The sequence below is a fragment of the Nicotiana tabacum genome, chromosome 16, assembly GCF_000715075.1.
Source record: "Nicotiana tabacum cultivar K326 chromosome 16, ASM71507v2, whole genome shotgun sequence".
Taxonomy (NCBI): domain Eukaryota; kingdom Viridiplantae; phylum Streptophyta; class Magnoliopsida; order Solanales; family Solanaceae; genus Nicotiana; species Nicotiana tabacum.
In genome coordinates, this window is record NC_134095.1 from 103,644,419 (window position 1) to 103,716,507 (window position 72,089).

Below are 72,089 nucleotides of genomic sequence, written 5' to 3' on the forward strand. Positions count from 1 at the left end.
ATGCTCTGTTAGCAGTGACTGTTCATATTCAACAGGTCTAAAATTAGTTGGCAAGCTGAATAGGTCTTTGACACTTTGGTCCAAATTCAGTACTGTATAATCTCTGCTCACGCAGATATCCTGTTCTAGAGCTCCTCTTAAATATCTGAAAACTGTTGTTTGAGACGTACACTTACTTGCTTTGTTTGTGGAGGTAAAATGTCAGTCATTAATTGTTCCCTCTTTTATGCAGTCCTAATTGTTTTGGTTGACGCCTAGATTTTGTCCTTTAAAATACCTTAGGATAGTCTAGAACTACCTAAATTAGAAGTCCCAAATACCTCCAGGGCCACAAGGAAGGGACGGGTAGTGTACACATATGATATCTTCCAAGGATGGTAGAACGCTTTAGGCTATGACCAAGGGGAGGGAATTGGGTAGTAAGGATATGATGACTATGCGCTAATGTCCCGTGTAGCCAATCATTGAGGAGTGATTACCGGGAATTGTGTGGGTATGATCCTGTAGACTAACCAAACTAGGACCCCTCTTTCCCAACTCTCGTTGTTTAAATGAATTCACTTTTCTTTATATATGTGCAACTTGTTCAAACCTTTTCCCTTGTTTCATTACTTGAATAATACATGCGCTTAGAATGTCAAAACATGCCTTTACTTGCGCGTATGAGTTAAAACTGTTTATTTGTTAAAATGACTAATCACACAGGTTACGTTCGGACGGGACCCACCGTTGTGGACCGCGAGGGGTGCCTAACACCTCCCTCTCAAGGTTATTTCTAGCCCTTACCCTAATCTCTAGTAATGCAAACTAGTTACATGAGTTAATCGCTCTAGGTGCCATAACGCACCATAATCCGTTAGGTAGCGACTCTCCATATACCTAAATTCCGAAAAGGAAACGAGTTATTCCCCCATGAATGTCGAAACCTGGGCTTCCCCGTGAAGGGAAAAAAGGGGGCGCGACAACTGAGATGATATGATGGGATGCTCTCAGAAGCATGATGATATTATGAAACATGTACCTATGCACGACATAACATTCATACGCATATGCATGACTATATAATTATTTCGTGATTTATAGAGTTATCCAGACTTACAGGTTGTGTCATTTACTCTATATTTCTTCCATGTCTGTTATGTACTTATTTATGTGCCTTACATACTCGGTACATTATTCGTATTGACGTCCCTTTTTCCTAGGGAACTGTGTTTCATGCACGCAGGTCCCCATAAATATGTCGAGAGCCCTCCAAGTAGCCTATCATCTCAACAGAAGATGTTGGTGCGCTTCATTTGCTTCAGAGTTGCTTGTTTGGTTAGTACAATTTAGACATGTATTGTTTGGTATGGCGGGACTTTGTCCCAACTTTTATGAAAATTATGTATTATTAGAGGCTTGTAGATAGATGGCATGTACGTCAAAGATTGTATGGCCTTGTCGGCTATGTTCAGTGTACAAGTGGTTATTTGGTCTTATAGGCTTGTATGTCTCATATATAAGTTGGTATCACATGTTGTATTCTACTTATCTCATGGCAGCCTTCCGGCTCAGTTATCTATGATGGTATGATACGAAAAGATATGTTATGTTGGTACTCGATAGAGTAAGGTACCGGGTGCCCGTCGCGGCCCATCGGTTTAGGTCGTGACAATTTTTATATGATTTTGATATTACATAGCCAGTGTTGTAGTTTCTGGACTAACGTATAGGTGGATTAAAGCACTATAAATCCTCTAGGCATGATTTCTAATTTGTTTGTGTAATAAGGTCGTGAAAAAAATCTAAAATTTTGAGTTACCAGTGGTGATTTTATAGATATACGTCTTAGGCAGGTGATAGTACCCTATAGGCATGATTTCTAGTAGTTGCATAATTAGATAGTGAAGTCGCTTGAAAACACAGGATTAGCAGCTTCGATAAACATCATACAGGCATGATTTCTAACAATTGACAATTGGACTTTATTTCATAACACTTTATCCCTATAGGCATGTTATCTATGTCGGATAGTACAAAAGCATAATAAAGCAGTTGATCAACTATTAAAACCTAAAGTCATGATATCTAGATTAGCAAAGGCATTGTATTATTGTATCCTATAGGCATACTATCTAAAAGCATTGAATAGTAGGCATGGAAATAAGTGTAGCATATTTTGACAAGTTAAACGAAGTGTGTGCGTGATTCCTATAGGCATGATTCCTATCAGTGTGCAACACACGCTAAATGAAACAACAAATAAGGCATGCTGAACGTAATAGCAAATAGAACACATAGACCTTACATACATGTTTTCCAACTTTTAATGCAAGTATTAGAATACGCCAACCCCTTTTTTTATTAATTTTCCCGCCATTTAGTTTTTTACAAGTTATTACAGACCCTATTTAATAACTACACGTACAAATATGAATATACAATAACCCAGTAACACAACTAGGCCTTCATACAGGTTTAGAATTTCATGTGGGCTGCAGGCCCAAACTCCAGGTGCAAACAGTGTTCTTCATACCTCCAGTACCCAAGCATGCCCAACATACCTGGCTTAAACGAATAATTTCTTACCCGAATTGATGCCAAACTAGGCTATACAAGCAATAGAACTACACATGGAGTAATTTAACCACTTAATATTCACAACCGAAAGAACTACATTTTCAACCAATTTATAGGGCCATGCTAAGTCGACAGGCACCAAAACATATACGGGCAAGTAATTCCAGAAAAAAGATTAACAAGGGCAAGATCAAGTAACTCTAAACCACTGCAAACATTGTTTCAAAACAGAATCAACTCAAAGAGTTGCATACGACAGCCAAAGCAGAATCATACACATGAAAATGGTGGAATACAATCTTCCTATGAAGATTCTAACAGGAAAGCTTTGCATGACAATCATACTTGGCAACATAATTCAGCAAACCTACTTAGTTGATCATGAGATTTAACAAGATGACACTAAATGCAACCGGGGTTTCTAAGAAATCATAGCAGGTAAAGAATATGTCAACCTTAATCCAATAAGACAAATAGACATTAGGATTCATGATGGGTGAAAGCATTAACCTTAAGTTAATAGGATAGGTAATTATCGAGCCTAGTGCTAATTGGTCATATATATTAAGATTGACACTAGAAAGCGCCGGACAACACTTAACAACATAAAGTTGATCAGGTTACATAATGGAATTACAGGAAACATGGCATTCTATTCTTTAGAGATTCAAGAAGTGATGGCATTCAAAATTACATGATCATAGGAGAAGATAACAAACTACATACGAATGACCTAAAGAAATAGTACATGTGAATACATTCAATGCAATGAATTGGTTTATCGCAAAGGTTTGGAGTGGATATAGGCTCATAGCAGATGGTAGGCAGTAACAACAAATACATAGAATAGTAACATTCTTAAGAAATCCAGAATCCAGGTAACTAAACAAGTTAAGTCACAGTGTTGGGAAAATTGAGGATCACAAACTAATCTTGAAACAAATAGGGGTCTAAGTAGTGATATCAAAGTAATACATTGGTTCACAAAAACAAAAGATGAAGCTATAAAGCCAGAAGAACTTACCAGCTGCAAATTGATCAAACAAGCAAAATAAGAAGAACAATTTCAGTAGTACTCCAATCATCAATAGCACAAAGAGCAGCAGAATCCCAAAGTCCTAGTGCGTTAGAGTTTCCAAGGATTTCTATGCCGATCCAAAATCCTAACATGTTGTGTTGGCGCCTAACGTGTTACTAGGCAAGCTGACATTTCAAAATATTTCCAACACTTTTAACAGAAGATGATTTAAAGCAGTTTAAATAATAAAAGTTCTCATAAACATGATAGAGACCCAAAACTCATCGCAAAAGTTCCTAAAAATTGGGGTGTCATAGAGTTCATGAGCATCTATACATCACAAGTCTGGAAAATACAATCTGGAACTAAATATAATAAGCAGAAAGATAGGGAAGAAGAGACAAGGTATGCGAACGTCGGGAAGCTACCTTGGAATCTCCAACGTTCGAGTTTCCCAAAGCAATCAACACCTACCGTGTTCGGAAATACCTGGATCTGCACACAAAGTGCAGGTTATAGCGTGAGTACAATCAACTCAGTAAGTAACAAGACTAAATAAAGGACTAAAAGTAGTGACGAGCTTCACAGTTATAGTTCAATTTTAGTACTGTCAACATAGGAAGGTTGGCATGCTCTCAAGTTCGTCAATTTATGCCAAAACAGTTAATTCATGTCAAGTTCAAGTGAAACAGAATATAATATCTCTTAGAAATTACAAGACGATGATATATGACAACTAAGTGCAATAGTAATGAATTCAAATCCATCCTCTCGGAGCAACAGTCACTCAGTTCTCCCATTCACTCCAACCTCACAATCACTCATTCCTTAAGTCACTCATTCCTCTCAATCGCTCAGCACTCGGCACTCAGCACTCGAACTCAGTAGGTACTTGCGCTCACTAGGGGTGTGTGTAGACTCCGGAGGGGCTCCTTCAGCCCAAGTGCTATAATAAGCCAATCATGGCATAAGTCAATGAAACATATTGCGTCGTGCAGTCCGATCCTATAAATGTCCTCACAATCAGGCCATCAGCCTCACTCAGTCATCAACCTCTCCAGTCTCACGAGCTCTTAGTGATCATGAAAATCACCCCAAACAACAATGATACTAAATATCAACAAGGAACATTAGAGACTGAGATATGATATGCAAGTAAAACTGAGACAAAGTACAAATTCAACAATTTAGCAGATAATTTATCATATTCACGACCTATAGGGGTCCTCACAGTAACAACACATGGCCTACACATGATTTCTAACATGATTTGCAGCTCAATTTCTATACCAGATGGAGAATATACAGATCATAACAGATTGTTCAACTATACAGCTCCATGGAATGGAACAAGTCACAATTTCTACGGTGCACGCCCACACGCCTGTCACCTAGAATGTGCGTCACCTCCAAAACCAAACATATGACACATAATACAGAATTTTATACAGGCTTCTCCCTCAACTCCACATCTACAGAGCCTCGCTCGCCCCTGTGGGCTCGCAATTGCGGTTACCCCCTCGCACATGCGCCCTACCCCAGGCTAGCCAGCTCCGCACCTGTGTAATTCTGACTGCATCTGCGGCCAACCCCTCGCAGATTCGATCACACCAGAAGAGTCCCAACTTCAGCAATGCACTACGCCCCATTTTCGATCCGTTAACCATTCAAAATCAACCCGAGGCTCCTAAGACCTCAACCAAACATACCAACATGTCTTTAAATACGATACGAACTTAGTCGAGCTATCAAATCACCTCAAACAACATCAAAAACATGAATCGCACCTCAATTCAAGCCTATTGAAACTAAGAAATTCCAACTTCTACAAACGACGCCGAAACCTATTAAGTCACATCCGAATGACCTCAAATTTTGCAGACAAGTCACAAATGACACCACGAACCTTCTCCAACATCCAGAATTCCATTCCATCCCCTATATAAAAAATTCCAATCTTGGTCAAACTTTTCAAAATCCAACTTTCCCCATTTCAAACCTTATTTAACTTCGGCCCTCCAAATCATAATCTGGCATGCTTCTAAGTCCACAATCACCCAATGGAGCTAATAAAACCATTAAAACTCCATTCCAAAGTCGTTTACACATAAGTCAACATCCGGTCAATCATTTCAACTTAAGCTTTCAATCTTGAGATTAAGTGTCTCAATACATTCTGAAATCCCCCCAAACTTGAACCAAATTACCTAGCAAGTCACATAACAGCTATAAAGTATAAAATGAGCAGTAAATGGGGGAACTGGGCTACCACTTTTGAAATGACCAGCTGGGTCATTACATCCTCCCCCTCTTAAGCAAACGTTCGTCCTTGAACGCTAGAAACATACATGGAGTCTCAAATAGGTGTGGATATTTGCTCCGCATCTCCCCCTCAATCTCCCAAGTAGATTCCTCAATTGGCTAATCTCTCCACTGCACCTTCATTGAAGCTATATTCTTTGACCTCAACTTTCGCATCTGCCGATCCAAAATGGCCACCAGCTCCACAACATAAGTCAAATCACCATCCAACTGAACCGTGCTGAAGTCCAAAACATGAGACGGATCGCTGACATACTTTTGGAGCATAAAAACATAAAATACTAGATGCACACTCGACAAAATAGTTGGCAAGGCAAGCTTGTAAGCCACCTCTCCAATCCTTTGAAGCACCTCAAACGGCCCAATATACCGAGGGCTCAACTTACCTTTCTTCCCGAACCGCATAACACCCTTCATGGGCGAAAACCTTGAGCAGAACCTTCTCCACAACCATATAAGCAACATCGCGAACGATCCAGTTAGTGTACTTTATTGCCTAGAATTCACCGTGCGAAGCCGATCTTGAATCAATTTAACCTTGTCCAAAGCATGCTGAACCAAGTTAGTACCTAATAGCCTAACCTATCCTGGCTCAAACCAAACCACTGAAGATCTGCACCGTCTCCCATGGAAAGCCTCATACGGAGCCATCTGAATGCTCGACTGGTAGCTATTGTTATAGGCAAATTCCATGAGCGGTAGAAATTGATCCCATGAACCCCCAAAATCAATGACACAGGCGCATAGCATGTCCTTCGAAGAATAAGAAGTCCTAACTGGAATGAAGTGCGCAGACTTGGTTAGCCGATCCACAATCACCTAACTAGCATCAAACTTCCTCGAAGTCCGAGCTATAATACCCGATACTTATGGACTAGTATCATACAAGGTACCATATGACCGTGATAGTACGTTGCATAAAGTATATTAAAAATGAATAGAATTTTAAGTAATTTAAGACAATTCTTAATTATACGGGTAATTGGTTAATCACTAGGTAACGAAATATTAACTAATTAATTAATTAGTTTAGGATAAGATTAAAATTTCACCCCACCCCCAAAATGTGGCAGGAAGCCACTTCTTGAAAACATGACTATTAGTTAATTTTGGCTAGGTGGCAAGTAACGTATCAAGAACAAAGACACCTCATTTTCTCATAATTTAAATATAAAGACTTGTAAGTAATGTGGTAAGTACAAAACCTTCCAATCGTATTATTTTGAAAAGGACTACAATCAAATGAGAGATTTGGCATCTTATCAACGAAAGTTCTAACCAAATTCCTACAAAGTTCGTACAACCAGAACGTTAGAGATTTCCTACAAGTTTTCGAACAAAATTCTTGCGGCCAAATTGATTCCAACGAGAATTGTTAGAAACGTAGAAACGTAAAATTTTGCGATTCTAAAGGAGTACGGTACAATCTTTTCCAAGAATATCATACGGATTTTTCCTTACTCCAGGTATGTTAAGGCTATCTTTTTTTGCTTTTTGGTATGATCCAAATTATACAGAAGAAACGAGAAAACGCACAGTTTTCATAAATGACTCAATTCATAGAAATACTAGGGGTCTCTGTGTTCTTGATTCCCCACGTGACATATTATTATATCTTCTATTCATGGGTCTTAGAATAATACGCAGTCGATAAATTTTATCCGAAAGGAATATTGAGATTTTTAACATATTTTCATACATTTCATTCATTTATACATGTACATTGACCCATGATCAGATGTTGTTATATATATATATATATATATATATATATATATATGGGATATGAGAAAAAGGTTATGGCGTTATATACGCACCACCACCTGATAAGTTTGGTATATGTTGATGATGTTGCCCATAGTGGCCGAGACGTTATGATGGGATGCCCTTAGAGGCTTTATGGTGTTATGTACACCTATACCTATGCATGACATGACATTTATATACACATGTATGACACTATAACTTTTGTAGAATTTACAAAGTTATTCTAACTTACAGGTGAATTTCTTTATTCCATATTTCATCTATGTCTTTTATGTACTAATTTTCATACTTTACATACTCAGTACATTATTCGTACTGATGCCTTATTTCTTGGGGCTTGTGTTTCGTGCCCTCAGGTGCAGGTAGGAAAGTCGACGGTCATACTTTACATACTCAGTACATTATTCGTACTAATGCCTTATTTCTTGGGGCTTGTGTTTCGTGCCCTCAGGTGCAGGTAGGAAAGTCGACGGTCATACTTTACATACTCAGTACATTATTCGTACTAATGCCTTATTTCTTGGGGCTTGTGTTTTTGATATGATATGCTTGTATACATATATATATATATATATATATATATATATATATATATATATATATGGGTATGACGTGGCTCAGTCCCATCTTTGTACAGTTGTATTTCTATTAGAGGTCTGTAAACAGTTATGTATAGCTGGATAGTATGTGTTGATACCCAATTTTTTTCTATACATTTTCAACATGCAAAATACTTTCAAAATAGAATATAAATGCATAAATAAGCATGTCACTATGTTTTATTATTTTTTCATAATTTTTAAAGGTTTTTAAATCAATTTATTTCCCCTTTTCATCCATAAAAATCCCAATAATTATGTCCAAAATTATTATTTTTGATGATTCATTTAATGGATCTTTATATTTATGCCAAAATATGGCTAAGGTAATTTTTACATATTTTACAATTTTATTTAGTATTTTTTAAATGCTAATTGCATATAATTGCAATATTAGCCATCTTAAGGTTTAATTGTGTTTTATATTCATAAAATTAAGCCCTATATTTTTAAATTATTATTTACATGCTGTAATTCATTTCAGTACTTTCAATTTATTTTCAGAAATTTATTTACTATTTTTATAATTTAAAAAGGGAAAAATTAGCTATTTAAATAATAGCCCGTTTGTATTTCAATTCTAGCCTAAATTGTATCCCAATTTCCCCAGCCCAATTCTGAATTAAACCCGACCCTAGCCCCCTTTCTAACCGACCCAAACCCAAATCCCTACCTACCCGTTTAATCCAGGTCGTTGATCATTCAAATCAATAGCCACCACTTTACCTAATATAATTAAACCCCAAACGACCCCTTACCCTAACTCATTTCTCACCACCCGCCACCCTTGAATCCCTCTTCTCTTAATTCTCTCTGCAGCCTCACATGAACCCTAGCTGCCGCCACCCAATTCCTGCCTAATCCACCACAATCCCCACTTAATCCATGGTCTCCCATGGCCGTTCGAGATGTATACCAGCCTCCTACATCCTCTGGTGGCCCGTTTGTGTATTTTCATGGACAAATCTCGGAGAGATCTGGTCCAGTCCTTGCTCAACTTATGTTCATGGCCTTTCTCCGGCCATCCATGGCCTTTCAAGTCAGATCCTTGACTTTTCTGGCTAGATCGGTAACGCTTCAAATTCTTTCTCACTTTTCCGGCTTCTCTGAAACCCTAACCTTTAAGATCTTTCAATTATCTTTAGATGTATCTTAGATCTGTGCATATTATGAACTTCTTAAGTGTTTTCTCGAAGGTACTTCGATTTTCTTTCAAAATGACTCTTCATTTTTCAACGATTAGGGTTTTCTCTTAAATTTTTAAAGACCACTTCTCTAATATTAATGTTGTTTATGATTTTGTTACGTTCAAATGACTTGTTTATGCTTTCCTTCTACTTGATTCAGCATGTTGGAAACCCTAGGCCTTTTTTGGCCTTATCCGATTTCTGAATCTGTCCTTGTTTGTTTAAGTGTATACTTGTTCGATTAAGTTCTTTGTCCTTGTTTGAATTATTTGATTCCGAGTTTTTACCATCTTTTAAACTCAACTATTGTTGAAAACCCTAGGTATTTTGGTCTTATCCGAGTTTTGAAACTGTTTGTTTGAATGTATACTTGTTCGATTAAGTTCTTTGTTTCTGACTCTCTTTTCTTTGTGTGACTTATCTGATTCTGAGTTCCTAACATCTCTTAAACTCGACTATTGTTGAAACCCTAATTTCTCAAAAGGTTTTCTTTATTTGTTACTGTGAGACCTGTACTTGTTTTTGACTCTCTTCTTCACTTTGGCTCTACGTGTGAACCCTGACTATTTAACCTTGTCGACTACTGAGCCTTAGCTTACTCTTGTTATTGCTGCATGTCCGTATGCATCCAGCTATTTCTTTGCCAATGGCCTTGCATGCCTGATATTTCTATTCGTTCTATTTATATTTCAAGGTGTAGAATCATGACTCTTTCTTGATTGATTCGGATTCTCTCAATATTGCGACTGATTGCAAAAAGTTTTCTTATGAACCGTAATTTTTACTCATTTGTTTAAAAGTGATTGATTCCTTTCCTTTACTGTGATATTTGACCTTACTGAATCCTTTCCCAAAAATAAGCATATTTTGTACTTAGACTTAGTCCTTTACTGCACACTTTTACTGCCCCCATATATGGCAATAATCAATTTGTCTCAAACTGATTTCTTTCCTTAATTAACCTTATTAGTATCCATTTGAGCCCTGACTCCCCTTAATTAAAGGGAAGTACTTGTGTTAATTGATTTTGATTGTGGTTATTTCCATGTTTGAGTTGAAACTTTACTAGTTACCTTATTCTTCACTCGTTTTCAAAACTATAAATACCCTACCTCTTTTCTTTAAAAGAGATAAACAATTTGAGTTTAGAACATACACTTACACTCAAACTCTCTCTTTTACTACTATTATTTGTGCTACTGCTTTGTCTAGCCGGCTGAAAGCCAAGGCTGGACTGTGGAATCCTTCTTACTTTTCCTTTCTGCACTTTGCTTCTCTACTAGTATGTCCTAGTTAATTTTTAAAACCTCAACAACAACATGCTCCTTTAGTTGCTTCAGTTTCTTTCACTCTTGCCTATTTCTGCTTATGTTTCTATAGTCAAGTTACATTATTAGCATACTGTACTATGTACCCTTCCCCCTTAAATTAATATTTCTCTATGTGTATACTTTGTCAGTCACTTGTTGTGTACTTGTTGTTTTATGAATCCCAAACTCCCATATCCCCTCTATGTGTTTGTGTTCTTTTGGCTGGTTCGTGACCATGCCAGCATCAGCTATTGATGTGCATGACCAAACCAAACACCTGCTGGGATCATGTGCTTACAGACAATTGTACTCCCAAAATCCCTTGCCCCTTTTGAATGACTTCTGATTCTATGAGTTTTTACTACTACTGCAGATTTCAATCACATCTTTCACTAATTGTTTTTAAAAAAAATGAACTATCAGTCCATCTTTTTTTAAAAAAAATTAATCTCTTTCAACATTTGTTCTGCACTTCCACTATATTTTTAGAATCTAGGTTCTGCCCCTCTTGTGTGAGCCTTGCCTTGGGACCCTTGAGTTCCCTCTGAACTTGGACACATAAGGGCTGACCCTTCCACACTGCACTAATTCTATCTGGTTATGCAAATATGGGTGTGAGCACTGCTCGGGATCCCTTGAGGTCCTTAGGGAACTTTGACACACCCAGGTATGAGAAAGTCTTTGAAAATTTGGCACTAAAGTGGTTCATTACATAACTCAGAGAGGAAGTCAAGATCAGGCTTCCTTTGTTTGTAATTTCATATTTCCGCACTTCTTGTGTAATTAGATCCTTTGGTCTATAATAATTTGTAAACCATATCGGGGTGATTAGTGAAAAGGGTGGGTAGTTGTATGTTGTGGGTAAATCGGATAGATACCATGCCTATAGGATCTGCTTTGGTTTAAAATAAAATTCTGCATGCTTTACTTTCACAATTAGAACTCATGTCTATAAGGTCTAAATGGCTTTAACCGTAGAGATCATGCCTACAAGGTTAAAAATTGACTTTTAATAATTAGATACCATGCCTATAGGATTTAAAATCAGCTGTAATAGAAATCATGCCTATAAGGTCTAAAACTAGTTTAGTTAAAAATCAGTTTGACTCATGCCTGTCTGAAACAGATTAAATAATATACTCTTTTCGTGTTAATCAATATCTAAAAAGCATGCCTATAGGATCCAAATCGCCTATTTATAATTAACCACTGGTCTATTGCATTCTTAATCAATATAGATATCATGCTCATAGGACATCACCATTACGCCTAGGCAAGCCTTAGGTGATTACTTAAATAAAACTGGAACTGCCTTTATTAATTACCAACTACTACAACCAACAGGCAGGACTAATTCGGACTTCTTTTCTGAGTTATACAATGAATCTGGTTCTGACTCAAACTCGGCTTTAGGATTTTAAATTTAGACCTTAATTGTGTTTAAGTCATGCTATTTATATGAATTGTTTACGGAGGCATATATGAGCCCTCTAATTGTTTATAAGTTCCTCTCAAAATGCAGTCCTATGTGTTTTGTATGTCGCCTTAACCTTTTTACCGTTAAACCTAAGAGTCAGTCAAAATCCTCCCTCATATAGGAATAGTAGTCCTAAATTCCTCCGGGACTGATAGGAATGGGACGGGTAATAACGTGCAATAGAGGTCGAGACCAATCCGCGCTTTAATACCTTAACGGGGTGGGAAGGGGAGATATGGATATGATAACTGATGCGCTAATACCACATGTATCCCTTCTTCTGAGGAGTGTCAAACCGGGTATTGCATTGAGGTGATCCATATTATAAACAAACCTAGGGCCCCCTTTCATTTTTTACAAGCATATCTATCTTATAACTCTTTTTTTCAAAACCCTGTCTTTTAATAACTGTTTGCACTTGTGTATTTAAACTTAAATCCCCTTTTACTTGAGCCCTTTTATTTGATTACTTGCTAATTGCACAAATTTACAAAAAACTATCTAGTCGGGAACCACACTAGTGGATCCTGAGGGGTGCCTAACACCTTCCCCTTAGGATTGTCACACCTCCTTTTTTCACCTACACCCCGGAAGGGCAAATATAAGGGAGTTTTTCCACTTAAAGACAATCGAAACGGAATTTATTATTAAAAGATTTAGAGTCGCCACTTGGATAATTTGTAGTGTCCCAAGTCACCGGTTTAAATCCCGAATCATGGAAAAGATTGACTCTGTTTAACAATCCGCGAACCAGAAATTCGGGTAAGGAATTCTATTAACCCGGGAGAAAGTGTCAGGCACTCCCGAGTTCCGTGGTTCTAGAACGGTCGCTCGACTGTTATATTCGGCTTAATTATCTGATTAGTACATGTTTTAGCCTATGGTTCGATTTTAACTTTATAGCCGCTTTTATTCATTTTTAGGAAGGTTGCAACGTCATTTTAAATATGTCTCGAACCACGTCACATAGATGCACCCGTAGTTCGCAACACATTTCATATAACATTGTTGAGATTTGGATTTGGGTCACATAAATACGCACCCGAGTTTAGGGAAGTAATTTTTAAATAGCGCACCTAGAGCAACTACGCACTTTATAAATCATTTCCTAACTATATTTGAGGTGTAAGGCAAAGAGTTATGGATAAAATATTATTACGAGTAAAAAGGGATGAACTTGTGAAATCAACATAAAAAAATTTAAAGGAAAAAATCCAACACTTCCAATGTCAAAATTAATACCCATGTATGCCAGTTTTAATACCCATGTATTTAACTCTTAACCCACAAAATCAAAATTTATACAGACACACACAGACCATTTAAATGCAAAATTGTTGGATCAATTTTGTCCCTGAGTCTTATAACCAAGATAAAAGTTTAACCAGAAATCTATATAGCTCAATGTTCACTGTTGTTGACATTGCTAATTTTTATTCAATATAAGATTCCATTTGAGATTTTATCACAACTAAAATAAGATTAACTTCAACCAGAGACCCAATTAACAAAGAACTAATCGAATTAGATGAACAACATCAATCAAACAACTAAAATTTCAGGCCATCTATTCATCTATGCGAGCAAATACCAAATGCACATATGAAATAACAAGTAAAAAAATGAAACAGACCGTTTGTTGTTCGAATTACACAATGGGTACAATGAAAGAGAAGCTCCAAAACAGTAATCTTGAGCGAGCTACAAGATAAACACTCGAACCGGAAACCTCGATCGGCAACAAGAAATAGAACTAAGAATGGGCATATTAACACTCTCATTTTTTAACCCTTTGAGACCGATAGCTTTTCCCATCTCTTCTCCACGGAAAAATCAAACCGACAACGACACCAAAAGAAGACGATTGATGGATTCAAATCATTTGGTATAGATCATTAAATGAAAACTACAAAATGAGTCTGGGAGGTTAAGGGAGATGGAACGGCACAAAGGCAACAAACAATACCAAAAATTTTTGGGCTGCTCCGTGCTTAAGGTGTAAGAGGAAGAAGAAAGCAACGTGCGGGGAGAGAGGGGGGGGTCCCTTTTTGAGCTCAGCCACAGATCCTCCTCTAGGTGTAGGGGGCTAGCTTCTTTTTTATATAGGTTTAGGATTTTAGGGTTATATTTAGGCTGGGGGTATGGCCCTATGAATTATGGGCTAGATCCGAAAATTAGGCCTACAATGGGTCGTTTGAGCCCAAATTTTATTCTTTCCCCGCGAACGAGACTAAAAATGCAATCTCATTTATTAATTAATCCTACTTAAGTAAAATAACTATTAAAATAAGACTGACCACTAAAACAAAACTATTTTTTGTATTTTTCAAGATTTAAAGATAAAAATAAGGTACTATTTTGTATATATTTTTTTTACTTTATGAAAGGTACATAAAAATAAAATATTTTTTTGTAATTTTTATTTTCTTGTAATAAAATAAAGTAAAGAGTCAAAATTACTTAAAATATCTATATTATGCCTAAATTAAATATTTATGTGCTAAAATATGAAAAATCTTGGGGAGGGTCAAAAATCACATGTCTACAAGGATAATTTCAAGCCCTTACCCAATCTCTGGTTATCAAACCTAGTTGTAAATGAACTCTATGGGTGTTCTAATGCGCCTTAAATCATTAGGTGATGACTCTTAAAATACCCAATTCCCAAAAGGAAATAAGTCATTACACCCCATGAATGTCGAAACCCGGAAACTCCTCTCCAAATGTAAGGGGAAAAAGGGGCGCGATAGCATGGCGACATTGCTGGGGATATTTAGGCTTTCACCATTTCAGACTGTTCTTGTGAATTTGCACCTCCCTTATGTGCAATTACTTGTTTAAATTTCTTTAAGCATTTAATTTATTTAAGCATTTATTGCTTTCTTAACGTGTAAATACATGTCAACATGTTTTTAATTATTGCATAATCATGCTAAACATCATACTCCACTCGTGCCAAACAAATATTATAGCAACGCTTATAATGAGTAGTTGCGCTCTTCCTATATTATTACCCCCTAAATTCGGAAAGGCATATTTGTGGAAAAACTAGTCGATCAATGGTGCAGTCGACAGTTCCGTGCCTTCCCCCTTGAGTTGTCCTCTCAAGGGTACGAGTCTAAAACCCCATAGAAACCTTACGCTGTTTAAATTGTGCATGCATCATGGTCAAACCTAGCCGGGTCAGTTATGTTGTCCACATAATGATCCTTTAAGATAGCCTTGTCCAAAGTCCACTGGGTTTCTCTAAACCCAAATGGACATCATCACGTTCTATGCATTTATTTGGAGAACTAAATGCTTCATGCTAATTGCTATATTAATAGTCGAGTCTGGTGGGGGTAAGGGCCTAACCTTGTTTACATTGCAGAAAAATGAGGCACGAGGTCCCCAGTTTTTGTATGATTAGCACGCCCCACTCTTGCTAGACTGGTGGAGGAGTCTTCCGTCAAATGACCAAATCAATGAGTGGAAAGAGAGAGCCGCTAGAGCTAGCAAAAAGTTGGAATATCTGGAATACAGTCTACTGGAATTGGAAGGAAAAGTGAGGAAGAGAGGAGGAAAAGTGAAGAAGAGTCACCGACTACCAGAACACTGGGGGAAACGAAGGAGAACACTTGGCAAAGGCATTTTACTAGTGAACCTACGCAAGCTGGAGGATTTGATCAATAACAGCATTCAACCCAGGGAAGGTCCTGCTGGGACCAAGTAGAGAGGAGTTTATCTTTTCGCTTTATAAATGTAATAAGGCCAATGGCCATTAGTGACTTTTATTTCCTGTTTATTTAGTGTCAATTTGGGATTTATCTTATTTTTATCAATAAAATGAGGCATTGAACATTCTAAGTTCTCCAAACCAATTTGTTGCTAAGCCTACCTTGGGCACAAATAGGTTCCCAAATTAGGACACATTTTGCATTCCGCTCTATGTGTTTAAATACTGCAATGCTTTTTATAATCCTCACTAACTTGATTACCTTTTTGTTTTATTTTTGTTTTCCTTTTGTTATGCCCCTCCCCAAAGGTTAAGTTCATGCACTCTGGCATCATCATCTTATTCCACGACATCCAGGGGCCCTCCACCCACTCCTCCTCTTAGTCCTATAAAAAAAAGAACAAAAGCAAGATGAAAGATTTGAACAACGTCAGGAAGGAGAACCCAACTGAACGGGTTGAGGACACTAATGGCCATGGTACTCAGGAAAATGTATCCCAACTTGAACAGAAACTGCTGAAATTCCAAAAAGAGCTCGAATCATGTTCGGAATCTGGAAAGCCTGTCATTTTCCCTCAGCACCCCAGATACCAACTTTCTCAACACTCAAAACCTTACACCTCCTCAAAATATCCCAAAGCAACAAAATCATCCCGCTCCTCACCATCACACTGTTCCACCAAAGACTCAATGCAATACCTGCCATATCTCAAACAACACTCCACTACTCATCCCAGAACCTCAAAATTCCACAAATGACCATTTCCATACCCACACACCAGGCTACCATAACACTCCTATCTACGTGGAGACCACGCCGCACTCCATCCAACCTATCTTCAGAACACCTGAGTCTAATGAATAGGATCTGCTTATCAGGAACCTGGCTGATGAGCTTAAGAAATTGACTAGCCGGATTTAGGGCATTGAGGGAAGTAAAGGAATCGAGGGGCTGAACTATGAGGATCTTTGCATACAGCCCGATGTCGAACTGCCTGAGGGGTACAAACCTCCTAATTTTGAAATGTTTGATGGTACAGGTGATCCAAGGGTCTATCTGAGGACATACTACAACAAGCTGGTTGGAGTAGGGAAAGACGAGAGAATCCACATGAAACTGTTCATGAGAAGTTTGAAAAGAGATGTGTTGTCTTGGTACATCAGTCAAGATCTAAAGAAGTGGTCAAACTGGGTAAGCATGGCGTCTTATGGACAGGTTCAGGTTTAATATAGATAATGCGCCAAATGTGTTCTATATTCAGAATCTAAAGAAGAAGCCCATAGAGACGTTTCGCGAGTATGCTACTCGCTGGAGGTCCGAAGCTGCCAAGGTCAGACCTGCCTTATAAGAGGAATAGATGAACAAGTTCTTTGTCCAGGCTCAACATCGCAGTATTGCGAACAGCTAATGATGATTGAGAACCACAAATCTTCCGACATTATCAAACTGGGTGAAAGAATTGAAGAAGGTATAAAAAGCAATATGGTTACAAACTTTGAGGCCTTGCAAGATACAAATAAGGCCTTACAATCCGGTAGTGTGTCCAAGAAGAGGGATGTAGGGGCCGTGATGGTTACCCAAAGGACCAAGTCTCCCCTTAAATGCCAAACTTACTCAACACCTCCACTCATATATCAGCCAACCCCAAATTACCAAGCACCTTCACCCTAATACAAAGCCCCACAACCAACTTATCAATCACCTCCACCTCCTACATATCAACCTACCTCACCTAGATACTCCCAACCCACGAATGTTTACCAAACCTATAATGCTCAACCATCTCACTATGAATCACCTCCTGCACACCCAAACTTCCCTAAACCCCAACCTAATTTTTATCACAGACCTCCAAAACAGTATACAGCCATTGTCGAACCCATTGACATGTTGTATGAGAGACTCAAAGCCGCTGGTTATGTCACCCCCATCCATGATGCAACCCCTGAGAACCCTTATCAGTGGGTTAACCCAAACAAATCCTATGCATACCACTCCGGCATAAAAGGACACACCATCGATGAATGCCGCTTCTTAAAGGACAAGATACAATCCTTGATTTATAACAAGGTTATTGTGGCAAAGGAACCTGCTCCAAATGTCCGCAACAACCCTCTGCCAGGCCATAAGGGTGGAGGTATCCACATGATTGAAATAGAGGATGACTGGGATCCCGAGGGATCAATCGGTTTGATGGTAGAAGGTGATGACCCAAAGAAACCAATAATTACTCTCAATCCAATCATAGTCCAGATTCAACCGTTTGAGGGCGCTGAGGTGAATATGTCTGTGCCACTTGAGTTTGAAGCAACACCATCCGCAAAGGCACCAACACCAATTGAGGTTGAATTCGTGTCTCCGGCAAATGCACCCGCACCTTTTGAGGATGTAGTTTTGCCGCCCAAGGCACATGCTCCGTTCGGAGTGAGGATATCCATGCCGATCCCAGTGGCAATGTCGACCATGACACCATTTCATACAAAGCTTGTACCTAGGGACTATATAGCCGAAGCGAGAAGGAAAGGCAAAGTCAGGTGCGAAGAGACTGTTGCAGCACAGGGTATGAGAAGAACTGGTCGAGTCTATACCACTAAATATCTAACTGAGTCAAGAAAGCAAGCCTCCAATCGGCCACCCATCACTGAGACAGGTCCAGACGACCTCTCGAGGAAAATACAGGCAAAGGATTATTCGGTCATCGACTAGTTGAACAAAACATCGGCACAAATATCCATTCTCTTTTTGGTGCAGAATTCTGAGGCACACAAGAATGCTCTGTTAAAGGTGCTAAGTGAAGCAACGTACCAAGAAACATCACTAGCGGGGAAATGACTAACATGGTAGGGCAAGTGTTGGAGAGCCATACGATCACCTTTCATGAGGATGAGCTTCCACCTGAAGGGTTGGGGCAAAACAAAGCACTGCACATCACCGTGCAATGTAAGGACTATTTCATCACCATAATCCTGATCGATGGAGGTTCCAATCTCAATATTTGTCCGCTGGTAACACTCAAGAAGTTGGGTAAAGGACTACACGAGATAAAAGATGGAGCTATTCAATGTGAAAGCCTTCGACGGTTCCCAGAGGTCCACCATTGGGGAGATTATCCTATGCCTACAGAAGGGACCAACGTGGTTCAACGTCGATTTCCAGGTGATAGATATACCAATATCTTATAACTTGCTGCAAGGGAGGCGATGGATTCATGTTGCTGGGGCCATAGAATCAACATTGCATCAGGTAGTAAAGTTCGAATGGAATCACCAGGAAGTGATCATTCACGGCGATAGTAGCAACCCTATATACAGTCGTCAGCCTATTCCGGCAATCGAGGGAAGAAGGAAGCTGGGAGGAGAGACTTACCACCACATCGAACGGGTTAATGCTATTGACAAATACAAATGGTGGGACAACAAAATCGAGAGTATACTGAATTGGAGTGGGTACGAACCTGGAAAGGGACTCGGTAAGAACCTCCAAGGAATCGCTAATCCTATAGAACTCAAGAAACATGGCATTATGGCGCGGTCCTTACTATCCACTGGAGTAGCCATTACGGCGTTTGGAGCAGACTTTCCAACGGGCCGACATTGTTTATGGGTCAGACGAAGAAGAAGCACTGGCAGCGGTGAATAACTTGTTCCTAGAAGACAATGATATGGGCTGTTGTGTCATTCTCGAGGAGGAGGGGGAGGAAGGCCCTTCTATACAGGCTGTGAGCAGAGGGGAACGCCTCAATAACTAGACCATCAGGACAACCAGAGCCCGACGAGCCTCGGGGTAGCAAGGCTAAAACAAGCATTATCCATTGTTTTTACTAAATAATTTTCTTTTCGCATTTTTAATTTTCAATTTTTTTACTCATTATCATTTTCTCTCATTACTTTACTTATACAGCATTACTATTACTTATCTTGATGAACCAATGACTATGACATGAAATGAGACAATGCAACAAATAGATATTGATTCAGAGGAAGATGACATACCTGATGAGATTGTCAAAGAAGTTGAGAATTTTGAGAACAGACCTAAGTCCAACCTGGACGATGCCGAAATTGTTAACCTGGGAAATGCATAAAACATCAAGGTAACACGAATCAGCATTCACCTATCGGTATTAGAAAAGAAAGAATACGCAGAATTTCTAAAGGAATATGAGGACATATTCGCCTGATCATCTGATGACATGACTGGACTGAGTACGTCTATTGTGGCTCACAAACTACCGATCGATATGACATGTCCGCCGGTAAAGCAAAAGCTCAGAAAGATCAAGCCTGAATGAGTTTAAAAATCAAGGAAGAAGTCACCAAGCAAGTCAAAGCTAAGGTTCTCAGGGTGGTAGAATATCTGACATGGTTAGCCAACATCGTGCCAGTGCCAAAAAAGGACGGGAAGGTTAGAGTCTGTGTCGACTATCATGATCTCAACTGGTCCAGTCCAAAAGACGACTTCCCTTTGCCAAATATACACATCCTGATTGACAATTGCGCCAAGCATGAGCTGCAGTCATTTGTAGATTGCTTCGCTGGTTATCATCAGATCTGGATGGATGAAGAAGATGTTGAGAAAACGGCTTTTGTTACGCCGTGGGGAATGTACTGTTACAAGATGATGTCGTTCGGCCTGAAGAATGCAGGGGCCACCTGCATAAGAGCCATGACTATCATTTTCCATGATATGATACACAGGAGATAGAGGTATATGTAGATGATGTTATTATCAGGTCTAAGAAGGCCATTGATCACATGGAAGATCCGAGGAAGTTCCTCAATAGACTGCGGAGGTACAACCTGAAACTGAACCCTGCGAACTGCGCGTTTGGGGTTCATGCTGGGAAATTGCTTGGGTTATTGTGAGTCGCTGAGGAATAGGACTGGATCCATCAAAAGTCAAATCCATTCAAGAAATGCCACCACCATCAGATACATGCAGACATGATAAAGGTACCTCCTAATGATCTTAATGCAACAAGCTCACCATGGCCATTCGCCGCTTAGGGGATGTATGTTATTGGACCTATCCATCCTGCCGCCTCCAATGGACACAGATTTATCCTGGTAACCATAGAATATTTCACCAAGTGGGTAGAAGCATCATCCTACAGAGCAGTAACTAAGAAAGTGATGGCAGACTTTGTCCGCGACCGCATCGTCTATCGATTCGGAATTTCAGAGTCAATCATTACTGATAATGGCTCCAACCTCAACATCGACTTAATGAAAGCTATGTGAAAAACTTTCAAGATCAAACACAAAAATTTCATAGCCTACAAGCCTCAGATGAATAGAGCCGTAGAAGCCGCCAACAAGAATATCAACAAGATATCAAGAAGATATTGGGGTATCGCGCCACTATCCGCACATCAACCGGGGCAACCTCATATATGCTAGTTTCTGGTACGGAGCCTGTCATTCCTACTAAGGTAGAAATTCTTTCCCTAAGGGTCATACAAGAAGCTGAGCTGGACGATGCAGAATGGGTAAAAAGTCATTATGAACAACTAGCCCTTATAGACGGAAAGAGAATGAATGCAGTTTGCCATGGTCAACTCTATCAGAATAGAATGTCCATAGCCTTCAACAAAAGAGTCAAGCCAAGACAGTTCACATCAGGACAGCTGGTGTTAAAGAAAAATTTTTCACATCAAGATGAAGCCAAAGGGAAGTTCTCTCCCAACTGGAAGGGTCCATACATGGTTCATCGGGTTCTGACAGGAGGAGCCCTCATACTTGTAGAAATAGATGGAGAAGTCTGGCCAAAGCCAATCAATTCAGATGCAGTCAAACGTTACTTTGTGTAATCCTTATGCTTCCCTTATATGATGTAAATTGAACTATGCCTGGCCTGATTCCCATTTAAGAGGGGATACATAGGCAGTCCTCAAAATTCTGTAGTAACTTCAGTCGATCGCCGCACGAGCAATAGTCAGAAACATCAACTCATCAAACTGGGACAAAATTTTGAGGAGGACCCTCAAAATTCTGTAGCGGGAGAGGTTGCGATGTCCCGAGCTAAGTCACAATCATCGGTTCATCTAAAAAAAATTATTTTTAATTATACACCTATGTCATACTTTTACAAAATCATGCATGTTTGTTATTGAAACCTTTGTTTAGCAACGCTACCACAATTCAAAGCCGAGCAAGTCAAGCAAAGCCAGCGGGGATACGAACTGACCTTCCCCCTTTACAAAACTCACGATTTTTCTTTGGATGCAGACACTAGGATTGCAAAATCATTAAACATATTGTACGCCCATAGAACAAACGTTGTTCAAAGATCGACTCTCAAAACCGTTGCACTTGCCAACATTTCCTATCAGCACGCAAATGACACGGTCCGTAGTCATAATGCTCCAAGTAATCACAATGCCACAATCTACTATCAGTTGAGAAAACTCTACTAACATTTATTATCTTACTTCTTTCATAAGGCTACCGTTCTGCCTTCCGAGACTAAACGTTGTCTCCATCTGCATTTCTGCATAAGGTTACCATTTTGCCTTCCGAGACTAAGCGCTGTCTCCATCTGCATTGCATAAGGCTACCATTCTGCCTTCCAACACTAAACAATGTCTCCATCTGCATTTCTACAGAAGGCTACCATTCTGCCTTCCGAGACTAAACGTTGTCTCCATCTGCATTTCTGCATAAGGCTACCATTCTTCCTTCCGAGACTAAACGATGTCTCCATCTACATTTCTGCATAAGGCTACTATTCTGCCTTCCAATATGCATAAGGCTACCTTTTTGCCTTCCGAGACTAAATGTTGTCTCCATCTGCATTATTTCCTAAGGCTACCTTTCTGCCTTCCGAGGTTAAGCTCTATCTCCATCTGCACCCGCATTGCATAAGGCTATCATTCTGCCTTCCGAGGTTAAGCTCTACCTCCATCTACATTTGCATCTTGCATAAGGCTATCATTTTGCCTTCCGAGGCTAAGCTCTTCCTCCCGTTTTCTTTGAAATTAAGCACTATCCTAAGCACTATTTATTTCGCTTTTCTTACGGGCTAAGATCTACCGCTCAATTCGCAAGACTAGGCTCTGTCTTGTCCCCCTCATACTACTGCATCCTTCATGGTCTGAAATATCGCCAACTCATCCGAAGGCATCACCATTAGGAGGCACCATCCTCATAGCCCAAGAACACCATGTCATGGCAGGACGATCCCTTTCAATCTTTTGCATATCATTATTCAAAGGCAACATCGTTCGGAGGCACCATCCACATATCCCGAGAGCATCATTTCATGGCCTATGAATTCTTTATCATACGCTTCATGTCCCAGGATGTCATGGTCTAAGGACGTCATCCTAACCATCCAAAGACAAATTCATGGTCTGACAGAATTTGCATCGTGTTTAAATTTATGCACAGTATACGTTTGTATTGTTTCATTGCAGGTAAACCGGCAAGCAACGACCATCCCAGCAGGAGCGATCCCACTCCAGTTCCCGCAGCCATATCAAACCTAACCATTCCCATGGACCTGTCACTCACCCGGCTCTAGATATTGCATCTGTTCTCTATCGGCATACTCCGCCGATGGATCTTGAACTATATACGGCCTAATTCCTGTAAAACCAGGGCTATGTAGGCAGCTCTAAAGCTAGGGCGCAGCATAAAATTTCCTTCAAACCATTTCGCTCGGTCAAAATTGGTCATCATATCTTTACCCGACAACTCTTTCATCCTTCCCAGGTAAAGAAGGGCAGTTGTTGATACCCAATTTTTCTCTATATATTTTGACTATGAAAAATACTTTCAAAATATCATATAAATGCATACATAAGTATGTCCAGATGTTTTATTATTTCTTCATAAGTTTTAACGGTTTTTAAATCGATTTATTTCCCTTTTTCATCCATAAAATCCCAGTAATTATGTCTAAAATAATTATTTTTGATGATTCATTTATTGGATCTTTATATTTATGTCAAAATATGGCTAAGGTACTTTTTACATATTTTAAAATTTTATTTAGTATTTTTTAAAAGCTAATTGCATATAATTGCAATATTAGCCATTTTAAGGTTTAATTGTGTTTTATATTCAAAAAATTAAGCCCTATATTTTTAAATTGTTATTTACATGCTGTAAATCATTTCAGTACTTTTAATTTATTTCAAAAATTTATTTACTATTTTTATAATTTAAAAAGGGAAAAATTGGCTATTTAAATAATAGTTCATTTGTATTTCAATTCTAGCCTAAATTGAATCATAATTTCCCCAACCCAATTCTGAATTAAACCCAACCCTCGCCCAGTTTCTAACCGACCCAAAGCCAGATCCCTATCTACCAATTTAATTCAGGCCGTCGATCATTCAGATCAACGGCCACCACTTCACCTACCATAATTAAACCCCAAACGACCCCTTACCCTAACTCATTTCTCACCACCCGCCACCCTTGAATCCCTCTCCTCTCAATTCTCTCTACAGCCTCACATGAACCCTAGTCGTCCCCACCCAATTCCACCCTAATCCACCTTAATCCCCACCTAATCCATGGTCTCCCATGGCCGTTCGAGATGTAGACCAACCTCCTACACCCTTTGGTGGCCCGTTTGTGTGATTTTATGAATAGATCTCGAAGATATCTGGTCAGTCCTTGCTCAACTTATGTTCATGGCCTTTCTCCGGCCATCCATGGTCTTACAAGTCAGATCCTTGACTTTTCTGGCTAGATCGGTAACGTTTCAAAGTCTTTCTTACTTTCCCTCAAAGTCTTTCTTACTTTCCCAGGTTCTCTGAAACCCTAACCTTTAAGATCTTTCAATTTTCTTCAGATCTATCTTAGATCTGTGCATATTATGAACTTCTTAAGTGTTTTCTCGAAGGTTCTTCGATTTTCTTTCAAAATGACTCTTCATTTTTCAACGATTAGGGTTTTCTCTTAAATTTTTAAAGATCTTTTCTCTAATCTTAATGTTGTTTATGATTTTACTACGTTCAAATGACTTTTTTATGCTTTCCTTATACTTGATTTAGCATGTTGGAAACCCTAGGCCTTTTTTGGTCTTATCCGATTTCTGAAACTGTCCTTGTTTGTTTGAGTGTATACTTGTTCGATTAAGTTCTTTGTCCTTGTTTGACTTATTTGATTATGATTTTTTACCATCTTTTAAACTCGACTATTGTTGAAAACCCTAGGTCTTTTGGTCTTATTCAAGTTTTGAAACTGTTTGTTTGAATGTATACTTGTTCGATTAAGTTTTTTGTTTCTGACTCTCTTTTCTTTGTGTGACTTATCTGATTCTGAGTTCTTATCATCTCTTACACTCGACTATTGTTGAAACCCTAATTTCTCAAAAGGTTTTCTTTATTTGTTACTGTGAAACCTTTACTTGATTTTGACTCTCTTATTCACTTTCGCTCTACGTGTGAACCCTGACTATTTGACCTTGTCGACTACTGAGCCTTAGCTTACTCTTGTTATTGCTGCATGTTTTTATGTATCCAGCTATCTCTTTTTCCAATGGCCTTGCATGCCTGATATTTCTATTCATTCTATTTATATGTCAAGGTGCAGAATCATGACTCTTCTTGATTGATTTGAATTCTCTCAATATTGCGACTGATTGCAAAAAGTTTTCTTATGAACCTTAATTTTTACTCATTTGTTTAAAAGTGATTGATTCCTTTCCTTTACTGTGATATTTGACCTTACTGAATCATTTCCTAAAAATAATCATATTTTATACTTAGACTCAGTCCTTTACTGCATACTTTTACTACCCCCTTATATGGCAATAATCAATTTGTCTCAAACTGATTTCTTTCCTTAATTAACCTTATTAGTATCCGTTTGAGCCCTAACTCCCCTTAATTAAAGGGAAGTACTTGTGTTAATTGATTTTGATTGTTGTTATTTCCATGTTTGAGTTGAGACTTTACTGGTTACCTTATTCTTCACTCATTTTCAAAACTATAAATACCCTACCTCTCTTCTTTAAAAGAGATAAACAATTTGAGTTTAGAACATACACTTACATTCAAACTCTCTCTTTCTCTACTATTATTTGTGTTCCTGATTTGTCTAGCCAGCTGAGAGTCAAGGCTAGACTGTGGAATCCTTCTTACTTTTCCTTTCTGCACGTTGCCTCTCTACTGGTATGTCCTAGTTAATTTTTTAAGCCTCAACAACAACATGCTCCTTTAGTTGCTTTAGTTTCTTTCACTCTTACCTATTTTTGCTTATGTTTCTGCAGTCAAGTTACATTATTAGCATGCTATAATATGTCCCCTTCCCCCTTAAATTAATATTTCCCTATGTGTATACTTTGTCAGTCACTTGTTGTGTACTTGCTGTTTTATGAATCCCAAACTTCCATATCCCCTCTATGTGTTTGTGTTCTTTTGGTTGGTTCATGACCATGCCAGCATTAGCTATTGATGTGCATGACCAAACCAAACCCTTGTTGGGGTCATGTGCTTACAAACAATTGTACTCCCAAAATCTTTTGCCCCTTTTGAATGACTTTTGATTCTGTGAGTTCTTACTACTACTGCTGATTTCAATCACCTCTGTCACTAATTGTTTTAAATAAAATGAACTATCAGTCCATCTTTTTTTTTAAAAATAAATCTCTTTCAACATGTGTTCTGCACTTCCACTATGTTTTAAGAATCTAGGTCCTGCCCCTCTTATGTAAGTCTTGCCTTGGGACCCTTGAGCTCCCTCTGAACTTGGACACATAAGGGGTGGCCCTTCCACACTGCACTAATTCTATCTGGTTATGCAAATCTGGGTGTGAGCACTGCTCGGGATCCCTTGAGGTCCTTAGGGAACTTTGACACACCCAGGTATGAGAAAGGATTTGAAAATTTGGCACTAAAGTGGTTCATTACATAACTCAGAGAGGAAGTCAAGATCAGGCTTCCTTTGTTTGTAATTTCATATTTCTGCACTTCTTGTGTAATTAGATCCTTTGGTCTATAATAATTTGTAAACCATATCGGGGTGATTAGTGAAAAGGGTGGGTAGTTGTATGTTGTGGGTAAATCGGGTAGATACCATGCCTATAGGATCTGCTTCGGTTTAAAATAAAATTCTGCATGCTTTACTTTAAAAATTAGCTTTCAATAATTAGATACCATGCCTATAGGATTTAAAATCAGCTGCAATAGAAATCATGTATAAGGTCTAAAACGAGTTTAGTTAAAAATCAGTTTGACTCATGCCTGTCTGAATCAAATTAAATAACCTACTCTTATCGTGTTAATCAATAATTAGAAAGCATGCCTATAGGATCTAAATAGCTTGTTTATAATTAACCACTGCTCTATTGCATTCTTAATCAATATAGATATCATGATCATTGGACATCACCATTATGCCTAGGCAAGCCTTAGGTGATTACTTAAATAAAACTGGAACTGCCTTTGTTAATTACCAACTACTACAACCAACAGGCAGGCCTGATTCGGGCTTCTTTTCTGAGTTATACAATGAATCTGGTTCTGACTCAAACTTTATTTTAGGATTTTAAAATTCAGACCTTAACTGTATTAAAGTCATGCTATTTATATGAATTGTTTGCGGAGGTATATATGAGACCTCTAATTGTTTATATGTTCCCCTCAAAATGTAGTCTTACGTGTTTTGTATGTCGCCTTCGCCTTTTTACCTTTAAACCTAAGAGTCAGCCTAAAATCCTCCCTATTATAGGAATAGTAGTCCTAAATTCCTCCAGGACTGATAGGAATGGGACGGGTAATAGTGTGCAATAGAGGTCGAGACCAATCCGCGCTTTAATACCTTAACGGGGTGGGAAGGGTAGATATGGATATGATGACAGGTGCGCTAATACCACGTGTATCCCCTCTTCTGAGAAGTGTCATACCGGGTATTGCATTGAGGTGATCCATATTATAAATAAACCTAGGACCCCCTTTCATTTTTTACAAGCATGTCTAGCTTATAACTCTTTTTTTTTAAAACCTGCCTTTTAATAATTGTTTGCACTTGTGTATTTAAACTTAAATCCCCTATTACTTGAGCCCTTTTATTTGATTACTTGCTTATTGCACAAATTCACAAAAAACTATCTGGCTGGGAACCACACTAGTGGATTCTGAGGGGTGCCTAACACCTTCCCCTTAGGATAATTTCAAGTCCTTACCCAATCTCTGGTTATCAAACCTAGTTGTAAATGAACTCTATGGGTTTCCTAATGCGCCTTAAATCATTAGGCGGCCACTCTTCAAATACTCAATTCCCAAAAGGAAATGAGTCATTACACCTCATGAATGTCGAAACCCGGAAACTCCTCTCTGAAAGGAAGGGGGAAAAGGGGGCGCGACAGTATGTGGCCTTGTCGGCTTTCAGTTTTGGGTATTTAGTTGTCTAAAGCAGCCTTGCTGCCTCGCCACTGTATTTCACATCTATATGTACATATGTCTTTTGGATAGATTTCCCTCACGTATGTTATTCACGTTTATGTCTTAAATGCATGCTTAAGGATGTTCGACATGTAGGATTCGGGCACCCATCGTGGCCCATCGGTTTAGGTCATGACACTAGAGTCCACAATACCCATAGTATGGAGGATACAATGGCACTCTTCAAGAAAACCCTAGGATCCTCTGATGCCAAGCTGCTGAAAGTAGGAGGGTGGTACTTCTTGTACCTCTCGAGCCTGAGTTGCTCTCCCTCAGTAGTTGTTGCCCTAACCTCGGGTTGAACTAGTACGACTAGCTGTACTGGTGTGATCTCTAGGACCTGTTCAGGATGGATCTGATGCTTTGGAATACGATCGGCAGTAGTCTATGTTCCTCCGCTGCTTGAGATGTGGCAGGAGTAAGTGGTATCAACCATTCCTGAGCTAAAGTACTAAACATGCTTAGAAACTGGGCGAGAGTCTCCTAGAGTGCTGGGGCAGTAACAGGCGTCTCAGGTGCCTGCTCTCCAACTGGAGCTACTGGTGGCTCCTCTATAGCAGCTCGTACAGGTGCTCTGGCTGTACCGCGTGGACGTCCTCTGCCTTTACCCCGGCCCCATCCTCTCGTGGCTCTAGCAAGGGGCACAAGTGTCTAATCATCTGATCTGGATGTGCGTGTCCTCACCATCAGTGAGAGAATAGAAAGACAGAAGTTTAGAATACCGAAGTTAACAATTTCGCACGATAAGGAATCAAAGAAGTGAAGCTTTTCCTAATAGTTCCATAACCTCCCGAAGATAAGCTTAACAACATGCAGAATAGTTGAAATAATAATTTAGAGCCTCAAAACTTCATCAACTACATAAAAAATATGTAACTCAATATGTACAACTCCCAAAACCTGGTGGAATATAAGTCACAAGCTCTAAGTAACAGTGCTGAACAAATCATATACATCGCTGTCTATATTGGATAAGGAAATAAGGAAACATGATAGAAGGCGACTCCAACGCCTGCGGACGCGGGCAGGTGTACCTTGAAGTCTCCAAAGCAAGCTCAGCTCACTAGTGCCCGGACTGATAGAATTTACCATGATCTGCACAAAAATATGTGTAAAAGAGTACCATGAGTACACCACAACGGTATCCAGTAAGTGTCAAGCCTAACCTCGGTAGAGTAGTGACAAGGTCAGATCTAGGGCCTACTGGAAATAAATAAAAGACTGAACAAAAGTGGGCAGTGAAATAAAGACAGTAAGAGATTGAAAAGTTGATTAGCACAACAAGATCTACTACATAGAACTAAGTAAATAAGGCAACACGGATGAAGTCAATTAATAATGTGATAAGGAACAACGATAAAGACAAGTACAAGTAATGGGGAAATGTCAACAAGAGTCACTACCGAGGTACCGCCTCGTAGTCTCAAATCATAAAATAAATCACAATTTTTCCTTATATCACCGCGGGAGACTTTACATTTAGTTTTAAAAAATTATTTTTTTCGAAATAGCATCCCACGTTTTAGCCCACCTTATCACACTGCATGTCTTCTAGTAGTTCATCTACTAGCCACACATATCAAGACTACCTTACATCACCTTATGCATTTCCCAGACCTTATACCACATCATGTGTATCAATATCACAACGTATCACAAATCGCACCTCAAGGACCCAATTTCACAATTTGCCAGAGAAACAAAACAATAACAGAATTTCACAAAAAGGAGCCCATGGCTCAACCACAATGTACACAAAGCCTCAAAAGAAATCACGGCCTTTGCAAGTCAATAACAACTTTAACAATAAGATATTCCAAGAAATAGCAAATTTAATAAAGAATTCCATAGTTAAATAATGAATACGGAATAAGAGAAATAGAAGTTTCAACTAAACATATAGAGAAACTAACAAGTAAGAGATAAGACAAGTAGACATGTAAAATTATACTAAAAATGAAGACTATAACATGTTTAAGTAACTCAATAAAAACATGAAAGGAATTCACATAGCTAAAAATCGGTAATTTCTATATTTAGCCCGTGTACACACTCGTCACCTTGCGTACACGGCTCTTACACATCACAATTATCACAAGTAACACCAATCCTAAGGGGATATTCCCCCCCTCACCCCCACAAAGTTAGGCGAGCCACTTACCTCAAACTACGCTAAATCAATCCACTAGAAGGCCTTTCCCTCAATTTTCCAACTTCGAACAGCTCGTATCCAGCCAAAACAATTTCATACTATAAATATAACTATAGGAAGATAATTCAAACAATGAAATTATGATCTTTTCAAGTGGCTTCACCACCATAGGACATCGACCGGCACACGAGACTGGTGCATCTGTTGATATTTGGTGGTATAATGTTCCCGAACACATCGGAAAACCTAGTCAGCTTGCGATTTCTACATCATTTAGAGCGGTTAGATGATTTATCTTGTTACAGCTGGGGTGCAGCTATTCTAGCTTACCTGTATAGGCAGATGTGTCGGGTGTGCATGGGCACCAAGAGATACGTTGCCAGATTTTTACTGCTAATGCAAATTAAAACATAGTCAATTCTTTTCATGATTATAACATATATAGTAAAAAATGCCTTAAATTTTTCGTCCACAATCTATATTAGGTTTGGGCCTGGGAGCGGTTTCTGCAGTACCAACCACCTCTACCCCCAATAGCTCTAGATACACTACCTCCATAGTTTCTTCATTTATCTTAGAGGTGGGTTGATAGGAAAGGCTACATCCATGAGGTAGAGGCTCGACATCATCTCCCTTATTACAGGGATTTTTTGGATTTACCTGAAGGCGCAGGTACATATATACTTAGGTTTACTTGGCCTGTCTGGATATGTGTTGCATTTACTCACGATTATTGTGTTTAATAAATAGTTTGTATGGAGGCCATACAGCGACGCACTCATACCTGGATTGCTAGATTATTGCTCCCATGGTCGAGATATGTGAAGCTCTTCCATCCCACTGAGCTCAATATAGTCTAGCATCATGCCACTGAGCGAATCTTTCAACATTTTGGTCGCTCCCAGCTTGTACCTGTTCCGCCCACTTGGTGCATGACATCTTACCAGTGAGATGATCGCTGCAAGGTTGACCAGATATACTTGGCATGGCTAGAGGCCCAGATTGAGGTTTGGTACTAGAGGTCTGAAATCCCATTCATCGCGCTGGTGGTCAGTACATTCCGTACACCGAGAGGTATGAGGCACTGGTATGTTATTTCTTATACTTACTTATAATGTTACATTATCCTTCCGTAATTAATATTTTATATGTTATGCAAGCTATTCGCTTACACCAGTTCTACTAGTTAGGACTGCAGATGCTATAACATACAGGCAAGGGAGCGGCAGCTTTGCACGTGTTTGGCTGTCGGGTTACTAATCTTGCTGTTGACACATTGAGACGTGCCCGAAAGCATGGAAACTAAGGATACCAGGCTGCTTGTGCCACCCGAGGAGTAACATCATAGGCCACCAGCAAAGCCTGAATGTTGTAGAAGTGATAGGCGTGGCCAGAGAGGAAGGGGTAGCCTACGTGGTCGTGGTGGTTGGCGAGGACGGGGTCCCCAACAAGGGGGCGTTGAAGCATCCGTGGAGGATATTAGAGATTTTCAGCTGGGTGAACACCCTGAGCCCCGCGATTCTCCTCATCAAATGGTAATATTCAGCCTTCAGCTGTCACTAGGGACATCGCGGGTGACCTCGTCAACTCCATTGTTGATCACGAGCACGACCATATGTAGCAGGAATGGGATCAGTATTTTCTTGGTCGTCCAGAGCCATCGATGGTTGCTGCTGATCGTCTTATACGAGTGGTGCATAGTGGGCGACGACTGAGTTATGGATCATCACTGAGGGATGTTATGGATCTTTCACATACTTCATCTACTACAGTGTACCTCGATGTTCCTGCCATGCATGCAAATTCTATACAGAACTTAAAATACTGTCATTCCGATAAGATATTAGACAAATACTTGAACGTTGTCTGACAACGTGCTCCTTCAAGTGGTTTAAAAACAATGTCCACGTCTCTTGGTTTTAATTGGCACAAATACCAAATGCAAGGGGAAATATGCTTCCATTAATATCTACTACAATGGCGATCAACAACTTAATATCATACTTTACATAGACATGAGTGTCGTCTATGGATATTACCGGCCGACAATGCACAAAACCATCAATGACTGGTTTAAATGCCCAAAACACATATCTGAATATGGATTCTTGTATTTCCGAACTTCACTCAAGATTCACTTCAACAACAATCACGGGGTTAAAGTGTTGCAATGCGGCCATGTACCTACGTAGAGTGGTAAATGACTTATCAAGTTATCATAAACAATCTCAAACGCACATTTACGCCCGAGAAATGCCTTTCTTTTGGTAATGGTACATCCATATACCTGGTGGACATATATAATACACTCTTTAATCATGTATCTTATGGACCATTTAATGTGTGAAATCAAGACAAGAGAAATCAAGTCAACTCTTTAATCTTGTTTCTACACTTGTTTTTGGTCAATAATCTTTAATTTTGCTGACTGATGCATGACCGATATTTAGCCAGATTCCTTTGCTGGAATTATTCAAAATTTGACTTCTTTGTCATGCAACTATTCATATGCATTTGTTTTGTTGCTACTGGTATTATTTTACTTGTTCGGTAATATAAGCATTTTCACAGGTTGAGTTGTTCGCTTAATTATGTGGTGACAAATGAATGAGGCATACCATTGAATATCTTATATGTCTTGTACGTACATGTATGAAACATTTAAGTGTTTAATAAAGCAGTGACATCTTAAAATCTTGAAACCGGACTTCCTGTAGTCTTGAATCCTTTGGCTTATACCGTGAAAGAAGGGGAAAAAAATGGAAGGAAAGGATTAATGGTAGTTTCATTTAAATAAAAACTTGAAACTGAAATTAGAGGATCGAATAGGATTGAAACTTCCTATGAATTTAGCAGATTCACATGCACACATCCTCCCCCCTCTAACTCCTTGCTTTCCATTTCATACACACGTCAAGTTTCCACCTTGCAAAGATCAAAAGGCGTGCAACATATTGTCCCACATCACTGGTTATATAGAGATTGCGTGGCATTGTTCATGTCACCTGTGGCTTCGTAGGCTTCAAAATATTCCCACAAATTTGGTAAAGATTTGTTTTCATGTGCAATCTCCTTGTCAATTGTCATTCCACGAAAGTTGTAAGATTGGTCCGGCTCATTTGCAACCTCCTTTTCAGTTATCGTCATTGTTGAGTCATGTGTTACTGTCTCCGATCCAAACTATTGAAGAAAGCAAACTTTTTATTAACATAACATATGTGTAGTCATATCATGTAAAGGAATATAATTCATTAAATTTGTAAATACTTATAAGCACATGGATTGAAAGTGGACATATTAATTAATTAATTGAAAATTATCAATGTACACGCTCGAAACCGGATTTGTCCATTGTATGACCAGCCGAGGCTGAAACGTGATGGGTCAGAGCTCGAGCTCGGGTTATATTGAACCAAGGCGCAAAGTAAAATCATTGAGCTTGTGACTCCAGGACCGAACAAGATCGTGGGAACTTTATCGAGCCAAATGACGGAAGGCCGAAATATCCGAGATCGGTTGGAGATGACGGCGAAATTCTCGACACACATCAAGAGGAAGCCGATTAATTAGCAAATGATAAGATTGGTTATCTTATATTGCATTGTATCAAGAGTAGGATTCCCCTACAATATAAAGGGAGGTTTGATCATTTGTAAAACACATTGTAATACGCAGCAAAGAGCAATACACTATTATTTCTAGCTCTTATCATCTCGATATTCTGTTCTTACATCAGTTGAGGCATTTCTTGGTTCGAGGGTGACCTAACTCAAAGGCCAAGGATGTTCAATTTGTATGGTTTGCATTTATTTTCCTATCATTAATTTCAATATTAACCTATTTTCTTAATTTGTATCAAGTTATATCATGTATCCTAAAAACCGCGTATCAATTTAATTGTTATTCGATTTTGAGGGTAAATATTTTGGCGCCCACCGTGAGGCTAAGGATAATAGTGATTACCTGGTACAAACTTTCATAACACACACTATTTTACACTTGTTCTTTGGAGTTTCTTTGATTCCAAAACCAAAATGTCGAACTCTCAGTCAGTACCCCTACAAGTTGACAATGATTTCGACCACCACGATGAAAATGATAACATAGCACTTGGGAACGACGTACCGTCGGTTGGCCTCGATGGAGTTCCGGTTGTAGATCCAATCGACGTCAGCTCACATGTAGCCATCAATGCAAATTTGGCTGTCGATCCCGAGAGCAGCATCCATGGGGATGTTCGATCTGCCGCTCAAAGCACACATGGCGGCGAAGATGGAGGGATCAGCCTACGGGTGATCTTCGAAATGTTGCAGGCTCAACAGGCAGTGATAGCCCAACTCCAAGACCAGAATCACCCACCGAGTAGGATAGAGCCCGAGCCGTCCTAGGAAGCTGTCCACAAGGTAGAATTGGTTTCAAGGAAATTGAACGAGAAAGAATAGTAGACTAATTTTGCAATCGTGAAGATGCTCAAAGAACTGACAAAACGAATTGAGTCGGGGGAAAAGAAGATCGAGAAAAATGACAAGAAGTTGGAAACTTAGAACTCCTAAGTTGATCAATCCCGGGGGCACCGCCAATATTGAAGGGTCTGGACTCCAAAACATTCGTGAAAAAACCTTTTCCTCCAAGCGCGGTTCCCATGTCGATCTCCAAGAAGTTTCGCATACCCGAGATTCCTAAATACAATAGAACAACCGATCTGAATGAGCATGTCACCTCTTACACATGTGCTATCAAAGGGAATGATTAGAGGATGACAAGATCGAATCTGTCTTGCTAAAGAAATTCGGAGAGACCCTGTCAGAGGGAGATATGATATGGAACCACAACTTACCACCTAATTCTATTGACTCATTTACCATACTTGCAGATTCTTTCATGAAGCCAAATGCTAGGGCCATCAAGGTTGAAACTAGGAAGTTGGACCTTTTCAAGGTAAGGCAAAAGGAAAACGAAATGCTCAGAGCAATCATGTCTCGAATTCAAATGGGACGGATGGACCTACCAATGGTCGATGATGATTGGGTTGTTCAAGCTTTCACCCTAGGACTCAATGTTCGAAACTCGGTGGCTTCGCAGCAGTTGAAGTAGAATATGACAGAATACATGGTTGTTACTTGGGCCGATGTGCATAATCGGTATCAATCAAAGATAAGGGTCAAAGACGATCAACTAAAGGTTCCTTCCGGGTCCGTTTATCCTATCAGACTCGCTGATAGAATCAAGAGGGATATTGACCGAGAACCAAGGTTTAACCGAGATCGATACTAGCCATATAATGGAGATCTTAGAACCGGCGGATCTGGGGGAAATTCTGTAGGAAATGAAAGGAGAGTGATCGAGCCCAGAGCTCTAGAGGTCTCATGAGAAATAACAACTTTGGCAGGCCTATCAGACCTAAAGAAGCACCACGATTATCAGAATAATACTTTAATGTTGATGCATCTGCCATCGTATCGGCTATCGGACGCATCAAAGATACCAAATGGCCTCGACTTTTACAAACCCAGCCCAAAGAGATCCTAACCAAATGTGCAAATATCATGGCACTCATGGCCACAGAACGGAGGATTGTCGACAAATGAGAGAAGAAGTAGCCTAGTAATTCAACAACGGGCACCTTCGGGAATTCTGAGCGACCGATCCAACAATCATTTCAGAAATAGGGATTCCAATAAACAAAATGAGCAAGTAGAACCTCAACACGTCATTCATATGATCATCGGATGGGTCGATGTTCCTCAAGGTCTGATGTTAAAGCGCACCAAAGTATCAATCACGACGGAAAAAAAAGACTCGAGATTACATACCAGAAGGAACTTAATCTTTCAATGATGAGGATACAGAAGAAATCATGTAGCCCCATAATGATGCACTAATAATATTTGTACTAATATATAAAACTCAAGTTAAACGTGTGTTAATTGATCTAGGTAGCTCGACCAACATCATTCGATCGAGGGTCGTTGAGCAACTCGGCCTACAGGACCAATTCGTGCATGCGGACCGAGTGCTAAAGAATTCAACATGGCTTGTGAAACTACTAAGGGAGAAATCACATTATCGGTAAACGTAGCTAGAACCACCCAGGAGACAAAATTTTATCTGATCAAAGGGGACATGAAGTACAACGCCCTATTCGGGAGAACATGGATCCACAACATGAGGGATGTGCCCTCGACCTTCACTAGGTATTAAAATTCCCAACACCAGAGGGGATTAAAACGATCTATGGTAAGCAACCTGCTGCAAAGGAGATGTTTACCGTTGATGAAGTAATTTCGATATAAACACTATCATCGACAAAAAGAGCCAGGTTTGAAAGCAAAACATGAAGCTAAATAGCAATCACAGATGTCGGCCTCGACCCAACTGGACAAGCAGGGGACTAATGAATACGATGATTATGGGGTTCCTCGATCCTTTATTGCCCCCGATGATTCCGATGCTACCAAATAAATAGTTGAAAAGCTGGAGCAGGTCATACTTATAGAACATCTACCCAATCGAAAGGTATACCTGGGCACGAGATTAGCTCCCGAGCTTAGGAAAAAACTCATTCAATTCTTATTGCTAACATAGATTGTTTTGATTGGTACCATCTCGACATGACAAGGATCCTACCGGAGATCACTACTCACAAGCTAAGCCTGGACACGAACTTCTATCTGGTCAAGCAGAAAAGGAATCCCCAATCCGATATCAAGCATGCTTTCATTAAGGACAATGTAACTAAACTCCTTAAAATAAGGTTCATCCGGGAACAAACTGAGAATGCGTGTGGATTATAAAGATTTAAATAAGGCATGCCCCAAAGACTTTTTCCCTTATCTAACATCGATCGCATGATCGATTCCACGGCCGGCCATGAGATCCTCTGTTTTCTCGATGCCTACTCCGAATACTACCAAATACGGATGAACCTAGATTATCAAGAAAAGACCTCCTTCATCACTAAGTATGGCACATACTGCTTTAACATAATGCCATTTGGATTAAAAAATACCGGTGCCACTTACCAACGGCTAGTAAATCGAATGTTCGAAGAACAAATAGGAAAATCCATGGAAGCTTACACATTGACGATATCTCAATTAAATCCCTGCGAGCAGAGGACCATTTAAAGCATTTACAGGAAACCTTTAGTATATTGAAGAAGTACAACATGAAGCTGAATCTAGAAAAATGCGCATCTGAAGTCGGATTAGGTAAATTTTTTGGGTTCATGGTGTCCAACCGAGAAATCGAGATCAACCCCAACAAGATCTAAGCTATCGAGGATATCCTAGTAATGGGCAATGTGAAGGTCGTACAAAGGCTAAGCGGGCGCATTGCCACCCTGGGGCGATTCATCTCGAGGTCATTCGATAAGAGCCATCGATGTTGCTCGTTAATAAAGAAGAAAAATAATATCACATGGACCCCCGAATGCCAACGGGCCTTGGAAGAACTTAAGTGATATCTATCGAGCCCGCCACTTCTTCACACGTCGAGGATAGATGAATGGCTATACTTGTTTTTGGCAGTCTCGAAAATAGCGGTAAGTGGAGTCCTAGTTCTGGAAGAACAAGGTACGCAATTTCTGATTTATTATGTTAGCAGGACCTTAGGTGAGGCCGAAACTAGATATCCTCACCTAGAAAAGTTAGCACTCGCTTTGTTAAGTGCCTTTAGGAGACTGAAACCATATATTCATTGCCATCCTATATGTATTGTGACAACTTACCCATTACAAAATATAATGCATAAACTGGAACTCTCGGGGCGATTGGACAAATGGGTCGTAGAAATCGGCAGGTACGGTATCGAATATCAACCCCGATCCTCATCTATACTCGAGAAGGGGCCTTACTGGCCCGACGAGCAAGTTAGATTAATCCCCCTCGATAGAATTGGGAACTGCACAGGCGCATAAGATGGTCAAGGGTAAAGGGATACGCCTCAATTTTGGTTACAAAAAAATGAAGAATAATCACTATCCTCCAGAAGGAGTAGTGAATTTTACCGAGGGTCACCTGGTACCTCTTGTAGAAAGCAATAATGACCGGGTCTAGGGGACCCAAGGTGAACGGGTATATGTAAACACTTATAAAACCTCCATGTGGGTAGTAATTGCTTAATTAGGCGAAGGCACCACCACATGCTTATCGACCCAGTTGCAATCCTCTTTGACCTTAGAGAGGAAATCATCGGCGATCGAACATATATATCTCAAGATCGGCTCGCATCGACCCGGTACCGAGTGTTGATACCCAATTTTTCCCTCACATATTTTTAATACATATATAACTTTCAAAATAATACATATGCAGTTAAAAGCATGCATAAGTAGTTTTTATAATTTTTCTACAGTTTTAAAAGCTTCAAATCAACTTATTTCTCCTCTTTTTATTATATAAATATCCAATAATTATCTTTCAAATTACTTTTGTGGTGATTTAGCCCTTTAGATTCATTATTTATGCCAACATAGTGTTTAAATATTTTTAGTGCATTTTATGTAATTATATTTATATTTTTAAGCTAAATTGCACATATTTGCATTAATAGCCCTTACTAATGTATAATTACTTTATTTATGCATAAAATTGTCTTTTATATTTTTAAATATTAAATAACTATTTAAAATCATTTTAGTACACAAAGATATTTTTGGTACTCATTTATTATTTTTTATAAATTATTTAGTTATTAAAAGTGGCTATTTAAAATCTGGCCTTATTTTATTTCAATTTTGGCCTTAATTTAGACCCAATACCCAGCCTAATTTTTTTAACCAAAATACACCCAACCCAATACCCATCTGCCCCAACCCAATACCCGGGCATATCTAGGTCATTGATCATTGTGATCAACGGTCCAGATGAACCCTTTCCTAAATTAAACTAAATGCCCCCCCCCCCCCCAAACCCTCTCATTTCTCACCAACCGCTACCCTGAAATCCCTTTTGTCTCCAAAAGCTCTCAAGCGCTAACCCTAATTTACCCACATCGCTGGTCATCTGTTGCCTTTCATGGTGTTTCCCCACCATTATCATGCCTCTAATGGCCTCTCCTCTACTTGTATCACCATATCCAAGGTCCTCAAGGGACCAGGGTTAGTCTACTTGCTTCTATGGCCATTTCTTGCCTGTTTTAGGCTGTTTCGGTGTGATTCCGAGTAAGAGCTTCCTATATTGACTTAGATCTATGGGTTTTCGAGCTTGCTTCTTCACCTCTATGTTATTCTTCTGGAAACCCTAATTTCTTCTAAACTTCCTAGATCTGTACATATCTGAGATGTTTGGACCTATTTCATATGATACAATAACCTTTTGATTCTTAACAAGAATCGTCTAATTTTCAAATGATTTTTCATCTTTCTATAAACTAGGGTTTCTAGAAATTTCTTTTTTCAAAAAATTTGATGATTTGGGTGTTTAATCTTCTATTTCCTATATGTTTTAACCGATTTCGTTAAGTTTTCTCTAACTTTAACTCGTTTATACTAAAAGCCCGAATTTTTTCGACTCTTTTGTTTGGTTTCTGAGTTACTTGTGTACTACCTTTGTTCTTGCCTTGGTTCTTGTGATTTCTCTTTAGGAATTTAGATGTCTCATGATTTTCTTATCCTAATATGCCTCTACTAAGTTCTTGGTTCAACTTTTCTACTGATTCGTCTATGTTCATTCTGACTATTCTTTTCTTGCTTTATTTAAGTTGTCTGCAATATTTACTGACTCTTTGCATGATTTTCTCCTTAGTTAAACCCTTGATTATTCTGAAGTTCTTATTTTCGGTTTGAACTGAGCCCTTTTCCCTAACAAAGTCCTTGATTCTTACTACTATACTCGGTTTGATTGAACTTCTTGCCTTAATCAGTTTCTTCTTGCCTTATTTGTTATTTGCTAACTCTTGCTAATTATTTCCTTAATTGAACTTATGTTCATTCACTCCTAATTACCTTACTTGATTTTCTTCCTTATAATATTTGTCCTGCTTTTACCGTTGATTGGTTATCCCTTGATTAAAGGGAAGACTTACTGATTTACATGTGTGATTGATTCCATGAATTTCCCTGATTGCTACTTAATTAATCTCTTACCTTATTTTGTTTAACTCTTGATTACTATATAAACTCCCTCCTATTCTCACTTCTAACACGGACAATAGTTCAAAAACCTATCACTTTACACTCTAAAAGGCTCTCTCTCTTCTATCTCTTCTCTCTTTACTACTTGTGATCCCTGTTATTCTAGCCGACTGCAAGCCAATGCTGGAAATTGCATAATACCTTGCTCACATCTTGTGTTTTCTTTCTATGAACTAGGTATGCTTCTGATTAATTTTAAGAATCAAAACCTATGTGTTTACTTATTGCTTTAGTTCATGTGGCCTGAGTCCATTTTTGCTTTTTTGTTTACTGCCTACCCAGCATGCCTAATACTGCCTATTCAAATTTATAATTAGCATGTTTCCACTTTACTTGCCTGTTTGCTATGTCTACATATGAAACTAAGCCTGTTTGACTGACTTTTATCTATGTAGCATGCATAGACTATGCCTTTGTGTAAATAGCATGCCTTCACCTGTTAATACTTACCTAGCACCTAATTCTTTGCTTGTTCTTCCTTACTCCTGCTAAGTTAATTACTATCTCTAGAATGGCTTCAACATGTTTATGTTGTGATCTTTGCTGCATGACCTGCATTCTACCTACTAGTTCTATAGAACCCCCTCAAAACTCTATGTATCCTGTTGTTTGTGTGCTTCATTAAGGTGTACTCTCTATGTTCCCAATCCCTCTTCCATTGTGTGAAAGTTGCTTGCCAAAGTTACTTCCTAAAGTTTGTTTGTTCTCTGTCTTGTGTTCTGATTACAAAATTGTTTCATTACACTTTCCCTCAAACTGTTTTATCACTAATAGTTTTCAGGAGTTCTTTTTAGTCCTAAGACCTTTCTATTAAACTCTTTAAAACTATCATGCACTTCTACTTACTCTTAGAATACTAGGTCCTACCCCTCTGATATGTGTACTGGCTTAAGACCCTTGAGATCTCTCTGAACTCTGGCATGTCAGGGTTGGCATTTCCACACTGCACCTAAATCAGTTGTTATTTAAGAAAGGTCTAGGTGTTAGCACTAATCGGGATCCTTGAGGTCCTTAGGGAACTCTGACACACCTAGACATAGAATTGGCTATGAACTTTGGGCATTTGAGACTACTAGAGGCTTGGAAATCATTTGGGCCTACTTCGGGCTCCCTATAGATTAATTTATGTTCTATTTATGTAATTTTTATTCAATTCATTGGTTTATAATAATTATTGTAAACAAACAGTGGGGTGATTAGTGAAAAAGGGAGGGTAGTTATATATTGTAAAATTGGGTAGATACCATGCCTACAGGATCCATGTTGATTCAAATGTGTTTGTTAGATAACATGCCTATATGATTTGTTTTGGTTTAAAATAAGTTCTGCTTTACTTCCATACAATTAGAAGTCATGCCTATAGAATCAAAATCAACTTTTAATAACTAGATATCATGCCTATAGGAGTTAAAATCATCTTTAATAGAAATCATGCCTATAGGGGTTTCAGTTTGATTAAATGAATGTTGTTTGCTTCACCTTATGCTCAATTAGAAATCATGCCTATAGGACTTAAAACTAGTTTAGTTAGAAAAACAGTTTAATTCACGTGTGTTTATTCTGAATTGGTTTAATTAACTAATCTGTCCACTTCTTTAATAAGTTTCAACGCTGCCTTAAATAATATTGCTAGAAATCATGCCTATGGATCCAAACTGCCGTCTAAAACTGTTTGTTGTTTAGTTACATTCCTAATCAATAATAGATATCATGCTCTTAGGACATCACTATTTTACGCCCAGGCAAGTCTGTAGGGGGTTTAAAATTCTGCAAACTATAAAACTGCACCTTGTTATTTGAGACTGCTCACACTCAATAGGTTTAAAAGAATCAGTAGGCAAGTAGGATTCAGCTCTTTGACACTTTGGTCCTAATTCAATACTACATAATCTATGCTCACCTAGATATCATGTTCTAAGGTTTTCTCTTAAATACATGAAACTGTTGTTTGAGACGTGCACTTACTAGTTATGTTTGTTGAGGTAAATATGAGCCTTTAATTATTCCGTATTTAAATGCAGTCCTAATTGTTTTTGATTGATGCCTAGACTTTTATCCTTTAAAAACCTTAGGATGGTTTATAACTGCCTAAATTAGAGGTCCTAAATACCTCCAGGGCCACAAGGAAGGGACGGGTAGTGCACGCATAGGATATCTTTCAAGGTTGCTAGAATGCTTTAGGCTATGACCAAGGGAAGGGGATTGGGTAGTAAGGATATAATGACTACGCGCTAATGCCACGTGTAGCACCTCGTTGAGGAGTGTTTACCGGGCATTGTGGGGGTATGATCCTGTAGGCTAACTAACCTAGGACTCCCCTTTTCCCAACTCTTGTTGTTTAAATGAATTTACTTTCTTTACAAATGTGAAAATTGTTCAAACCCTTTTTCCCTACTTTCGTTACTTGAATCAATATGTGCTTAGAATGAAAAAACATGTCTTTACTTGCAAGTACATGTTAAAACTATCTATTTGACTAATTCACATAGTTTAAGTTTGGTCGGGACCCACCGTTGTGGACCACGAAGGGTGCCTAAAACCTTCCCCTCAAGGTTATTTTGAGCTCTTACCCTAAATCTCTGGTAATGCAAACTAGTCCATGAGTTAATTGCTCAAGGTTACCTAACAAACCATAATCCATTAGGTGGAGACTCTTCAAATACTAAATTCCTAAAAGAAAATGAGTTACTCCCTCCATGAATGTCAAAACCTGGACTTCCCCACCAAAAAGGGAAAAACATGGGCGCGACACCGAGGACATTTTTTCGACCTTGAAATTAGCATCGGTCGAGCACCTTCCAGGAATGAACTCTTCAAGGTGTGGTTCCGCTGCAGTCCCGTCGCCGGCAGGTCGTGATGAAGAGGCGGTCTCCTTTTGTGGAACATTTTTAGAAGTTTTTGCCATTTTAAAGTAGAGATAAAGAAGAGGAAATTAAGAAGTTACACTTAGTGGTTTGCAAAAGGTTCAAGAAATCTGGGTACAAAAGTTGGAGAGTGAAGAGATTCTTAAAGAACAAGGGTAGAAGAAGCTTGGACATGAAGTTTGAATGAATCAAAGTTGGAATATTTATAGTTTACTAATGTCACGACCCCGGTTCACCCTCCGTGAACCATCGTTACGGCACCTAGTCCTCTACAACTAGGTAAGCCTAAATTGCGGAAGATAACCAAAATGCGGAATAAAAACAATTTTAAAACAGAATGAAGAGGGATAAAACAGTGTTTAAAAGTGTCACTCGGCATACACAATATTTAACTCTCAACCAATACATACTTTCAAGACTCGGAAACCCATGAATCACAAGCTAAGGATCACTACACAGTACACTAACTCCAGAATATCTAACAAGGAAAAGAAATGCAGAAGGGCAAATGTTTAAAAGCTAGAATATAAAGGGGCTCCATGGTCTGCGGACGTGGCAGATATACCTTGAAGTCGCTGGAGCAGTCGCCTCGCCCCAAAGGTGATAGGACTGAGTCGCAGTACCTGGATCTGCACATTAAAAACATGCGCAGAAGCGGCTTGAGTACATCACCGCGGTACTCAGTAAGTGCCAAGCCTAACCTTGGTCGGGTAGTGACGAGGAAGGTCGGGGCCCTACTGAGGTTAAATAAAATATAAAGTTTGACAGTGTAGAACAGAACAATATAAATAAATACAGCGGTAAAGTAACACGGGATATAAAAAGGGAAACAACAACTATTACAGAGACAAGGCAAAACACAGAAAGAAATGCGACTTAGCACCAAAATAACAACCGGTGATCTCCCAAGATACCGTCCTGTAGTCCCATATGTACATATCCAATGGATCTCCCGGGATCCCGTCTCGTAGTCCAACTCATAGTGCGCAGGGATCTATCGAAATCCCGTTCCGTAGTCCCAAATGTAAATATCCGGTACTGGAGGAATCTACCGGGTGCATTCCCATAGTTCCATATAACTGTGCAGGGGGATCTACTGGAATCCCACATCTGTAGTCCCACAATAAACAGACATGGGGGAGCTACCGGAATCCCATATCCGTAGTCCCAAAATAAATGCACAGCAGCAACAGGAAAATATGCAGAAATGGCAAAATTTCATATTAAAGCAACAAGTGATTCTACCCTAGCATGCTGCACAGAGGCTGTTTGAGCAAGTAAAGCAATTAAGTCACTTAGACATGCTTTCCTAAGCTAACAACATGCTTAATAATGCAAGTAATAGAACTAGGAAAGGAAACATACTAGTAATTACTTAAAGAAAACCGAATTTCCAACAATTAGCATAAGTACGCACTCGTCACCTCACATACAAGTCATTTCAATTACCAAATATACAAAATCCTAAGGGGAAGGTCCCCCACACAAGGTTAGACAAGCCACTTACTCGAATCGGCTCAAAATCAACCTGAAATCGCGCTCTTGCCACAAGTATTGGACTCTAAATAGCACAAATCTATTCAATTCAATTGCATAATGTAAATAACATTTCAAGTAACTGATTCTACAAAGAAATTCTAAGCTAATATGCAAAATTAGGTAAAATGACCAAAATGCCCCTCGGGCCCACGTCTCATAATCGGGTAAAATTTATATTTTCAAAATCCTTACGCTCTCACGAGTTCGTGCATACCAAAATTATCCAAATTTAAGATCAAATTTCCAATCAAAAGTTGAATTCTAGGTCTAAGAACTTTCTTCCAACTTTTCTCCAATTTTCATCTCCAATCCGAAATTAAATGATGAATTCATACTTATATTAATGGGTTACAAGAAAAAAGGAGTAAGGAATCGTTACCCAATTGATATCTCTGAAAATCCCTCATAATCTTGCTCAGATCCGAGCTCCTAAACTCTAGTTTTGATAAAAATGGATAAACCCTCGACTTTGAAATTTTATAATCTGCCAGGTAAATCCTTCTTCGTGAACATGGAATGACCCTTGCATTTGTGAAGCACAACTTTGCTTGGCCCAGATTTCCTTCATTGTGAACACGTTGCCCCTATCGCGAACGTGATAGAAAACTTCTCCCTCATACACGAACGCGGGACCCTCTTCGCGAATGCGTAGACATATGACCTCTCAACTTCGCGAATGCGGGACCCTCTACACAAACGCGAAGCGTTAGGCTTCCACCAGCCCCACCTCCCCTTCGCGAACGCGAGGCCTCACTCGCGAACGTGAAGAAGGAAACCAGAACTGGAGACCTGCTGCATTATCTGCAATCCTCTAAGTCCAAAAATGACCCGTTGGGCATCAGAAACTCACCCAAGGCCCCCGGGACCTCAACCAAACCTGTCAACCTATCCTAAAACATAATTCAAACTTGTTCCAACCTTCGGAACACTCAAAACAACATCAAAACACCTATTTTTCATCGGATTCAAGCCTAAGAATTCCAAAAACTCTAAAAATACGCTTTCGATCAAAAAGTCTATCTAAACTTGTCCAAATGATCTGAAATTTTGCACACACATCACATTAAACACTATGGAGCTACTCCAACTTCCGGAATTCCATTCCGACCCTCGGATCAAAATCTCACTATTCAATCGGAAACTTCAAATATTCAACTTTCGGCATTTCAAGCCTAAATTAGCTACGGACCTCCAAAACACAATCCGAACATGCCCCTAAGCCCGAAATCAACAAACTGAGCTAACGGAACCATCGGATTTCAATTCCGAGGCCATCTTCACGCTGTTCTGACTACGGTCAACTTTCCAACACTTAAGCTCTTATTTAGGGACTAAGTCTCCCAAAACTCTCCGAAACTCAAAACCAATATCCCGACAAATCAAAATAGCAGAAATAAACTTTGGGAAAGTAGTTAATAGGGGATCGTGGCGTTAATTCTTAAGACAACCGGTCGGGTCGTCACAGCTAATGAAGGTTCAAAACCTGTAGTGGCCAATCAACAACTGACACGCATTTAATGCCTTGGAGACTGGACCGACGGGACGTTTCAGCAACCTTTTGCCGCTTACGTCATGATTTATGGAAGCGCGGTTCAGAAATTCTTATTGTTTCTCGTTATCTTCTCTGCGAAAAATGAGGGAACTATCTGTACACGGTCGAAATCGGGTTCGTCCATTGTATAACCAGCTGAGGCTGAAACATGACGGGTCAGAGCTCGAGCCCAGGTTAATTCGAACCAAGGCGCAAAGTTAAATCGTTGAGCTCGTGACTCTAGGATCGAACAATATCAAGGGAACTTTGTCGATCCAAATAACGGAAGGCCAAAATATCCATGATCGGTTGGATATCACGGCAAAATTCTCGGTACGCATCAAGGGGAGGCCGATTAATTATCAAATCATGAGATTGGTTACCATATATAAAATTGTATCAAGAGTAGGACTCCCCTACTATGTAAAGAGAGGTTTAATTATTTGTAAAACACATCATAATACACAGCAAAGAGCAATACACTATTATTTCTAGCTCTTATCATCTTGTTATTCTAATCTTACATCAGTTGAGGCATTTCTTAATTTGCATTTATTTTTCTATCATTAATTTCCATATTAACCTGTTTTCTCAATTGTATCAAGTTATATCACGTATCCTTAAAACCGCGTATAAATTTAATTGTTATCCAATTTTGAAGGGAAACAATCAGTGTTTAACAAGGTATCACAAGGACAAAAATTACTCCCTCCTTTTAATTTATATAATGCGGTTCGAATTTCAGAATTCAAATACAAATTTTTTTTTAGGTTTTTTTCAAATAAAATTTACATATTTAAAAAAGTATATAACAATTTTTACAAGTCACAGTAATTAATAATTTAAAATACTTAAAAGATACATAAAAATAATGGTAAAGAAAAATTCATTTAACTTTCAAAATTCGATTTTTATCATATAAATTGGGATAAGGAGAGTATAATTTATTGATACTTAAGTATTCACAGTGCAAAAATTTTATAACATAATTATGTCCTTAATTCGTTATTCATATGCGAGCCTTATTCTTCCGCGAAAAATGGTTCAAATTTACCATAAATTATATAAAATTATCTATTTTTACTCTCAGTTAATAGCTGAAGCCAAAATTGCCCTCGTCGTTACCAAACTTGCATACATTTTCTCTTTTCACTGACATGCAATTATTACAACCACAAATCATGTGATTTTAATCGATAAAAAGAAAAATGATCATTTCGCATAATTAATACGTATATTTGGACCTTTACCCAAGAAAAAAAAAGAAAAACATTCACTTGCTTATCTTTCTCTTTCATCATTAATCTAACTAGAATAAAGCAATAGTACTTCACATTGGAAGAGAAAAATATTTTATTTATGGTGTTAAAAGTATTTCTAAAGATAAGTTATTTCTTAAAAAGAAATCTCTGTGATAAGTATGACTAGTTGGTAACCTGGAAATAGAGTTTTATTCTATAATTTTAAGGAACCTAAATCAAGAACAAAAATTGTAACGATCCGATCGATCACTTTGAGCTTTGAAATTTTATTCGACAGTTTGAGATCTTGAGTAACTTCATATTATATGGAACGATTTGCAAACATAGTTGGTTCTAATGTTCGCAAGGTTCGGGGAATATTTGATAGAGTGATTCTCAATTTGGATGTTTAAGTTGGAAGAGCTGTCCAATGTTTGACTTTTGAGTAACAACCTCGAAATCGAGATTTGAGGGGTTAAATAGGTTCCTATGGTGATTTTGGACTTGGGCGTGTATTCGGATTTTGATTCGGAGGTTCGTAGAATGTTTTGGCAACACTTGGCAATTCGAAGAACTAGAGAGTTCTCGAGTTTGACTGGGAGTTGGCTTTGTTGTTATCGAACGTATATTATGGCTTAGATACCTTGGACAAGTTCATTTAGTTTACTGGGACTTGTATGCAAAGTTTGATTATAGTCTGGAATGTCAAAGCACGATTCGGACGTATTCGGCGAAATTAGAATGTTGGAAAATTAAGAGAATAATTCAATTTTTGATTCATGAATTTGATTCCATTTGAGTTGTTTTGAGCCTTTTGATAAATTTGGATAATCTATTTGAACTTGTTAGTGTAATTAGATGGGGTCCAAAGTGTCACGACCCAAACTGGAAGGCCGCAACGGGCGTCCGGTCGTTACTTGTTGGCCACCACCACAACGTACATCAATAACCATACTAACAATCATAAGTAGGCCGAAAGGTCATCACGAGATAATCCTTAATATAACTTGAAAAATACACGACAAGGTACGACCCCAAATGATATACATGATATATATGGGCTAATAAGGCCGAACAAAATACCTATACACATGCCATATGTCTACAATCCTCTAAGGAGTACATAAATATCATAAGGTCGGGACAGGACCCTGCCATACCCATAAACATATGTATATAAGTATGCTGACTTAAAAAGGAAACTTCTGAGCAAGTGGAGTGCAACAACACCTTCCGCTTAACTTGTACTCTATTAGAAGGACCGGCAACCTGTCTATCGTGACATGTGGGCGTGAAATGCAGTGTCCCTAGGCAAAAGGGACCTTAGTACAAGTAAAATACCAACACAAGGTATGACCCCAAATGATATACATGAGATAAACAAAATACCTATACATATGCCATCTATCTACAATCCTCTAAGGAGTACATAAACATTATAAGATCGGGAAAAAACCCTTCTATACCCATAAACATATGTATATAAGTATACTGAATTAAAAAGGAAACTTCTGAGTAAGTGGAGTGAAACAACACCTTCCGCTTAACTTGTAGAATTGGATCCGCTCTTCTGTTAACATGAACATGAATTAGATTCTATTCTAATTCTTTATTCTTAAGAGAATCCACCACCCGAACCATTCTTAAGACCACCAAGCTCTCTCGAATGAATTCTACTCTTTCTGCTTTCAAGCTACACCGGGGGCAAAATCTTTTTCCCACTAAGACGTGCATCTTTATGGCTATATCGTCCTGAAGACATTGGAAGGACCGACAACTTGTCTATAATGACATGTGGACATGAAATACAGTGTCCTTAGGCAAAAGGGACCTCAGTACAATTAAAGTAACAAGTATGTAAGGCAGATAACAACATAAGATAAAGACATCTATGTAATAGAGGAATGAAAAACTCAACATTTGCTTTGTATTACAACTATAGGCCATGATAGGTATGAATACAGTATATAAGCACAAATAGTGCTATCATATATATATATATATATATAGAGAGAGAGAGAGAGAGAGACCAAGCCTCTATGGGTATAATCATCATCATACTATCCACGTGATCAAGGGTGCATCTATAGCGGTGTCGTAGCATATATATGCGTATATAACACCATCGGATCATATACAGACTCATAATAGTGTGTGTGTGTGTGTGTATCGCCAAGCCTCTATGGGCATCATCATCATTATCACACTATCCACGTGATCAGGGTTGCGTTTATAGCGGTGTCATACCATATATATGTATATATAACAGCACCTCGGAGTCACACATGGACTCATAATATCGTGTATGTATATATATATATATATATATGCACACACACATGCACACGCGATGTGCAAGAGTCATAAAAAGACATCATAAACTTATTAGAGTGACGTAAGGTCGGTAAACCTCCGAATACGTTATGTGAGCTAACTCGTCAACAGATGATGTCACGCACAAAAATCCATCAACATGTGCCTTATATGAGATTCCAGGAATCAGAATATAGACACAATCATATAATTTTCATTGGAATGAAGAACTTGCAAATTTTCTAGTTACTAAAAATAGAACCTTATTAAAAGGGCATTCTTTTATGTTATGTTCGTTCGGAATCATGTGAAAAGAAAGAAAGAAAGTGCTTTAACATGGCTTAACCCTGTTAAGTCTTTAATAATTTCCAAGAAACTCTTCAAACAACTCAACTTAATCTAGAATAGAATATTGAGATTCATAATAAGTGTTAAGTAATGGCTAAGTCCGTAACTTAAGCTAATAGCTTGTTTATGTTAATTCGGGCAGCATCTCCCTTGCAACAAGGGTCTCCTCCAATACCATATACCAACAACAACCAGAGCAATCCAACAAGGATAAATATCAATAACAAGACACCATATAACAACAACAAGTCACAACTACTTCAGGACGAGCGCCAAGCTCCGATTGGAACCCGTATACCCCATATTACCCCTTATATACTCCTCACTTTAACTTAACAATATCCTTAATACATGTTTTAATGCATCATTATATTTGTAAAGCTCCTTAAACTCTCCATCTTATATTGATTCACTTAAGATATATTCCAACATGAAAGTACAGGGTGTCACATCCTTCCTCCCTTAGGAACATTCGTTCCCGAACGTTAACTCTTAAAGACTTGCAAAATTCCCCGAAAGTCTCCTCTGTACACTGGACTAAAACCAACCCACACGCAGCCACTAAATATACCATACATGCTACACATGACCAATGTCTATAAATGGTAACACTTGGCCTCACACGGTCATCAATCATAAGTACTGCAAGTCAAAAATAAGAGCTCACCTCAGGACCTATTGGTTTTAACTGGGTTGTGCTATAATATCCTATCTACAGCCATATACTCAATTTGAAATAGGTGGCGGTTTTTAGATCTCATCTCTTCAACAGCATCCCATGTCATTTCTTCAAGGTTCTTATTTTATCATAATACCTTCATGGAGGCTACCTTGTTGATCGTCAACTTACAGATTTGTCAATCAAAAATAGCCACCAAAATCTCCTTATAAGATAAATCATTTGTAATTCGAATGTCATCTACTGGGATAACCCGAGAAGGGTCTCCAATGCACTTTCATAGCATTGATAATGGACTGACTCTAACTCTGGAGGCAATTCAAGCTCATAAGCTACTCTGCCTATCTGTCAAATGACTCGGTAAGGCACCATATATCTCGGGCTAAGCTTTCCATTCTTATTGGATCTTATGACACATTTCATAGGCGACATCTTAAGGAATACCCCGTCATTATGACTTCCATACATTCTCACTTTAGGAATTTTTTATTCTACAACCTTGGCCATCGTGTAAATTTTATTTTTGTGACGACCCGGCCAGTCGTCTCATGATTTACTGCTCTATTTTCCCCATTTCTACTTCTTCATTCTTTGTTTATCCGTGTTATTGGGCATCGGGTTGGTCGGATCGAATCCAGAATAATTTTGGTAAGGTTTGAGACACTTAGTCTCTTTGAGGAAGCTTAAGTTGGAAAAGTCAACTGGATGTTGACTTATGTGTTAGAGGGCTTGGATGTGAGTTACGATGGTTTGTATAGCTTCGGGAGGTGATTTGGGACTTAGGAGTGTGATCGGAATGAGTTTTGAAGGTCAGGAGTAGATTTAGGCTTGAATTGGCAAAAATGGATTTTTGGCGATTTCCGATCAGTAGGTGAGATTTTGATATAGGGGTCGGAATGGAATTCTGAGAGTTGTAGTAGCTCTTTTGTGTCATTTGGGATGTGTGTGATAAATTTCAGGTCATTCGGATGTGGTTTGGTTTGGTTTTTGATCAAAAGCGGAATTCGGGAGATTTTGGAAACTTAGGCTTGAATCCGATGTGTTTTAGTTGATTTGATGTTGTTTGAGGTATTTTGAAGATTTATAAAAGTTTGAATAATATTTTGGGATATGTTTGTGCCTTCGGTTGAGGTCCTGAGGGCCTCAGGGGAGTTTCGGGTGGTCAATCAGATCATTTCTTGATGTTTGGAGTTGCAGATTTTGGTTTCAGCTGTTGCAGGTATTTTACTCTTTGCGTTCGCGTATAGTTAGTTAAGGAAGGTGGAATTTAAGCCTTCATGTTCGCGAGGAAGGCTACGCATTAGCGAAGGGCTAAGTGTGTGTGCATCGCGTTCGCGGGGTGGTGTTGCGTTCGCATAGAAGAAAATGGGCAGCTGAGCTTCAGTGGATTTTTATTGATCGAGTTCACAATAGGCGGAATGCGATCTCGAAGATTGGTCTGAGAAAAGCATCGCGTTCGCAATGGGGAGGTCGCGATCGTGAAAGAGGAAAATTGGTCAAAGTTAATTAGTGCTTTGCGATCGCGAGGCTTTGACCGCGTTAGCGAAGAAGGATTTCAGGCCTGGGCAGAATCTTTAAATACTTGTCTTGTCCGCAATTTTGGGGTTTATTTTCTCCATTGTTGGTCGTTTTTGGAACTTTTTGAAGGGGATTGAAGAGGGATTCAAGGGGAATCACTTGGAGGTAAGATTCTTGGACTTTAAACTCGATTCTAATGTGAATTCCACCTAAATAATCATGGAAATTAAGCCAAAAATTGAAGAACTAGGGCTTGGAATCTTAGACCTTTGATTGAGGATTGGAAGGACCATTTGAGGTCGGATTTCAGAACTTTTGATATGTATGAACTCGTGGGGAGATAAGGAACTTATTGATGTAAAAATTATTGAATTCCGAGACGTGGGCCCAGGGGTCGGGTTTTGGTAATTTCGGGATACATGTTGTAAATTAATTATTTTCGCTTGGGCTTCATTCCCTTAGCATAGTCGTGATTCTGATTTTGGATAGATTCGACGCGAGTGGAGGCCGATTCGAGGGGCAAAGGCGTCGCGAGCTAGAGATTTGACCGGATTAAGGTGAGTAATGATTGTAAATGATGTTCTGAGGGTATGAAACCTTGGACTTGCATATCGTTGTGCTATATTGAGGTGACACACATGCTTGATGACGATCGTGGGTCGTGCACTGTTGGGGATTGTGACTTAGTCCGTCCCGGATTACTATTTTACCGTGTATTTAAATGAAATCTATTTGCTATCATCATGATTTGGGCTGAATGCCATATTTGGGCCTTGTGCCAACTATTTGAACCCTTCGGGGATTTTTTATTGATATTTCCTTACTTTTTTTACTTTGTACTTGAACTCAATCATGATATATTTCAATGTTTTCGTACTCAGCCATGTTTACTATGTTTTAAATACTTAAATGAACTTTTAAATGATAATTGGGCTGAGAATCACTGTTTTACTGTTGCCCGAGCGCTTGTGAGGATTTTGACTGAGTAAGGCCGAGGGCCTATGTTGTGAGGAAACATTTTATACTGATTATGAGGCCGAGGGCCTGAGATATGTACGCCATGAGGTGTCTTGATTGATATGAGCCGAGGGCCTAGTGATGATGTCATGAGATGGCTTGATACTGCGCTTGGGCCGTAAGGGGCCCCTCCAGGAGTCTTCACACCTCCAGTGAGCGCAGGTACCCATTGTGATGTGAGATTGAGCCCGAGGGGCTGGTATTGTTTTAAGATGTTGCCCGAGGGAAGATTTGTTGATACGGTGCCCGAGGGACGAACCTTTATGTGTTTATCTTTTCTTAATTGTCTGTCAATTACCATGCTTAATTGTTGAAAAAGGATTTTCATGAAGTTTAATTTGAGTTAAAGGATTCTTACTTATCTTTCACTGGTTTACTGTTTTAATGGTTTTATTGCTTCATTATAGCATGCTTTTGTGCCTTACGTCATTTTTTGCTTTCAGTCTTTATTTATGATTATTACTCACTGAGTTGGAGTACTCACTTTACTCTCTGCACCCCATGTGCAGATTCAGGTGTATCTGGTCCCGCTCTCAAGTGTTGATCATTTCCGGCTCAAGCGGATCCGAGGAGTCTCTAGGTAGCTGTTGGCATTTGCAGCCCGGAGCTCTTCCCTATATTTCTTCTTCATGTTCTTGGTTTTCTGTATTAAACTCTTTAGTTTGATTTGGAGTATTCCATTTTGTTAGATGCTCATGACTAGTGACACCCGGGTATTAGGCTATGTTGGGTTATTTTCCGCGAATTATGCTATTTACTACTTAAACCTTGGTTTGTTTGATCATGCTTAGACTGTCTCTTAATTCTTAACAGTTAAATACTGAAATGGGTAGAGTCGGCTGGCCTTCTCTTCACGAGAGGCGCCATCACGACCGGGTCCGGGTTTAGGGTCGTGACAAGTTGGTATCAGAGCCTAGGTTACATAGGTCTCACAAGTCATGAGCAAGCTTAGTAGAGGCTCGCAGATCGGTACGGAGATGTCTGTATTTATCCTCGAGAGGCTGCAGAACCTTTAGGAAAAACTTCATATTCTTGAAATTTTTATCGTGCGAATTTGTTGATCCGAGTACTAAACTTATGTTATTCTATTCTCTCACAGATGGTGAGGACACGCGCTACCGGCCAGGATGGACAACCACCAGTTTTGGCCACCAGAGGCCGAGGATGCGATCGTGGTCGTGGTGGGGGCAGAGCAGCTAGGGCAGCACCTGCAGATCCACCAGCTGCCCCAGTTCAGGATCAGGTCCCAGTTATGGACGCTCCAGCAGCACCAGCTCAGGCACCAGTTGTGCCCATTATCATTCCAAGTTTTTAGGATGCCTTGGCTCAGATCTTATCAGTTTGCATTGGCCTAGCTCAGGAGATTTCAGCCACTACAGCTGTAGCTACTTCTTAGGCCAGGGGAGGCAAACAGACTCCCGCCGCTCGCACACTTGAGCAAGTTGTGCAGAGACTTTAAACGTCGGGGGCACATCCAGCCTAGCCGGTTGCAGCTGCTCAGGACTATGTAGTTCCTGCCATGCTAGAGGACATGCAGTGTAGGTTGGAGAGGTTTGGTAGACTTTAGCCTCTGACCTTCATTGGTGTAGAGGGCTAGGATGCTCAGGGCTTCTTGGATAAGTGTCAGACGATGCTTCGTATAGCGGTTATTCTGGAGACCAGCATGGTAGCTTTCACTACTTATCAGTTTTCTTGAGCTGCCTTCACTTTGTGGGAGGCTTTTGAGAGGCGTAGGCCTTTTGTTGCGGCACCCCTTACATGGCAGCAGTTCTCCGTTCTCTTTCTTGAGAAGTATGTGTCGCAGTCCTGCAGAGAGAAGCTGCGTAGGGAGTTTGACTGGTTGCGTCAGGGAGAGATGACTGTGATGCAGTATGAGATGATATTCTCCGAGTTAGCTCGTCATGCTATTTGTATGGTTCTGACAGATAGAGAGAGGATTAAAAGGTTTGTTGATGGCCTCACTTATTAGCTTCGTATTCTCATGACCAGGGAGAGGGTGATTGGTGCTACCTTTGAGGAGGTTGTAGACATTGCTCGGGAGATTGAGTCTGTTCGTCACCAGGAGCATGAGGAGAGGGAGGCCAAGAGGCCTTGAGGATCTGGTAGTTACATAGGTACTCCTTTGAGAGGTTAGTTTCAGCACGGCAGAGGCCGTCCATTAAAGCATGCTTACCAGTTCACCCGGGTTATCGTGGAGCGTCATCGGGTCATGGTTTTCTAGTTCTCATTAGGGACAGTCATCACTTAGTTCCCTTCCAGCTCAGAGTTCATCCTGTGCTCCATCAATTTAGGGCTCTTCTATGCCGAGTGCATCTTCTAGTCACTCCGGTGCGAGGGGTTCACTTCAGTCCCCTTCTCCAGCACATGGGAGTTGTTATGAGTATGGGGAGATGGGCCATATGTGGAGGCAGTGTCCTCGTTGTCTTGTGAGTTCATCTCAGCAGAGGGGTCAATCATCGGCTTTGGCGCCAGTTACTTCATCACCACCTGCCTAGCCAGCTAGGGGTGGAGGTCAGTCAGATTGGGGTCGCCCAGAGGGGAAGGCCAATCAGGTGGTAGTTAGGCCCATTTCTATGCACTCCCAGGCAGACCCAATGTTATTGCTTCAGATGCTGGTATTACAGGTATTGTTTCAGTCTTCCACAGAGATGTCTCTATATTATTTGATCCTGGTTCCATCTTTTCTTATGTGTCTTCATACTTTGCTCGTTATTTGGGTACGCCCCGTGAGTCTCTTGCTTCACTTGTTCATGCATCTAACCCGGTGGACGATACTGTTATTGTAGACCGTGTGTACTGGTCGTGTGTGGTGACTATTGGGGGTCTGGAGACCCATGTGGATCTTTTATTATTGTGTACGGTGGATTTTGATGTCATTTTGGCATGGATTGGCTAACTCCTAGTCATGTTACTCTGGACTGTCTGCGAAAACAGTAACATTGGCTATACCGGGTGTGCCACGGATTGAGTAGCGAGGTGTGACTGATTATGTCCCCAGTAGAGTGATCTCACTCTTGAAAGCCCAGCATATGGTTTGGAAGGGTTGTCTTTCGTATTTAGCCTTTGTGAAGGATGTCGGTGTTGAGACTCCCAGTATTGATTTTGTTCCAGCTGTGAGGGATTTTCCCGATGTGTTTCCTGCAGGCCTGCCAAGTATGCCACCGGATAGGGATATTGATTTTGGTATTGACCTAGTGCTGGGCACTCAGCCCATTTCTATTTTTCCGTATCGTATGGCACCAGCGGAGTTAAAAGAATTAAAGGAACAACTTCAGGAACTCCTTTATAAAGGGTTCATTCGGCCTAGTGTGTCACCTTGGGGTGCGCCTATTCTATTTGTGAAGAAGAAGGATGGCACTATGAGGATGTGCATTGATTATAGGCAATTGAACAAGGTAACAATTAAGAACAAGTATCCTTTGCCTCGCATTGATGATTTATTCGACCAGCTTCAGGGAGCGAGAGTGTTCTCCAAGATTGATCTCGGTTCAGGTTATCACCAGTTGAAGATCAGGGACTCGGATATTCATAAGACAGCTTTTAGGACCCGATATGGTCATTATGAGTTCTTGGTGATGTCCTTTGGGCTGACCAATGCCCCCAACAACATTCATGCATTTGATGAATATCGTGTTTCGGTCTTATCTCGACTCGTTTGTCATAGTCTTCATTGATGATATTCTAGTGTATTCGCATAGTCAGGAGAAGCACGCGGAGCATTTGAGAGTTGTGTTGCAGAGATTGAGAGAGGAGAAGCTTTATGCAAACTTATCTAAGTGTGAGTTTTGGCTTAGTTCAGTGGCTTTCTTGGGGCACGTGGTGTCCAGCGAGGGTATTCAGTTTGATCCGAAGAAGATAGAGGTGGTTCAGAGTTGGACCAGACCATCCTCAGCCATAGAGATTCGCAACTTTCTTAGTTTGGCGGGTTATTATCGCCGTTTTGTTCAGGGATTTTCATCTATTGCATTGCCCTTGACCAAGTTGACTTAAAAGGGTGCTTAATTTGTATGGTCAGACGAGTGTGAGGAGAGCTTTCAGAAGCACAAGACAGCCTTGACCACAGCTCCAGTGTTGTTTCTATCATCAGCTTCAGGTTCATATACCGTGTATTATGATGCTTCGAGAGTTGGTATTGATTGTGTATTGATATAAGAGGATAGAGTTATTGCTTATGCTTCTCTTCAGTTGAAATCCCATGAGAAGAACTACCCCGTTAATGATTTGGAGTTGGCTGCCATAGTTCACTCATTGAAGATTTGGAGGCATTACTTGTATGGTGTGTCTTGTGAGGTGTTTACTGATCATCGTAGCGTCCAGCACTTGTTCAAACAGAAGGATCTCAATTTCAGGCAGCGGAGGTGGTTGGAGTTGCTTAAGGATTAAGATATCAATATATTGTACCATCGGGGAAAGGCCAATGTGGTGCCCGATGCCTTGAGCCAAAATGCGGTGAGTATGGGGAGTTTGGCATATATTTCAGTTGTGGAGAGACCTCTTGCAGTTGATGTTCAGGCCTTGGCTAATCGGTTCGTGAGGTTAGATATTTCGGATCCTAGTCAGGTATTGGCTTGTGTGGTTTCTCGGTCTTCCTTATATGATTGCATCAGAGAGCGCCAGTATGATGATCCGCATTTTCTTGTCCTTAAGGACAAAGTTCAGCATGATGATGCCAGAGATATAACCATTGCTGATGATGGGGTGTTGAGGATGTAAGGCCGGATTTATGTGCCTAATGTGGATGGGCTATGGGAGTTGATTGTGGAGGAAGCCCATAGCTCGCGGTATTCTATTCATTCGAGTGCCGTGAAGATGTATCATGATTTGAGGCAGCACTATTGGTGGACGAGAATGAAGAAAGACATTGTAGGATTTGTAGATCGGTGTCTCAGTTGTCAGCAGGTGATATATAAGCATCAGAGACCAGGTGGCTTGCTTCAGCGGATAGATATTCTAGAGTGGAAGTGGGAGAGGATCACTATGGACTTTGTAGTTGGACTTCTATGGACTTTGAAGAAGTTCGATGCTATTTAGGTGACCAAGTTCGCACACTTTATTCCGATGTGTACTACCTATTCTTCAGAGCAGTTGGCAGGGATTTATATTCGGGAGATTGTTTGCTTGCATGGTGTCCCCGTTTCCATCATTTCAGATAGGGTCACTCAGTTTACATCACAGTTTTGGAGGTATATGCAGTGAGAGTTGGGTACTCAGGTTAAGTTGAGCACAGCTTTTCACCCTCAAACAGACGGGCAGTCCGAACACACTATTCAGATATTGGAGGACATGTTACGTGCTTCTGTCATTGATTTCGGAGGGTCATGGGATCAGTTTCTACTGCTTGCAGAGTTTGCTTATAACAATAGCTACCAGTTGAGTATTCAGATGGATCCATATGATGCTTTGTATGGGAGGCGGTGTAGATCTCGAGTTGGTTGGTTTGAGCTCGGTGAGGATAGGCTATTAGGGACAGACTTGGTGCAGGATGCTTTGGAAAAGGTGAAGGTGATTTTGGATAGGCTCCATGCAGCGCAGTCAAGACAGAAGAGTTATGCTTATAGGAAGGTTCGAGATGTGTCCTACATGGTTAGTGAGAAGGTTCTGTTAAAGGTTTCACCCATGAAGGGTGTTATGAGATTTGGGAAGAAAGGAAAATTTAGTCATTAGTTCATTGGGCCTTTTGAGGTGCTTCGGAGGATTAGGGAGGTGGCTTATGAGCTTGCTTTGCCACCCAGCTTGTCGAGTGTGCATTCGTTATTTCATGTTTCTATTCTCTGGAAGTATATAGGGGATTCATCTCATGTTTAGGATTTTAGCACAGTTCAGTTGGATGATGATTTGACCTATGATGTGGAGCCAGGAGCTATTTTGGGTCGTCAGGTTCGAAAGTTGAGGTCAAAGGATATAACTTTAGTGAAAGTGCAGTAAAGAGGTCAGCCCGTAGAGGAGGCTACCTGGGAGACCGAGTGGGAGATGCGGAGCAGATATCCTCACCTATTTGAGGCTTCAAGTATGTTTCTTGACTCGTTCGAGGACGAACGTCTGTTTAAGTTAGGGAGGATGTGATGACCCGGCCAGTCGTCGCATGAGTTACCACTCCGTTTTTCCCATTTCTTCTTCTTTATGCTTTGTTTATCTGTGTTATGGGGTAGCGGGTTGGTCGGGTCGAATCCGGAATGATTTTGGTAAGGTTTGAGACACTTAGTCTCTTTTGAGGAAGCTTAAGTTGGAAAAGTCAACCGGATGTTGACTTATGTATTAGAGGGCTTGAATCTGAGTTTCGATGGTTCAGATAGCTTTGGGAGGTCCTTAGGGACTTAGGAACGTGATCGGAATGAGTTTTGGAGGTCCGGAGTAGATATAGGCTTGAATTGGCAAAAATGGATTTTTGACGATTTCCGGTTGGTAGGTGAGATTTTGATATAGGGACGGGAATGGAAATTCAAGAGTTGTAGTAGCTCCATTGTGTCATTTGGGATATGTTTGCAAAATTTCAGGTCATTCGGACGTGGTTTGGTTTGGTTTGGTTTTTGATCAAAAGAAGAATTCGAAAGATTTTGGAAACTTAGGCTTGAATCCGATCTGTTTTGGTTCATTTGATGTCGTTTGAGGTGTTTCAAAGATTTGTACAAGTTTGAATAAGGTTTTGGGATATGTTGGTGCCTTTGGTTGAGGTCCCGAGGGCCTCGGGGGAGTTTCAGGTGGTCAATCAGATCATTTGTTGATGTTTAGAGTTGCAGATTTTGGTTTTAGCTGTTGCAGGTATTTTACTCTTAGCGTTTGCGAGTGGACCCTCGCGTTCATGAAGAATCAGTTGAGGAAAAGGTGGAATTTAAGCCTTCGCATTCGCGAGGAAGGCTATGCGTTCAGGAAGGGCTAAGTGTGTGTGCATCGCGTTCGCGGGGTGGTGTCGCGTTCGCATAGAAGAAAATGGGCAGCTGACCTTCAGTGGATTTTTATTCATCGCCTTCACGATAGGCGGAATGCGATCGCGAAGATTGGTCTGAGCAAAGCATCGCATTCGCGATAGGGAGGTTGCGATCGTGAAAGAGGAAAATTGGTCAAAGTTAATTTGTGCTTCGCGATTGCGAGGCTTTGACCGCGTTAGCGAAGAAGGATTTCAGGCCTGGGCAGGATCTTTAAATACTTGTCTTGTCCGGAATTTTGGAGTTTATTTCCTCCATTGTTGGTCGTTTTTGGAGCTTTTTGATGGGGATTGAAGAGGGATTCAAGTGGAATCACTTGGAGGTAAGATTTTTGGACTTAAAACTTGATTCTAATGTGAATTCCACCTAAATAATCGTGGAAATTAAGCCAAAAATTGAAGAACTAGGGCTTGGGAACGTCGTTCTTTTATTGAGGATTTGAAGGACCATTTGAGGTCGAATTTCCGAACTTTTGATATGTATGAACTCATGGGGAGATAAGGAACCTATTGATGTAAAAATTATTGAATTCCGAGACGTGGACTCGGGGGTCGGTTTTTGGTAATTTTTGGGATTTATGTTGTAAATTGATTATTTTCGCTTGGGCTTCATTCCCTTAGCATATTTTGACGTCGTGATTCTGATTTTGGATAGACTCGACGCGAGTGGAGGCCGATTCGAGGGACAAAGGCGTTGCAAGCTAGAGATTTGACCGGATTGAGGTGAGTAATGATTGTAAATGATGTTCTGAGGTGACGCACACACTTGATGACGAGCGTGGGGTCATGCACTATTGAGGATTGTGACTTAGTCCGTCCCGGATGACTATTTTACCACGTGTTTGACTGAAATCTATTTGCTATCATCATGATTTGGGCTGAATGTCATATTTTGGGCCTTGTGCCAACTATTTGAACCCTTCGGGAATTTTTTAATGATATTTCTTCACTGTTTTGACTTGATAATTGAACTCAGTCATGATATATTTCACTGTTTTTGTACTCAGCCATGTTTACTATATTTTAAATACATAAATGATCTTTTAAATGATAATTGGGCTGAGAATCACTATTTTACTGTTGCCCGAATGGTTTGTGAGGATTTTGACTGACTAAGGTCGAGGGCCTGTGTTTTAAGGAAATATTTGATACTGATTATGAGGCTGAGGGCCTGAGATATGTACGCCACGAGGTGGCTTGATTGATATGAGACCGAGGGCCTAGTGATGATGCCACAAGATGGCTTGATATTACGCTTGGGCCGTAATGGGCCCCTTCAGGATTCTTCACACCCCCAGTGAGTGCGGGTACCCATTGTGATGTGAGATTGAGCCCGAGGGGCTGGTATTGTTCGAAGATGTTGCCCGAGGGGTGGATTTGTTGATACAGTGCCGAGGGGCGAACCTTTATGTGTTTATCTTTTCTTAATTGCCTGTCAATTACCATGCATAATTGTTGAAAAAGGCTTTTCATGAAGTTAAATTTGAGTTAAAGGACTCTTACCTATCTTTTACTGGTTTACTGTTTTAATGGTTTTACTGCTTTATTATAGCATGCTTTTGTGCCTTAAGTGATTTCCTGCTTTCAGTCTTTATTTATGATTATTACTCACTGAGTTGGAGTACTCATTTACTCCATGCACTCCGTGTGCAGATTCAGCCGTATCTGGTCCCGCTACTGAGTGCTGATCATTTCCGGCTCAGGCGGATTCGAGGAGTCTCTAGATAGTTATTGACGTTCGCAGCTCGGAGCTCTTCCCTATGTTTCTCCTTCATGCTCTTGGTTTTCTGTATTAAACTCTGTAGTTTGATTTGGAGTATTCTGTTTTGTTAGATGCTCATGACTAGTGACACCCCGGTATTGAACTTTGTTGGGTTATTTTCCGTGAATTATGCTATTAACTGCTTAAACCTTTCTTTATTATGTCATGCTTAGAATGTTTCTTAATGCTTAACTGTTAAATACTAAAATGGGTAGAGTCGGGTGGCCTTGTTTTCACGAGAGGCGCCATCACGACTGGGTCCAGGTTTAGGGTCGTGACAATTTTGGTGCTCTTAGAACAAAATATAGTCCTCACCTTGGCTCTCATAGTTCTCATTTTACTTTTCTTAAGCTTAGTTATCAGTTTGTTACTTGTAATATCGCTATTCAACCCTTCTTAGCACCTTGTATATGGATATACGTATATTTCTGCTCCGCTTGGGAAGTGATTGATTTAGGATAGGCTTCAGCTTCGCAGCCTCGTATTCTAGCCTCTTGACTTATCCCGGTCTCGTAAAAATTTATATTTGACTTGTCATCTTAGCTCGCTTACATTCTTGATCTTTTAAATTAGTGTACTTCTATAAAAGTTCGCACGTTGCTATTTTAAGCATAGCTTGTCCTAACGGACACTTTTGAACTGAATGGTGGATATGGAGAATTGTTCATCCATGTTATACTTTATAGTCCATGATCATCTTTGAAGTACCGACCATATGACATCATTCGTCTCATATCATGTCTTCTTATTTCTACAATATTCTAGATTACGACTCTACTATCGTCTGTGGTCTTTCTCGAATATTAATAATTATTCTCCCTCTCCCTAGTAATATCTTGGATCCTCCTAGTCTTTTGGGAGTTCATGCGATGTTTCATAATTCCATGCTTTGAAAGTATTTTGAAGATAAGTCACATATTTTGGACTTCACCAAAGTACAGTTAGATGAGAACATGGCTTATGAGGAAGAGCCGATGGCCATTTTGCAGGTTCAAAAACTGAGATCAAAAGATATTACATTGGTGAAGGTTCAGTGGAGAGGTCAATCGGTAAGGCTTCTTTGGAGACCGAATCAAATGAAGCAGATATCATAATCTTTTTGACATTCCTTGTATGAAGCTAAACCTGTTTGAGGACAAATATTTATTTAAAAGGGGAAGGATATAAGGTCCTGGTCGATTGTTTTGTGTATTTGAGCCCCATTCCCCTATTTGATGCTTTACTTATGTGTATTTATTGTTTTATGACTTGCGGGGTTGGTTGGTTTGGTTTCAAGGAGTTTTTAGTGTGCATTGGGACACTAAGTCTCCTTTTGGAAGCTTAAGTTAATAGAGTTGTCCAAGATTCGACTTTTGTGTACACTACTTTGGATTAGAGATTTAGTTATTACAATAGGTTCGTATGGTAATTAGGACTAAGGCATATGTTTGAATTTGGATTTGGAGGTAGAAGATTTTGAGCTTGTTAGCCACAAGGTCACAATTTGAAGAATTGGAAAGTTCTTATGTTTGACCGATAGTTGACTTTGATGATATGGGGCTATAAATATTATTCTAAACCCTGGAATGGGTTTGTATTGTTGTTTGAAACTTGTGCACACAGTTTTATTGTAACCTATATTGGTTAGACTTGAATCGGACGCTTGGTTGGAAGTTTGGAAGTTCTTTAACTCAAGAAAAGTTAAACTAGTGATTTTAACTTTGATTCGTTGATATGATGTTATCGTATGTGTTTGGAGGCATAGGATAGGTCCGGGTCGTGTTTGTCGGCTTGTTTAGTATGATTGGATGTGGTCTAGGTGGCTTAGGTAGGTTTCAAACTCCCCAAAGCATGTTTGGAGTCGGCTGATATGTTGGTATCTTGTGTGGACCGCGTATGCGAAGGGATTCTCACATTCGCGATAAAAGATTTAGAGCTGGGGAGGATTTGTTCTTTGTGTCCCCCCTAGAGGATCACAATCGCGATGTCATGTGGAGTTGTTCTTCACTTTCGCACCTAAAAGGTTGCATTCGCGATGGACAGTTGGGAGCTGGGGGCTTTGGCTTTAGCTTTGGCGTTCGTGGGGGCTTGGTCACATTCGCGTAGAAGGCTGGTAAGAAAGCTTCACGTTACAAAGTGGAATTTCAGACAGAAACATATTTGTACTTCGCGAACACGAGGCTTGGACTACCATTGCAAAGGGTACCCCTGCGAAGAATATTTAAGTTATCATTTCAAGATATTGGCCCATTCTCTCATATTTTGAATGCTAGACTTGGAGAGGGGCAATTTTGTGTAACGGCCTGACCGATTGTTTTGAGCTTTATTATTCTATTAGGCGGTTTGAGACTTTGAGTCATATGTTGCATTTTAACTTTCATATATGGTTGGTTCTGATGTTCGAGGGGTTCAAATTGATTTGGTAGAGTGTTTCTCAACTTGGAACCTTTAAGTTGGAAGAGCTGACCAAGGTTTGACTTTCGAGTAAACGGCCTCAGAATCAGGATTTGATGGTTTCAATATGTTTATATGGTGATTTTGACTTGGACGTATGTTTGAATTTGATTTAAATTTTCCTAGTTGATTTTGACACTAGTTGTCGAAATATGACAATTTGCAGAATTAGAGAGTTCATAAGTTTAACCGGAGGATGACAATTTGCAGAATTAAAGTGTGATTTAGACGCATTCGACAAAGTTGAATTGTTTAAAAATTAAGAGAATGATTTGATCTTTGATTATTGGTTTTGAGGTTATTTGTGGTGTTTTGAGCCTTTACACAAGTTTCAATTAGGTATATGGACTTGTTGGTATGATTATATTGGGTCCCATGGTGCTCATGTGAGTTTTGGATAGTTTCAGATCATTTCTAGGCCCTTTTTAGCTGCTGCTCTTTGCTTATAAGAGTATGTGTCGCAATCACGGAGCTCTGGGCAGCATTTCGGAAGAGTAAAGTAGAGTTTTTGTTTTGTGAATCACGTTCTATGGGGACTGTTTGCGATGGCACAGAAGAAATTTCTGATGTCACAAAGGTGACTTCGGAATCTTATATTTTGCAATCTTTAAGGAATTTGGAGATGATCCAAAATCAAAATTATTGCCCTTTGTGTCTCATTTATCAAAAATCAAATCGTTAGTTAATTGGAGCTTTAAACAAAATGTTATGTCCATTAAACAAGAGGCTATCAGGAACGCATTGAGCAAGTTTATTAAGGTTTTCTTATCGCGATCGCGAAGTTTCGTGGCCGCGATCGCGAAGGATAAAATTATGCTGGACATTTTGTGGACAACATTCGGTGAGGTTGGTGACCGCTAGGGGTGTACATAGACCGGGTTGACTCGGATTTTTCAATTATCAAATCAAACCAATTGTCTCGGATTTTTAAATGTGTAAACCAAACCAAACCAACAAAAGTCGGGCTTTTCAATCTCGGATTTTCTCAGATTTTTCGGTTTTCTTGGGTTTTCGTATAAAATCATCATAGCATAAAATATATATTTTGTTTTCTAATATTTCTTAGGTCCTAGTAGAATAAAACTATATATGATGTTTTTCAAGAAAATAATACAAAATAATATAAGATGAGTTTTGTTTTTGAGCAAACAGGAAATATATATATTAATACTTAAGGAGGGTTAAATACATTGTTCCCATAGTTTGTGTCACAAAGGACACTTTCATTGCCTAGACTTGCCAAAGTGTTGCAAGCATCATAAGAAAGTAGCTTAACAAAAATACATTGTTCTAATAAGTCTTTTTCTACAAAACATTTAACATAAGAGGGAGCTTCAACAAAAATCTTCATACCTTCATGTTCTTTCTTCGCCTTTTTTTCCATGTGATGAGCAGCATTATTCCCCTGCTTGAATGTGTGCCGGAGGATTGTCTCCTTCCGCTGGTGCATTAACTGCCTGCATTCATTAACAATATCATCATAAAGCATATTTCCTTGAAGGATCATTTGTATAGCCTCCACAGAATCTGATTCTATTGCAAGCGGGTATAGTTTCCATTCCTTAGCCATTTTGAGCCCTTCTAGTAGAGCTTTCAACTCTGCTTCTAGTGATCCACTTGCATATGATGATTTTCCAAACCCTACAATCCAGTGTCCATTAGTATCTCTGAAAGTACCTCCCAAACCACATTTTTGTGTAACATTGTTATAGCTAGCATCTATATTAAGCTTAGTCCACCCTTTTGGTGGTTTGTGCCATGCAATATTAATAAGAATTTTAGGAGGAGTGAAGATGCTTTTTTTAGTAAGGAGTTTATATTCAGTTTCCTTTTTAATGATAAATTCACCATTGATTGGGGAAGTGGTGTTCTTATGATTGTTATTGTTCCTATTTGTCCATGTATACCAAATAATGAACGGGAAGAGGAGGTCCCAATTTATGAGATTGTTCGTAATAGGGTAGTTAAGTCTTCAGTTGGATTAGCCAGTTATCACCTGAATCTTTGTAGTAGTGATGCCACCCAACCCTTTCCCAAAAGGGCTTGATTGCCTTACAGCTAAAGAAAATGTGAATAATAGATTCTTCCTCGTTATTTCTACATACCGGACACATTGGATCTAAGTTCAAACCAATTCTCGCCAGGTATTGTCACAAGGAATCCTGTTATGGAGACATTGCCACAAAAGATATTTTATTTTATTGGGACATTTTAGTTTCCTAATCCATTGGAAATCCAGATAGTTGATTTTTGAAGACTCAAGTAAATTAAAGCAAGTTTTGGTTGTGAAAAAGCCTTTGGTAGTTAGTGACCATATAGGGATGTCACTCCTTGGGCCTTTTCCTCGAATTCTCACCTTTTTAATAATGTCCTTAATGTGGTTTGGGATATCAAGAGAAAGATTATCAAATTCCCAATTTTTTCCCATTTTGTAAGTCCTTTAATTTTATGGTTGTTTCACTTTTTTGAAGAGGTCCTTCAACAGTAGCTCTAAGGTTTCCTACCCTAGGGATCTAATTAGTTTTCCAAATATTCATGTTTGAGAGGATGTGGGGTGACCAAGTGATTCCTTTAGAGCATAACTCCCAACCCTTTTTAATGCTTCTCCAAATAAAAGAGTTTTTATTAATAGCATTATTTGAAGCATAGGAGGAGATTATAAGAGTAGCCCAAGGAGAGGTGGGATTTGTGAGCAATCTCCAAACCATACTAGCCAAAGTACATAGATTCTTTGAAGTAACACTATGTATTCCTAGACCACCATTAGATTTTTCTTGACAAATGGTAGACCAGTTAATAAGGTGCATTTTTTTCTTCTCATTGGTGGATCCCCAGATGAAATCCCTTTGCACCTTGTCAATTTTATTGAGAATCTTTTTTGGTAGTAAGGTATATTGCATATAGTGGTTTGGAATTAAATTTAAACAAGAATGTGCCAGCGTAGTTCTGCCAGCTATATTAATGAAATTCATTTTCCAAGCAGCTAGATGGGATCTCATCTTATCAATTATGAATTGGTAGTCTCTTGGTCTAGGAGAGTTATTTAATATTGGGAATCCTAGGTAGGTGCCAAAATACTCACTTTTCCTAATACCTAAATGTAAGATTGAGTCATGATTATACTAAAATACTAATAAGTTGCATAAAATAAATATTGCTAATTAAGAAGCCATAATGAAAATAGGCATAATCTAAAATTACTAAGCCATGCCAAATTAAATACTAACTATTAGTTGCATGACTAAATAATGATTAAAATAAGTTATACATTTTCACTATCTAAACCAATGCAATACTAAAAGAATAAATATACAATACTATTGTCATTCCTACTTCCTAGTATTGATCGATTTGTTTAGCATTAGTATTGATTTGATTTTGCTTTGGGCTTTATTTGAGTTACTAATGTTGATACCCAATTTTTTTCTATATATTTTTAATATGCATAAATACTTTCAAAATAGCATATATATGTATATATAAGTATGCATAAGGTTTTTTTAATTTTTTCCATAATTTTAAGGATTCAAATTGATTTATTTCCTTCCCTTTTATTCCTAAAATCCCCAATAATTATCCCTCAAATTATTGTTGTGGTGATTTAGTCTTTTGATTTTTATATTTGTACCAAAATATGGTTAAAATATTTTTTATGCATATTTATAATTGCATTTTTGTATTTTTTTAAAGCTAAATTACATATAATTACAGTATTAGCCCCATTAATGTATAATTATATTTATTTGCATAAAATCGACCTTCTATATTTTTAAAATGTTGAAAATCTATTTTAAATAATTTTAGCACGTGAAATTATTTATCATTTATTATAAATTATATAGGGAAAATTGGCTATTTAAAATATAGCCAGATTTGCCTTTCAAATTCAGCCCAATTTCTAACCAAATTACCCGACCCCAAACCCTGAACCCACCTACCCGCTCCAAGACCCATCAAATCCTTGTCTTTGATCTAAAAGATCAACGGCCCTCATCCCTGAACCCGCCTACCCGTTCATTCCTTTTTTATCCCAAACGACCCTTAACCCTAGCTCATTATTCAGAGATTGCCGCCTCTGTACTCTCTCATCTCCTCTCCTATCTCAACCACTCAACCTAACCCTAGTTCATTCAACCGTCCACCTCCCTTTCTCCAGTCTTCTCTGGAGATATCCCTTCAACTCCTAAGCCTCCAATGGCTCCTCTATTGCCATGCTCACCTTCTCTGAGGCCTTTAAGGGCCCTAGGCCACGCCGACTTGTATCTAGGGTTTGCCATCTGGTCTGTTCTTAGCTACTTTAGTATGATTTCAAGCGAAATCATGTTGTACTTGTTACAATCCTTGAGATTTTAGACAGGTTCTTTCATATCTACTTGGGTTTCTTTTGAAACCCTAATTTTGCTTACATTTCCTAGATCTGTACGATTTTTGACTGATTTGAGCCTATTTCTTTGATGTTTTATACGATATTTGTAACTCTTTACATGAATCATTTATATCAAAGTGTTTTCACCTTCTTCTAAAATTAGGGTTTTCGAAATTTCTTCTAAAACCTTGTTTAAACCGATTCTTTATGATTAAACTTCTATCTCTTGCATATTACGACTGATTCTATGATGTTACTACCTTTTCAACTCGTCTAGGTTGAATGACCTAAATTTCTAAGATTTATTTCTTTGGTTCTATGTGTTAGCATGACTGCTCGTTTCTTGTTTAAGTTTCTATGATTATCTTGCCTCAAATCTATTCTTACTGAGTTTTTAGCCTAACTTATATCACCTCTATGTGATTATGTTCATCTTGATTGTTCAAACTTGCCTCTTTCTATCGATATTGTTTAACCTTTATGTTTGCTATGATTGGTTATTCCTATCTTACTCTATATATATGTTGAATACTGAATCATGACTCCCTCTTTGATTGATTCTAGGTTCCCTATTTTTGGGGTTTGATTGAAAGATCTTCCTTTAAACTCTCAATTTTTTCCTCTTCTATTCAAATTAACTGATTCGCCTACATTGTCTGCTGTGGTACTTTATTCTTACTGAACTATTTCCCTAATTAGAGTTTTTCTGAACTTAGACCTAATTGTTTACCCTATACTTAATGAATTTGATTCTTTACTTATTAGTTATACACTGATTTCCTTCGTTATATGCTACTTGTTCTTACCGTTTGAATTGATTCCCTTAACTTAAAGAAGTACTTGTCCTGATTTTGCTCTAATTGATTATGAGTTCCATAATTACCATGCTACTTTGATTCTTACCTTATTTTTTCTAATTTCGAACTACTATATATACACACTCTCTCATCACAAGGACACGAACACTTTGGTTCAAAAGCTCTCTCTCTCACACTTAAACTTTCTGCTCTCTCTCTCTTTTGTGCTACTTGCTACTATTCTGAGTTAGCTGGCTGCAAGCCAAGGCTAACTATTGTGCTATCCTACTCTTTCACTCTTGCCTACTGTCTCTTTTACCGTTATATTTTAATTTTAGTTCAAGTTCCAAAAATAATATGGTTCTTTTATTGCTTCGGTTCATCATGTTTTTAGTTTTCTTTTACTTATGGTTTTGCTATCAAACCTACAGTTAATATGCTTGCATGATTAGCATGTTATGAACTCCCCTTTCTTGCACTATCTGGACTCTGATATGAATCCCCTCTAAGTAGTCTACACTCCTAACTGGTATGGTTCTGGGATTGAATCATGTGGATCCTATACTGAAACCCCTTAAGAATTGTTGGTTCTGTGACTATGTCTGAGCATGTCTGTGTCTGAGCATGCTTGTACCAATTCCTAAGACCTTTACTTGTTATGTGTTTACAATCATGTGTTTTATGTATCCCCAAATCCCTTGACCTCTGTTTGTAACTACTGAACTTGCTTTGGTTCTGTGACCCCTGGATGTGTATGAACCTGCCTTAAGGGTGTTATGTTTGGACTATTGTTTACTACTCCACTATTTTTTCAAACTGTCTTTGTTGTTTCACTAAATTATTTCAAACAAACTTCCTTTTAATACAATTTTCCCACTAAAACCTTTCAACTTGTGTTAAGCACTTTCACTTTACTCCTAAGTCAATAAGTTCTGCCACTTCTAGTATGTGTACTGCCTTGGGATCCTCTTGAGAAACCTCTGAACTCTGGCATACTGAGGTTGGCCCTTCCACAATGCACTTATTCAATTTTGGTTACCAAGTCTAGGTGTAAGCACTGCCCGGGATCCTTGAGATCCTTAGGGAACTTGATGCACCTAGACTATGACATTGTCTGTGGAATTGAGGAACTTGAGGCTATTGGAGGCCTTGGAAATCTGGGCCTATCTATAGGCTCCCTATAGAATAACTTCTTATTTTCTTATTTATTTATGTAATTCATTCATATGGTCTGTAATAATTTGTAAACAAATATTGGGGTAACTAGTGAAAGGGTGGGTAGTTACATGTTTGTGGGGTAATAGAGGTAGGAACCATGCCTATAGGACTTTACAATTTGTTGTGTTTTCCTTTATAAGTAGAAACCGCCTATAGGACTTTACAATTTGTTGTGTTTGCCTTTATAAGTAGAAACCATGCCTATAGGACTTTACAATTTAATGTGTCTGCCTTTATAAGTAGAAACCATGCCTCTAGGACTCAATTGATGCCATAACAGAAATCATGTTTACAAGTCTTAAAATCAGCTTCACAAGTAGATTCCATGCCTATAGGATATAATGCAATCTAAATTCTGTTATAACAAGTGTTTACATGTGTTCATGCTTGCAAGCTTCTATGATCAGTGTTAAATAATTAGATATCATGTCTATAGGGAACAACACCAGAATTCTATCTATAAATCTAACTAGTTCAAATAAATCAACCCAGTCCGCGTTTTAGTTCACTTCTGAACTGGTTTAATTAAGTGGTTTATATTTCTCTGAAACGAGTTCTTTTTAAAAATTGCCTTAATTTGTTACTAGACAGCATGCCTTTAGGGATTAAAGAGTCTGTGTCAAAACCTACCTTGTTTCACTATACAAAATGTAGTCATCATTATTTCGCGTATAGGCAAGCCCGTAGGGCGTTTTCAAAACTTGCAATTCTAAAACTGTTCCTGTGACTTAATGTTGTTCTGGTTTAAACAAGCTTTAGAATCAGTAGGCAACTGATAGGGTCATTACTTCTGAGTTTATAAAGCAAACTGTCGGGCTTCTGTGTATTCACTTAGACATCATGCCTTAGGATACTGCTTAACGAAAGACCCTTATTTGTCCTTGAGTTGTGCTGTTTATGTG